The sequence below is a fragment of the Leguminivora glycinivorella genome, chromosome 8, assembly GCF_023078275.1.
Source record: "Leguminivora glycinivorella isolate SPB_JAAS2020 chromosome 8, LegGlyc_1.1, whole genome shotgun sequence".
In the NCBI taxonomy this organism is placed as follows: domain Eukaryota; kingdom Metazoa; phylum Arthropoda; class Insecta; order Lepidoptera; family Tortricidae; genus Leguminivora; species Leguminivora glycinivorella.
The window spans coordinates 14,296,411-14,357,358 of NC_062978.1; the positions used below are offsets into that span (position 1 = coordinate 14,296,411).

The 60,948-nt window shown below is 36.8% G+C and overlaps 4 long non-coding RNA genes across 4 annotated transcripts; 2 read left to right on the forward strand and 2 right to left on the reverse strand.

The window, feature by feature from the left end:
* The first annotated feature begins 44,982 nt into the window (after window positions 1-44,982).
* Window positions 44,983-46,556, forward strand: LOC125229066. Its single transcript, XR_007177365.1, has 3 exons — window positions 44,983-45,347; window positions 45,445-45,796; window positions 46,405-46,556. It is a non-coding gene; the product is annotated as an uncharacterized LOC125229066 (long non-coding RNA).
* Window positions 46,557-49,125: 2,569 nt separating this feature from the next.
* On the reverse strand, window positions 49,126-51,330 carry LOC125228958. The gene is made up of 3 exons (XR_007177348.1): window positions 51,082-51,330; window positions 50,354-50,507; window positions 49,126-49,257 (listed from the first exon to the last, which is right to left on the reverse strand). It is a non-coding gene; the product is annotated as an uncharacterized LOC125228958 (long non-coding RNA).
* A 2,374-nt stretch (window positions 51,331-53,704) lies between these two features.
* On the forward strand, window positions 53,705-55,557 carry LOC125229024. The gene is made up of 3 exons (XR_007177360.1): window positions 53,705-54,349; window positions 54,447-54,798; window positions 55,406-55,557. It is a non-coding gene; the product is annotated as an uncharacterized LOC125229024 (long non-coding RNA).
* A 2,563-nt stretch (window positions 55,558-58,120) lies between these two features.
* On the reverse strand, window positions 58,121-60,384 carry LOC125228954. Its single transcript, XR_007177346.1, has 3 exons — window positions 60,136-60,384; window positions 59,408-59,561; window positions 58,121-58,252 (listed from the first exon to the last, which is right to left on the reverse strand). It is a non-coding gene; the product is annotated as an uncharacterized LOC125228954 (long non-coding RNA).
* Window positions 60,385-60,948: the final 564 nt, after the last annotated feature.

Below are 60,948 nucleotides of genomic sequence, written 5' to 3' on the forward strand. Positions count from 1 at the left end.
GTATTTCTTTTCATGTGAAAATTATAATAGGAGTTCACAGTAAATCAGTAAATTCCACATTATTACACAATACAATGACTGTGTCAATGGTTGTTGAAGGTTCGCTTCGCTGAGGAAAAGTGCAGCATCTAGCTAGAACTATAACTGTGAAGTAAATAGTAAATTAGCAATTGGAAGATCCATGGGAGATGTAGTTAAACTTTCATGTGAAACGTGTAGTGTCGCGGAAAGTTCTATTTCGTTATTTGTATTGTAACGTAGTATACATATTTTTTGGTCGTAATTTTTTTGTTTTTTATAAATCTAAAATCGAAATTTCTTTAATTTTATTTTGTTTCAAATCCTCATTTGGTGCAAAAATACTTGCATCCACACATGTATGCACTTTTCTGCATAATCTGTGCACGGGTTGCCAGATAGCTAAAAATAACGCGTTGTATGAGATTTTTAATTGTTACAGTACATTTTCATAAATTAAATTAATATAATTATATAGAAATAATGCAGAAAATTATCTTAAATACATAACAAAATACTGTAATATTAATACTCTAAATAAGAGGCCTGTCTGGAGTGACAATTTTGCTATGTACATAATAGTAAATCTTTCATGACTCTGATGGAGTCTCAAATAAATATAATATATTAATTCGATATATTATGTCTTCCTGGGTTTGTCACCCTATGTCCTTGATTGCTCCATATGCAAATAGGTTAATGATCATGGGTTTTCCATTTCCTTTTTTGACCCTTTCGGGTACGCACGCACTTTCTCCATAAGACCAACCTCATGGTGGTCGAAAACGTGGAAGCAGAAGGCCTGCAATAATCCTCAAATCGAGTGAGTATTTGAATTGTTCAGATCAACTCCATAATGGCGTGAAATGTTATGGGTTTGTTCCTAACCACGTGCTTGGTTATTCACAGGGATGATCTGTCTTCTGCTGTGGGATTGGGAGCGCTCCGCTAGGAAATATCTTTGACCTTCAGCGGTAAGCTAATTAATCAGATTGTCTTCTATTTTGTCAGGCTGGTCTTAAGAGCATTAGACTAATGTGTTTTTATGTCGCTTTCAGGAGCCGGGATTTAAATTAAGATATTTGATCATTAATTATGATTATTATAATTTGATTTGAAATATTGAATCTTCAACTCTTATACTACTATGGAAGTCCTTCTTTGAAATCCTTGTGACCGGCGCACGTTTTGGGTCTTGTTCGCTGGAGGATGGCCTGCCGCTGCCGCATTTGCCTCGGTGTCCACGTGGCACGCGTTCCGGGTTGACAAGTCACCGCAGAGCTGCCAACATGCCCGGGAGGTCCTGTGACACGTTCCACAGCTTTCCCGAAGGTTCACCATTTTAGAGGTCGGTCCGATTTATCTTTCTAATGGTCAGGGCATCTGCACCGGCTGCAATTTAGATTAAATTCATAGAGTCAGTAATTTAGAGCAAGCAGATATTTTTGAGAACTGGTACCTTAGGTATTTATTAGTATAATTTCTAGTTATAAATTAAGATAACTTGTGTGAAGATTTACTTTGAACCCTTTTAAGCGACCTAGCTTTCCACTGAGCTCTGTACATTTCATTGGTGTCGAACAAAAGATTCACAAGTCAGTTTTCACACAGTTAGCGCAGAACTTAAATAAAGAACCAAGTTAACAACGCACTTTGGAAACAGAATTTTCTATATAAATAAATGTTATAAAATATAAACAATCTTAAATTATTTATCTCCACATATACTTCCCCTAGCAAGCTTATTTCGACACCGTTTTAATTATTTTCAGTTTCTGTATTTTTTTCTATTATTATCACTTGTGTCCTTAATTTTGTACAGCCGGAGCTTTAAGTTTTATTCACCAGTAAGGCACAGTGTGATAGTATTAGTGAAATATTGTCAATTTCAGTTCCATTAATGTCCATAGGAATTTGATTGAGACCGCCATTTTATAGTAATAAACGTGTGAAGGTTGTGTAAGTGTGTGTGTGACTGGAAGGAGGCATTTTTTGCATGGAGTTGGCGTTCTTCTCCTAGTGAGTATTATATTCTTTGCCACAGACTAAGCTATAAGTGCTGACTTTTCAGTGTTGGATAGTCTTTGATACTTAGTAAACTATAATATTTCACTACATAGTTAACTGTAATAATTCCAAAGATAGAACTTCATACAAGTTCTATACTAATTTGCGATACCTGGCAAATTTTTCTGCATCTGAAACACATTTTTTTTTTTGTCTATCGCGTTATCGACTAATCAGAAACAGTTATTACAAACAATTCGTTGCCAGGAAATTCGATGTTGATACAACGGTGAACGACGCTATTAACGTTAATTTTAACTTGAATAATGACATTGTTCGTCCATTGATGATGATGATGACTCGTAGAAAAAGTATTGTATACAATGTGATACAATTAAGCTTTTCACTCTCGTACCGTACTATTCGGCCACTTAGCAAGCTTCGTGGCCTTAACATGGCAGTCGACTGAAAAGCTCTATATTATATCACGTGTATAAAATACTATTTCTCCTGCGTCGATCGATTCCATTCCTTCTTATGCAGTATCAATAGTATCCTAGGGGTCAACTTACGACAATGCACTACGAGGGTTAGAAAGTATAATAATATTGCGAGGAAAAACATTTCTGCTGTAAATAAAATCAGCTATGGGTAAAGAAAAGTGAATACCTAGTGGCAATATGATGGGACATTTTATTTTGCTCTTTGGAAGTTTAGACATATCGAAATGAAAGTAGTAAATACATGAGGTGTTGTCATAATAAAAGCATTGAAAAACTTGAATTATTGAGCGTAGAGGGTGACCATAAATACGAAGGGTTTTAATACTGAGTACTTATCTAAAATGTATTAAGGAAGGTACGTAGGAGTATGTACTTCTGCCAAAGAAGCCTGGTAAGTAATATCAATCATTTATTTTTGCGTTCAAAACGGATACTTGCTGTTAGAGATGGGTAGGGGTGAGTAAATATTTGGGTGAGTAGAAACTGTTACCTAAAAATAATTAAAAAAATGAGATTTAAGTACTTAATCGTGTTTATTTTAACTGTGTGGACATTTTTATATGAGATTTATATTATTAGAAACTTATGGGAGTCTTAGTTTGTCGAAAAAGAGGTAATCATTGTGAGAAAAAAATAGTGATAATGTTTAGTTAGCAGTTTTGTTTTAAAAAAGCAGGTATTTACAGTAAAAGTATGAGACTTAAATTAAATTGATGTTCTAGATAACGGCATGACGTTCGGAAGTGATTGTTAATGTGGCACTTACGACCTTTTATTAAGGGTTTTCTAAAGAAAACTCAAAAATGGCTCAGCTGGTGACGTTTAAAGTACTAGTTTTGTGTTTTGTATTATATGGGCAATAATTTGACGGTTTCTGGATATTTTTTCAACAACGAATTCGAAAGTTATAAAGGTATAAACATTATTTCGGCCTTAATTATCGTTTTATTCCAAAACTGTTCATATTATTAAAAAACTTTTTTAGAAACATTCAATTAATTTTTAAAGACCTATCGGATGATGTATAACACACTGGTAATTTCTGAATTTTCTTTTTGTGAAAAATAGTTACATGTATGGAGAGCACGTCTTTAAAATAAAATTCATATAAATTTGATTACTTAACTTAGTAGCCGATAACAAAATACACCAATATTTCTAATTTGTATTTCCATTTCAGCACGCGAAATAGTTTATACCCACCAATTTGAGTAAAAACGAGTAAATACGGGTATTTTGAGTAAATACTGAGTATTTACTCGATATTTACTCTTGAGTATTTACTCACTACCCATCTCTACTTGCTGTTATGGTTCCTGGGTGTATTCTATGTTTAACATACCAATATAATGCAAGAGATAGTCTATGTATAGTCTTAATACGGTTGATCTAAGATTTAAGCATATTTAGTACTAGCTTTTGCAAGCAGCTTCGCTCGCGTTAGAAAGAGATAAAAAGTAGCCTATGTCACTCTCCATCCGTTCAACTATCTCCACTTAAAAAAAAACCGGCCAAGAGCGTGTCGGGCCACGCTCAGTGTAGGGTTCCGTAGTTTTCCTTATTTTTCTCAAAAATTACTGAACCTATCAAGTTCAAAACAATTTTCCTAGAAAGTCTTTATAAAGTTCTACTTTTGTGATTTTTTTCATAATTTTTAAATATATGGTTCAAAAGTTAGAGGGGGGGGGACGCACTTTTTTTTCCTTTAGGAGCGATTATTTTCAAAACTATCAATATTATCAAAAAACGATTTTAGTAAACCCTTATTCATTTTTAAATACCTATCCAACAATATATCACACGTTGGGGTTTGAATGAAAAAAAATATCAGCCCCCACTTTACATGTAGGGGGGGGTACCCTAATAAAACATTTTTTTCCATTTTTTATTTTTGCACTTTGTTGGCGTGATTGATATACATATCGGTACCAAATTTCAGCTTTCTAGTGCCAACGGTTACTGAGATTATCCGCGGACGGACGGACGGACGGACGGACGGACGGACGGACGGACGGACGGACGGACGGACGGACGGACGGACGGACAGACAGACATGGCGAAACTATAAGGGTTCCTAGTTGACTACGGAACCCTAAAAACACGATAATTCGTCGCTCCGTTTTACCATGAAAGGCGGATAAACAAACAGACACACTTTCCCATTTATAATATTAAGTAAGGATATAAGAACAAAATATCATATTACTTCGTAATACTGCTTTGCAAAGATTTATCAAAGTAAAAAGCCAATCACTTCTTACCCCACTCCTATTTGGATTTTAAAATGCATTTAATTTATTTCGTACGGTTGAAGACACCTGATGGGCACCCTTGCACCGCTCCAGTTATTGAAATTGCAAACACTGAAAGAGTGCTTTGATAGCTGGGAACGACTCGCCGCCGCACAAATTGCAATTTGTATTACGTTCATTTTGCAGGCGCCTGATATCGGGCCGATATTATACAGCGCTCCTGCTTCGGCGCCCGTCCGCGAATAAAGCCTTACCACAGACCAATACAACAAGACGGCCCTTACAGGGCGACTCGCGGTCACCAAGCATACGACAAATCAGGTTTATAAAAGTTTGAACGCGTGCGACACCGATCAGTAGCGCCCAAGTATACGACCCGCTAACAGTGTTCGTGTCCGCTCGGGAAAAAATCTTAAATAATCAAATTTGGTTGCAAACAATGGTCTCTTGCAGCATAAAGTGGTGTGGCAAGTCTTCTAACACTTCTACATATAAAAAAGATGGAATAAAATTCCACAGTTAAGTCAAATTAATTATTTTGTTGAATATTGTTTATTATCCGCGGAGTTCATTTATACTGGTCAATATGGTTGTACTGAGCGGCGCCGAGGCGCGTCCATCCCTTTTTGCCTAGTTAACAATGCGATATGCTATCCCTTTCACGTAAACGACTAGGGATGGGGCCATGTTAGTTTATGTCTGTTGCGGGAACTTCGTACTGCCGTTCGTACCATGTGCTACCATTTTATGAAATATAAAAGAAAGCAGATTTGTAATTGTGAATAATTATCTAGAATCTGTAGAGTCTGTAGTATTATTTAGTTGATTGATTAGTTTAGAATATTTAGTTGGTAATTTAAGAGGGCATTCAACGAAAACGTCGTAATAATGTAAAATTGATAGTTTTAGTCGGCAAAATGCTACACTTTCCGTCATCTAAAAGACTTATTAAGTTCAGGATTCGATTAGGACATCTTCTTAACTTACATGTTGTGAGACTGGATTTTTAAAAACTAACACACTTAATAAATTATGATTTTTTTCTGGTGCATGTTTAGGAAAACCCGCGAAAAGTGCTGACTTAGTCCGTCTAATTTGTAAAATTTGGATAGTTTTGAATGCTTCAAGTGGTAAATTTGTATTATGTATATCCTGTACTACAATCATCTGAGACTACTTCTTTGTTATAAGGCTTTAGAATAGAGTAAATGAGGATATGATGAATCCAATTTGTTTCAGAAATCACCTCAGAATAAGTGTCAATTTCTTCGAAAACTTATGTGTTTTTGAAGTAGTTTTAATATAAAAATAATCTGCAACGCTTACTCAAACAGATTTTATGCAAAAGTTTTCTATTAATTGCAATTTAATATTTTTGACGATTTTTTAAAAATGCCTCCTTATTACCGGTTACGCGCGCTTGCGATGTCAGTACCGCGGCAGAGCTTGTAGAGGCAGGACGTATGTTAGTCCGCTCCGCACGCGGCTCGACGATCGCGAAGTTATTTTGTCATTGTGTGCGGCACCCGCCGTGTCCAAAACCGCACTTGTGTGCGTGTTTGGCTGTACTGTTGCATGTATACTGCGACCGAAAACTTTGATCCTTGGGTTGACGACTTTGGTAACTAACTAATTAACTTGACTAATATTTTTAGTAAGTATTATTTATTATTGAATATCATTTGAGGTTACTGACTCGTCTCAACAAAATCTTTGACAATAGATGGTACTCAGGATCTGATGATGAAGTCAGATGGTAGTCATGAGTTCTCATCAACCAGGTCTTGAAACCATTTCGTGTTTGGGCTCGTTTGATTCGCCTCAACAAGATCTTTGACAAGAGGTGATGGTACCCAGGATCTGATGATGAAGCCGGAAGGTAGTCATGAGTTCTCATCAACCAGGTCTTGAAACCATTTCGTGTTTGGGCTCGTTTGATTTGCCTCAACAAGATCTTTGACAAGAGGTGATGGTACCCAGGATCTGATGATGAAGCCGGAAGGTAGTCATGAGTTCTCATCAACCAGGTCTTGAAACCATTTCGTGTTTGGGCTCGTTTGGTTCGTCTCAACAAGATCTTTGACAAGAGATGGTACCCAGGATCTGATGATGAAGCTGGAAGGTAGTCAAGAGAATTCATCAACCAGGTCTTGAACCACTCCGTGTTTGGGCTCGTTTGGTTCGTCTCAACAAGATCTTTGACAAGAGATGGTACCGAGGATCTGATGGTGAAGCCGGAAGGTAGTCAAGAGTATTCAACAACCAGGTCTTGAAACTCTTCTGTGTTTGGGCTCGTTTGATTCGTCTCAACAAGATCTTTGACAAGAGATGGTACCCAGGATCTGATGATGAAGCTGGAAGGTAGTCAAGAGTATTCCACGACCAGGTCTTGAAACCACTTCGTGTTTGGGTTCGTTTGATTCGTCTCAACAAGATCTTTGACAAGAGATGGTAATCACTCTTTTATACTCTGGCGCATCCACTGTCTCAGTGTGTCAACAGTCAACTAAAGCAGGTAGGCGTAGCGTAGAGTTGTATTTCCTTACAAAAAACCAATACATAGATGTGGACCTTCCTGTGCTCCATGCAATTAAAACAACATAATATTTAAAAACCGGCCGAGAGCGTGTCGGGTCACGCTCAGTGCCTACACTGAGCGTGGCCCGACACGCTCTCGGCCGGTTTTTAAAGCCGCGTTGGTAAATAGCCGCTCGGCTCTTCCGTAGTTTTCCATATTTTTCAAAAACTATAGAACCTATCAAGTTCAAAACAGTTTTCCTAGAAAGTTTATAAAGTTCTACTTTTGTGATTTTTAAATATTTTTTTAATATATGGTTAAAAAGTTAGAGGGGGGGGACACTTTTTTTTTCTTTAGGAGCGATTATTCGCGAAAATATTAATATTATCAAAAAACGATTTCAGTAATTCATTTTTAAATACCTATCCAACAATAAATCATACGTTAGGGTTGAAATGAAAAAAAAAATCACTCCCTACTTTACGTGTAGGGGGGTACCCTAATAAAACATTTTTTCCGCTTTTTATTTTTGCACTTTCTCGGCGTGACTGATATACATATTGGTACCAAATTTCAGCTCTCTAGTTCTAACGGTCACTGAGATTATCCGCGGACGAACGGACGGACGGAGGGACAGACAGACAGACATGGCGAAACTATAAGGGTTCCTAGTTGACTACGAAACCCTAAAAACACATTTTAAATATTAAACTTATATTGACCGGGATATAGACCGTGAATATAAGTCTAATGAAAATAACCGTGAATCATTCAAAACTCTTACATTTTAAATATATAAAAAAACTACTTAAAATTAAAGAAAACCGATCTTAGTTCCATTATATACAGAGTGGGGCCTGTAACAAAGGCGAAGAATTGAACTGTAGGCTATTCTCCTTATAGTGATCAACATTTATTCAGTGACTTTTAAAAATTATGAAGTCTTTAAATTTTTAATTTTTCATACAAAATAAATATTAGCTTCATTATTGTTGTCATTATTGTTGTCATTGACGTTGTCTGTCACACTTTAGACTTAACAGAATTCGCAATACATTACCTCTTAGAAAATACTTTCAAGGGTGATAAAAATCAAAATAAAAGTTATTTTTAAAAGTCGCTGAACAAATGTTGATCAGTATAAGTGCGTTTTCACATTATCCGATCCGATATCGGATGTCGGACCGATATCCCATACATTACAGGCGCCATCTTGGATTTTTTCTATTGAAATGCTTCCGACATCCGATATCGGATCGGATAGTGTGAAAACGGCTTAAGGAGAATAGCCTAGAGTTCAATTCTTCGCCTTTGTTACAGGCCCCACTCTGTATATGTACCTAGAAAACATCATCATCTTCCTTGCGTTATCCCGGCATTTGCCACGGCTCATGGGAGCCTGCGGTCCACTTTGACAACTAATCCCAAGATTTGGCGTAGGCACTAGTTTTTACGAAAGCGACTGCCATCTGACCTTTCAACCCAAAGGGTAAACTAGACCTTATTGGAATAAGTCCGGTTTCCTCACGATGTTTTCCTTCACCGAAAAGAACCTAGAAAACATATCATATACAAAATAAAATAAAACTAAGAAAACGGATTATATTCATTATACGCGATATAATCTGATTCCATAAATTTATTTCATGAGTAACTATCGCGGTGACAGAAGACAATATTATATACACAATTTATTATATTATAAAAGTTTTTTAATTTATTTCTTCCAAGGCTACACACGTTTTAATAAAAAAAACTGTGATAAGTTTAATAATTAAACTAAAAGGTCAAGTATTTATGCACGAAATCATGTATGCAAATATGTAATATATATGGTGGTGTTTTTACGCAAGTATCAATAATGGTTAGTCCGCAACGCCACTGACGGCGTGGCGGTACCGACCATGAATGCTATCCCTTTCGCTCTAGCCGCACGTAAGGTTGGTTCGAAGAGGATCGCACGCTATGTCTGTACCGCAGGCTACAATCGTTATGCTTCTGGTTATAGTGTGCGTCTGCACACAGGCGCACGCCAGCGCCGCCGGCGTCGAAATGCGAGCAAGCAGATTTTTTGAAAGCGCTCTTAACTTAGTAAACGTAAGTAAAAATGCACAGTTTAGTTATTAGTTACTAGAATGATTTTTATTGAGGTGCTATCACAATCATCATCCTCCTTGCGTTATCCCGGCATCGGCATTCGCCACGGCTCATGGGAGCCTGGGGTCCGCTTTGGAAACTAATCCCAAGATTTGGCGTAGGCACTAGTTTTATGAAAGTGACTGCCATCTGACCTTCCAACCCGAAGGGTAACTAGGCCTTATTATAATTTAATTATATAATTATAATTTGTTGCAAAACAAATTCACCACAGTACTGGTACCGGTACCATTGTCTATAATAGACATGTTCCATTCCCATCCCTACTGCTAATCGTAAAGGCGCGCCATTATTTGAAACGACCAATGGCAGCACCGTGCGCGCCCGCCTCACCCCGCAAGGATTGGTGATTTGCGTCTCGAACAATATCGCTTGCAATAGGCTTCTAGTGGGGTGTTCTGTGAGCCTTACTCAGCTAAAACAGTTTTTAAAGAGATTTACTTTGGTTTTTTAAGGTTCCGCGGGGAGAAACCGTGGCGCGGTGACACGATGATATATGGTGCCGGGAATACGATAGATGCGAGAAATCGCGTTTGTTCTGGTTTCAAATGCTGTGATTGTGTTTGATATTTCAAGCGCGCACACTTCAAAATTAAAATGGACACAAATTGATTCGATCACACCGATCAGCGACACAGCGAATCAATACGGCAAAATAAGCTCGCCGTGAGCTGTTTGCACACACGGCACGTAACAAACCGAAGAGACCTTTTCAAAAATTATGATCTCCTGTTAGGGTGCGTGTGGCTGAATTTTATTTCAACATTCGCGCGTGCCTCGACCGACACAATTTGTCGGAGTTTTAAATATTCACATGTCCCCGTAGCGTATGCTTAATATATTCCTCATCTGCATAATGTAATATTTCGCGCGAAGTACCGTCTAAATGTACAACACCGTGTTACTGTTTTCTTTGCCCAAAATTGTATAATGCTTCTTTTATGTGCGGATTCGAGGTGTTTAATTTGGACCGCGAAATATTTATTAGGTACTTTATCAAGTACCATTTTCTTTTTCTTACTTGTATATCGGGAGTTTTTCTGTCTTTAATATTTAACTTGCGTGAAGAGTTTATTCGATACCCCTGGGACTATTTTAAATTATGAGTCACAAATTTTGGAAAAAATGTTGTAGAATGTTATAATTTTACTTTTAAAAGCATGTTTTTGAGAAACACTTATACATGTGTTTCCCTCGTCGTTTTACGTAAGCTACGTTTTATGATAATCTCAATCATTAAAAACCCGTCTAATCCTTACGCATAATCCAAACAACATAAGCATCTGAATAGCATCGGAGGAAAATGGCTTATCAAGATCCCCTGCTAGGCACGGGCGCTGTCGATGCCATTAAAATGTCACTCCACGCCTCCACGGAATCGAGAGTTTTCAAAAAAACCATCGTTCGCTATTGGCCTACTGAGTCAAACATACGGCTCAAGGGAATTCCACTCTTAGCCGCCTATTCTTTAGTGGATTAAGCTAATATTATGTATAAGGAAAATCAAACCGTATTCCATATGAAACAAGATCTTAATTTCGAACTAAAAGCTAACCCGATGTACTATTATTAGAAAGTTTTGGACCTCACTTCAGTGCCTATGGGAGTTTGTAGTCCTTCATTCAGGGAATCGGAAAACGTAGAGTATTTTATTGGTTTTGGTACCCAAAAAGTATTTTTGTACGTTTCAGGTTAAACTATTGAAAAAAAGAAAAAACCGGCCAAGAGCGTGTCGGGCCACGCTCAGTGTAGGGTTCCGTAGTTTTTCGTATTTTTCTCAAAAACTACTGAACCTATCAAGTTCAAAACAATTTTCCTAGAAAGTCTTTATAAAGTTCTACTTTTGAGATTTTTTTCATATTTTTTAAACATATGGTTCAAAAGTTAGAGGGGGGGGGCACGCACTTTTTTTACCTTTAGGAGCGATTATTTCCGAAAATATTAATATTATCAAAAAACGATCTGAGTAAACCCTTATCCATTTTTAAATACCTATCCAACGATATATCACACGTTGGGGTTGGAATGAAAAAAAATATCAGCCCTCACTTTATATGTAGGGGGGGTACCCTAATAAAACATTTTTTTCCATTTTTTATTTTTGTACTTTGTTGGCGTGATTGATATACATATTGGTACCAAATTTCAGCTTTCTAGTGCTTACGGTTACTGAGATTATCCGCGGACGGACGGACGGACGGACGGACGGACGGACGGACGGACGGACGGACAGACATGGCGAAACTATAAGGGTTCCTAGTTGACTACGGAACCCTAAAAAGTAAGTAAAAAAGAAGCAAAAGTTAAAACCAAACTGTCGTGAACTCGCAAGTCGCAAAAATATACACGGTGAAATTTAATCGGTAATCAGGAGTTAAAAAATATTAATTATAAACATAAATAGAATTCAAGGCGTGAGGTCTCATGGAATTTACTTAGCCATCTAATTAAATAACAGTTAATTATATCATTAAAATTACTAGCCACTGGATACATGGACAATTGGACACCCTACATTTATTAAAGGGAATCAGCCATCGCGATGGCGGGGAATTTGACAGACCAGATTACGTAGCCAAATATTAATACTAATTATAGAAAATGGCCAAAATGAAAGGGGCCCCCCTGCAAACAGTAATTGTCAAGTGACTAGGTCAAGTGGGGTATTGTTAAAAAGAGCTCAAACTGTAAATATCAAATCAATTTTTTTTTAATTTTTTTTTGTTCTAGAAAAAAAATACCCTTTTACTTTTTACCAACTAAAATTCTTGAATTTTTTATCAAACATGGCTATTATAGTATATTTTACAGGAAAAATAAAATCGTACACGTATCTTGAAAACTTTTTATTTTTATTTTTAAAAACCTTTCAGACTTACATTTTCAATAACCACCCTTGCGGGTGTTTATTTTACCTGTAATTTCTACAGTGACCATAGACAATGAAAATGGAAAATGGTTAAAATCGGTTTACGAAATAAATAATTATCCCATAAAAATCATTTTCCATAGGTACTTTAAGCTCACGCACATTAGTTTACTTAAATTGCCGATAGATGTCGCTGTATACGATAAACGCTAGGGTAAACGCAGCTATTAACGCCCCCCTTAAGGCAATTTTACAATCGGGTCTAATTATTAAGTGTACACGTTGTTCAAACATTTTATTTTCCTATTATATGTGATACTATGATAATTAAAAAAGGTAAATATTGTGTTACTTGTACTCAAATTAAACATTATGATATTAAAAATCTATTTTTAAATTACTGAGTCGATTGCTACCATTAGCGACCCATAAAAATGCATATGAAGCTATCAACGATTTTTAAGCAGCTATTACCGATTGTGTTATAAGTATGAGTAATTACCTGAACGCCCAGCGAGTACACAGTACAGCAACACCTAGTATAGTGGCATAGTCCACAGGTAACGGGTAATTTATTAAAAACATGTTCAGCATTGTCATCGAAGATTCATTTCTATTGTACCTATTCCTACCTACTTTTGTACCTATTCATATAACATTTTTCACGTCTATCATGCCCACTAAGAAATAAAACAAAATGAAATCACAAATCAAAACAATTATATATTGTGTTACTTTAAAAATTTTAAAAGTTTGTTTAACCTTCGTATCTTGAAACCCTCGCAACCCTCAGATGCTACATTCTGAACCACTCGCTACGCTCATGGATCAATATTGAAGTCTTTAGCTTGCTCGAGTATCATTATTAGATAGTAGGTATCAATATTTGTACGTGCGGTTAAACAACAAATTTGCCCCCTTGTAAAACAAATTTAACTTTTGTCGTGATATTTTTTCCTACAGTGCTGCAATGCAAGAGAGGCACAACCCAAGAGGCTGTATTAGGCAACTCTTCTTGGTACCAAAGCCACATTTTTGTTAAAACTTGTATGTTTGTAATAATTGTATGGCTTTAATAATATCCTTAATATTATAACCTACTTATTTAGGAACGATCGGTCATACCTTCTCATGGTTTGTAATAGCGATTTCTATGAGTCGTTGAAAGAATATGTAAGCACTAACGTAAAATGTATGACCGACCCATATTAAACAACATTATTATTGTTATTTTTAGGGTTCCGTAGTCAACTAGGAACCCTTATAGTTTCGCCATGTCTGTCTGTCCGTCCGTCCGTCGGTCCGTCCGTCCGTCCGTCCGTCCGTCCGTCCATCCGTCCGTCCGTCCGTCCGTCCGTCCGCGGATAATCTCAGTAACCGTTAGCAGTAGAAAGCTGAAATTTGGTACCAATATGTATATCAATCACGCCGACAAAGTGCTAAAATAAAAAATGGGAAAAAATGTTTTATTAGGGTACCCCCCATACATGTAAAGTGGGGGCTGATTTTTTTTTTCATTCCAACCCCAACGTGTGATATATTGTTAGATAGGTATTTAAAAATGAATAAGGGTTTAGTAAGATCGTTTTTTGATAATATTAATATTTTCTGAAATAATCGCTCCTAAAGGAAAAAAAAGTGCCCCCCCCCCTCTAACTTTTGAACCATATCTTCAAAAAATATGAAAAAAATCACAAAAGTAGAACTTTATAAAGACTTTCTAGGAAAATTGTTTTGAACTTGATAGGTTCAGTAGTTTTTGAGAAAAATACGGAAAACTACGGAACCCTACACTGAGCGTGGCCCGACACGCTCTTGGCCGGTTTTTATTATTGTTGTGGCTACTAAACACTTTGTTATTACGTGATATTCAAAATTTTTGACATAAAATCAGTTTTTATGGGTAAAACTCCTTCACAAACAATGTCTTACACAATACCCGTTTTCCAAAAATATTGTTATTTTAGTAAACTTTACAACGTCAAAAGAAGAAAACTAAGTACAAATGTGTATGTCGTTAATAGCTTTTTAAAAAAAACTATTATTTGGGTCTCAAATAATCTATAAACATACTTATGTTTCTAAAGAATAATATTGTAAAAGAAAGAAAAAACTTAACATGACGTTATAGTCATTACCGACCTATGGGTCGTTGATAACTGCTACTACTAAAACTGATGAAGCTATCACCGTCCAAATTAAATTTCATGTTTTATGTATGTTAATGGATGTTTTTTAACAAATCGTGATAACCAATCTATAATTTATAAATGACTGAATATAATTAACAACAAAAGTAAATGTAAAATAGTCAATTGTTAACATAAACGTCTTAGCCAGATAAGTCAAATCCTTACTTGAAAGTGCAAGCGCCAGTATGGAATGTCCTTCTTCTTCGGTACCCACGACTTGATTGACGTATTATTATGATTTCTCAAACTACCACTCAAACTAATGTAACCCTATACTCAAGAAATAAACGCTTTTAGAAAATAACCTACCTACCCTCACGTTACTAGTGGCAACGGATAAATGCCGAATTACTTATTAGATCGGTAATACCTTCCGATTTTCGATGGAGCGTTAATAGCTGCGTTTACCCTATATTACTACATCGCGTTTTTAAGATTTTAAAGGTCGGGTCAGGAGCGTCGTTTATGATATGTCATAAATTATTGAAATCGAATTGTCTTGATTTTCTTTGGGCGTTTTCTAAATAAGTGGAAAGGGAAATTGCACAGATGTCATATATACCATAGATCAAGCAAACGTATCTACTTAGCGTGTCAAATGAACTCAGTGAAATCCACTGAGTTGTCCGTCTTTAATCGCAGCTTGCAGCTTTCGGGCGTCAATTTTTGTAAGTTGAAGTCAATCAAAACATAAACAATGCCTCGTTACGTGATATTCAATTGCAACAACAAAAATTATGAACAATCAAGAGCCTGAGACATATTTAAAATTACAGGCAAGAAACAACTTCAGTACAAAATTTGACACGCTCGGCCCCTATACAAATAGATGAACTTGTTTCTTCTATATAAATAAAGTTCTGTGGGAAATTGAGTCTTGAGGGATCTAAGTCAAGTCTGTAGAGTTATATTGATAATTCAGCTATTGAAATTTTGTACGGAACCTTCGGTGGGCGAATCCGACTCGCACTTTGCCGGTTTTTTTTTAAATTAGGAATGATTAAAAAAACTTAATTCCGTGTAAGTGCCACATAAATGTGATCGCCATCCATTACTAAATAAAAAAAATTGGTTCCTGCTTAACGTTAATCATTAGGGATGTACCGACTAGTCGCCGACTAGTCGGGAAAGCCGACTATCCGGCCACATTTGTAGTTGGCGATTAGTCGGCGACTAGTCTGCAAAAAAGGCCGATTAGTCAGCACTTCATTAGTGATAGAAAAACTGAAAGCTACAGCTTAAAATTATGGTTGTATCATGTACCTATTCGTAATTCCTTTCTTTGTCAAAACAATAAATATTTGTTATCATCACAGAAATAAATTTAGGTAGGAACCTAGCATTATCGATTTCATAAGCAAGATCACTACCCACTAAGCCAAGCCAGTTGTCAAAAATGGAAAATGTATACAAATATTGTCATGAACCTCTGAACTTGTAAAAAATCATGAAACGCGCGAACGAAGGACCAAATATAACATTCAAAATGTGAATTTAGTCGACATTTATGTTTCGGCCGACTAATCGGCCACCCAAGCGCCGACTAGTCGGTAATCGGCCAGGTCGGCCAAATCAATAGTCGGTACATCTCTAAAATATCTAGCCGTGTATATTTTTTAATATAACTAGAGCTAGTTTTTTTCTGTAGTACGAGTACTTGTAATATTTAATCTAATATGAACATCACCGTAAATAATGTAGATATTGTAGATAGTCATTGATATAGGTAAGACTAAATGGTGCTATGAAAATACACCATTTGGTTTGTTGTGTGACTTGTGCGAGCACTTATATGTATGTAGGTACATACTTATGTTCGTTACGTACCTAAAACCTTTTAGCCAGCTTATTGTGATTGTGAAGTAATTTTAGGCAGGGTTCAACATAAACAGAATTAGCTATCCTTACTTATCCTACTAAAAGCTATCGATTGAGTATTGTCTATAAATAAGCACTTAATCTCCTATAGAACATTTAACTGACCTGGAGACCGGTGTCTCGACTCGAAGTAGATATTTATGACCCCTATTCTTGAATAATTTGCTGGGACAAATGTCAATTTATTAATTATTAAAATATAGAATTGTGTTTTAAAAAAAATATATAGGTACGTCAATTTACCTTCACTTGACAGTTCAGAAGACCGCGATCGATTACGTGCAATATAACCTCCACCTTGGGCGTTAACACTTGGATCCCTCACTACGCTCAGGTTTTATTTCCTTTGCTTCATTCAAATAAATTATAGGTACACCATTTTAGTGGCGCCGTGCTTCGCGCGTTAATCGTAGTCCTCGGAATTAACTCCTTCATTTTGAATCGCCGATTGTCTTATTCATTGAGAAATTACTGTTCCGATTGCCCCAACTTATCTTGCGATTAGATCGACCTTCTAGCTTTTGTATGTACTTATTTCAATTGACTGCTTAGACTTGTTTCAATAATTACTCGAAATAAACTATCTTTAGATGTACGTACGTACGTACGTAAGAATGTGGATAGATAGTTTTAGGTACAATAACAAAGCTCGGCATTTCTTAAGTGTATCGGGTATTTAAGTAAATTTTATACCTTAGATAATGTTTATACTACAATTTAATCTTTGCAGCACACTGTAGTTAGTAGTTACCTATCTTGTAATGGCTTCAAATTCTGTGTTCAAAAATGTTATATTCAAACAAATATCATAACACCACGTGTATTCCTATTTTATTATAAGTTTCCACGTGTCCATACAGGCCTGATAAATTACACGCGCGCTAGATCTCGCAAATTACTAAGGAAAATTAAAAGGCTATGAATGAATGAATGAATGAATGAATGAATGAATGAATGAATGAATGAATGAATGAATATTTTTATTTCGTGCAACCATGGACACATATGTTATTAGTAGGACTTACAAACTAAGGGGTTAGTGCATACAATATTAAATTTAAAACAACACAACACTCATTGGGGAATGCAATCCCTCGCAGTGCGCTAAATAGGGACAGTCAACCCTGCCCGCTATCATTTGTAGGATGCTGTTGGGGCTGACGCGTACCCTGCGCACCAGGGATGCTGCACGCGCACGCATGGTTGTATAGAAACAGTCTACGCGCGCCGCTGCGAAGGCGAACATCCCCGATGCGCTACAGAAACGAGGCAGCCCCATCAACACCCGAAACGCATTATTGTACTGGACCTTAAGAGCCTTGTATGCCCGTTGCGTATACGACGCCCACAAATTGCAGGTATAGAGGGAAGTGCAAAACGCTCTAAACAATGAGACCCTCACCTCTTTAGAGCACCTAGCAAATCTGCGGGCGATCATATTCGCCCGGACAGACAGGGCCCTTCGTTCTCGCTCCATGTCCATGTCGTCTTTGAGGTTGGATGCAATCACATGGCCTAAGTACTTAAAATGGTCCACTCTCTCTATAGGGGTACCATTGAGGCAGATAGTAGGAACATCCACTGTCTTCTTGCTACCGCACTCAAACACCATGAACTGGCTTTTGGCAACATTATATTTAAGGCCGTGATTTGTTACATACGTTTCGCAGATATTTAACAGCTTGCGCAGCCCACATGCCGACGCGCTCAGCAGCACCATATCGTCTGCATATCTCAGGTTATTGAGACAAACTCCATCCACATGACAGCCGACATGAGTTCTACTGAGCGCCTCGATTAATTCGTTGATATACAGGTTAAATAGCGTAGGTGAGGTCAATCCTCCCTGTCTCACTCCGCACTCCAACCTGTACTCATCAGACAGCGCATTTGCCCATCTTACGCTGTTGACCTGGTTTCCATACCAATATTTAAACATTTGAATGGTTTCCTGCGGTAAACTAGTATTCTCCAGCTTCTTCCACAACAGGTCATAGGAAACCAGGTCAAATGCTTTAGACAGATCAAGGAAACAGGCTACCACCGGGGTTTTACATTTTGCATAGTACTTGACACATACCTACCTCAGTAAATGGGTTAATTAATGGAAATAATTAGAAGTCAAATGTTTATTTCTCGTTAATTGGCATTGTAATTTTTGTTGGAGTTGAAAAAAGGAAACCCTTAACTTATAAGATCACTTTGCTGCCTGTCTGTATATCAAGAATCTTTATCTCGGGAACCATGTCCTCTGAACCATGGCCAAAGCCTATAGGTAGTCACTTCGGCCTGTAAAAAATTAAGTCATTGTCAGTAAAAAAATTTGTGAAAGCACGGAACCCTAAATTCAGATCTACGATCAATGTTGTGAATTGTATCATATAAAGATAGGCTTACATTAATTAAGTTAACAACAATACATTAATTAGATTTTCAACGTATTCAGTAATATTTTGAAATATCAATGAAATTCATGGTTTCGTACGTGTGTGAAGAGATGAACTTGATATTTCAGATAATTAGCCGCGATACGAGCACGGTTATCAGGTATGATAATATGTAAAATCGAAAGGAGGGTAAGATCTGATGACGGAAATTACCAAAATACTAGTTATTTACATAACTACATGCTATTAAAAATGTAAATAGATATCATACACGAAAGAAAAAACGACAGGGCCCACTGGTGGCCGAGCCCTGTCGGTTTTTCTTTCGTGTATGATATCTATTTATAATTTATATATAGTAGTGTGACTACTTGAAAAAAGAACAAATCGAAAAATATTCAATAAAATAATTTGATTTGTTCCCTAGCTGTAAACATGCTATTAATTTGAGTATTTGTTGGAAGCTCGTGTTGTTACTGTATTTTCTGAACAAGTAATGCTATTGTGATTTTTTTTTCGGTTGACGCTTCTGTCCAATCTGAACACTGGAATTGAAAAGACTAGTTCGTGCGTCGGTTTATTCTTCCTATCCTTAATTTTCTTGCGAGTCGAGCAACTTCAAATTTAGTTTTTCCGGCTCCCGTACCATGACTATGTGTACTTGTATAGGTTTTTGTAATCACAATCAAATTGGTCTGATTTTTGCGCATATTTCAAAAGTTTCAAAGTACACCATTGTTGCTTACCTGAAGGACGAAATATATTCGTATCTTTCTTTATACTACTTATTACATCGTCCTTATCCTGTAAGCGATAAGTACCATTTGCTTGAGAAGGCACATTTAACCTAATAATGCCTACTGAAATCCCATTTCAACAATTTTAATACGAAGCGTGTTAATTTCAACCGTTAGTAGGCAATAAGGTGATATAGTAACTAAACACCCTTAGTAATTATAACAACCTAGCCATCTCACGAAGAGCTCCCTGAAACACCGATTTGGATCTTAATGAGGGTAGTTCCGCGATTTCCAAAGCTCAGTTTAAATCAGTACGTAATATTGTGAGTAGTACTCGGGGCGTAATGAAGCGGACGATCGCTTTAATAGGTTCAGGTGTTAACAACTCTTGAAAATTGCCGGGAACGAAACGTATTTTGTTTTAGCTGCGGTGTTTTGTTTTTAGTTACTTCAGGTGAAAACTAATTTCATGATTATCGCCGTTTCTCTTGTTAGGCGAGCTAAAGTAATAGGACGTGATAAATCGATTTTAATTATAAGTACAGCTTTATGAACGACATGCAGGGTGATGCGATTGCTATAGTTATTGGCTAGTTCTTAGTAGAAGTATTTTTGATAAGAGAGGAAAAATAACTCAATCGTTTACGATTTTTTGTCTGTGTTTTAAATGTTTACTTTACATTGTTAAATAGAATATTCACTGGCCACATTTAGCACGCGTTTTCCGGGACATTAGGTACTCAAGTGAATTGTGAAAGTGGAAAATATTTTGATTAGGTAGTTGAAGCCTACCCCCTGTCGGTTACCTCACAGTTACCGCCTGTCAAAAACGTGAACAGTCGACCTGTCATATCTCACTCATACGAGCATGGTACGCATTCACCTACACGAGCTTAGACTGTGTGCTGGAAACGCGCCTCTTTCATATATTTGATCGCCAGTGTCCGAGGTGTGACGCTACGGAGCGTAAGCGATTTTGACGTTGGCTACATGGGTACCATGGATCAGAATTACCCGAACGAAACCCACGAGCGTGTATGAGGAAATCGAGCAAAGTTATGAAAGTGAGTGAAGCGATCGTAGCAAATGGAAATCCGTGATCTCTACTACCCCTGAACCTGGAATACAATGTATTATTTTCGGAAATACATACATTATTTACTTGGTTTGAAAGAACCCCAAAATGCGTTTAAAGGATACGGAGAACAATAAAGAACAAACTACAGGATGTACAAAATGTACAAGTGTACATAATGTTGAATTGATATATATATACCTATATGTGCCTGTATCACTGTATGCCTCACAAACTATATGTAAATAAACACGATAACAACATACAATAACGATGGCAACAGAAAATTTGAATCGAGTCCGTCTATTACTAATGAATGGTATTTTTAACCGCCGCACCCAAATCTCAAGGAAGGTGGTTCTCAATTCGTCTGTATTTTTTTTATGTTTTTTCCACGATATCTCCGTATTTACTGGACAGATTTTGAATTTTTTTTTATCTAATGTATAATATGCATACAGATTGGTCCCATTTTTATCAGAACCCAGTTCTGATGATGATCCTGGAGAAATCGAGGGAACTCCTCAAATCTGAAAGGCATACATATGGTGATTTTTGTGTTTTTATTTTTTATTACAACAGCATGCATTTACGTACGGAACAGTGACATTTGGTGCGGTGGAACTGCTGATGATGGTCAGAACGGAACTCCTCAAATCTGAACGGCACACTTATAGTGACTTTGGTATTTTTATAAGAATATCATGCATTTACGTCCAGAACAGTGACATTTGGTGCAGTGGAACTGCTGATGAAGATCAGAACGGAACTCCTCAAATCTGAACGGCACGCTTATAATGACTTTAGTATTTTTATAAGAACAGCTTGCGTTTTCTTTCAGAACAATGACATTTGGTGCAGTGGAACTTCTGATGATGATCAGAACGGAACTCCTCAAATCAGAATGGCACACTTATAGTGACTTTCGTATTTTTATAATAACAGCATGCAGTTAAGTTCAGAATAGTGAAAAGCAATCTTAGAAATTACCTACACATTTCTACATAATCCAACATTCGCAAGTACCTTTCACCAGAACGCCAAAAGCGGCGGTTTTTTTTTTCTTAAAAAATATTCCAGTATAAAGTACTTGCGTTAAAGCTTATCCTATTTTCATATTTCTCTGCAAACCAACACACTCATGACGTAGAGCACTATTAAGCCTTCATAGCCCCATCATGCCTGAATAAGAGCTTGAATAGATGGGCTCTTAATACCTACTGCAGTACTGCGTTTGAGTGCATTGTGAAAACAAGTGATATTTTAAAACAGTATTAAAATTTGAATCAGGCAATTTTCGAGGCATAAAACCAAGACGCGAGATGCAAGGAACATGCTCTTGATTAAAACATGTTATTCAAAAACATCGTCATTTTGTGTAGGTAATCTCTCACTTCAACTACAAGCACAGATTGCAGACTTAGGTACTTAAATATGTTTAGATCCTTTGGTCACTTTTATTTGCTTTCCTTGATTTCTCGTAAATAATATTGACAAACCCGTAAAACAAACTAAAGGTCTCGATGCAACGAGATATTGTGTTGACAGACGAAACCCATTTGTCTAACTTAAAGCCATATTTATAAAATAGAATTAAATATATTTTTATTGCTGAACACAGGCAATACAAGTTACACAACAAAAACAATGAAGTGAATGAAAAGAATGAAGTGCCACGAAATATCGTAAGATGATTTATGTAAATTTTTAACCACTCATTATCCCCTTGTAAGAAAAATAGGAATAATTTATAGTAAAAAACAAATATTTATTTTTACTTCTCAGATACTAAGGATAAGGTAACTTGTGAACTATTCATATCCCCTCCTGCCCCTACTACTCCTTTGTAACATAAAATAAAACATCTTCAAAACGCTTTCCCTGCCTACTGACGCTGAACGCTTTAGTTCAATGTGTACTATTTCATTTACAACCTACACATCGAGTTTGATGTGGTGTGGCAACGTTTAGATTCGTACCTGTTTTTGATAGATAGCTGGTAGGTGTGTCTAGCAATTTACCGAAACTTAAACGAACCACCATGCGAACGGCTGCCGTTGATTTCTAGCCTGATTGACAAAAAACGAACAAAAATTGAACAGTGTGTAGTTTTCAATTGCTTCTATATACCACACTATACTAGATAGTAGACTTTTATTTGTTCACACAGATCAATACAAAGACTTTTAAAGTCGGAACTGTACATATTTTTGAACATGAGCATTTTGAATATTTTCGCATTAAATCGGTACTTTATGCTATAATAGTAAATTTCCATTTCTCACATGTATCGTACTAAGTTTTTCAGTACAGATGCAAGATGGTCCTCCGAAGTTTCGACCTGACAAAAATGAACCACTTCTCGCACTAGTGCGTAAAAAAACACCATCTGTACTGAACATCAGGAACATTCAAAGGAACATCTATTTAGTGCAACAATTGAAGAAAGTCGATATTTTCGTAGTGACAAATATGAGCCGGGGAATCCACGAAATGTAAATAACGTATCGCACATATAATTTTTCACCTTAGCAGTGAAAACATACATTTTAAAATACACCTCGAATTTTGTAATACTTCCTCATCACATGTTGTAGAATCGGTCCGAATTGCAGATACAAAATTGATCATCAATTATAGACATCGTTAAGACGATACGGTAGGGGTCAATTCTCCATACAAACACTCTCGAATGATTTTTTCAACACAGATTGTTATTATTTTTATCTGTGTCGGACCGTTTTGATTTTCTAGAGCCAATCAAAAATTTCCAAAAACGGCCTTTTTCATTGTGGCGCAAAAAAGGTGTCCGACATAGATTATTTCATTGTTATTCAGATTCTCAAATTTCGTTCCGATTGATTAAGTTTTGAAGGAGGAAAGAGTCGAGAGCGGAACCTCGATTTTAAAGATTTTTTTGAAATATCTTTTGACCGAGTTGTTCTTAATGGACAATTTTTTTCGATAAATCTAGTTAATAACATTTGTATATTTAACTAAAATTCCCAAGTTGAAAGGGGAGCTCCCACAGATGTCATTAAGTTCTGTGGGAGCTCCTTTCCATTTTAGCATTTGCGCTACCGTAAAAAGTAAAACCGGCCAAGTGCGAGTCGGGCTCGCGCACAAAGGGTTCCGTAGCAGCAAATAAAAATTACAGTTAAATCAACCTATCTCAAAAACTATAAGAGATACTTTGATCAAACCAAAAATCGTTGAAAGAGTTAATTAGCATGCATCACCTCTATTTTTTTTAGAATTTTATACCCCGTAGTTATAAAAATAGAGGGGGGGGGACATACTTTTTACGACTTTGAGAGCTGATATCTCAAAAACCGTTCACTTTAAGAAAAATGTTTTTTAGAAAACTTTATATCATTTTAAAAGACCTTTCCATTGATACCCCACACGGGTATGTACATCGAAAAAAAATTTTCATCCCTCAGTTACATGTATGGGGGGCCCCACCCCCAATTCTTTTTTTACTATTTAGTGTCATAATTTTGTAGCGGTTCATACAACACATATTCCCATCAAATTTCATCACTGTAGTACTTATAGTTTCCGAGTAAATCGGCTGTGACAGACGGACAGACGGACAGACGGACAGACGGACAGACGGACATGACGAAACTATAAGGGTTCCGTTTTTGCCATTTTGGCTACGGAACCCTAAAAATAATTATTGCGTGATTAATTATTATTTCTGTATTATCGTAGTTTATTATTTTATTTTACAATAAAATACTTTAGTGTACTTACAGACATACGTATAGTAGGTACACTAGGTAGGTATCAACAACACAGCTGCCAATACAGACAAAGTGCCAAAAATATGTACACAGAACTTTATTGACTGTACATAAAGGTGGAACTTTATTGACTGTACATACATAATTTTGGCACTGTGTCTGTATTCACAGCTGTGTTGTTGACTGGTACTATTTAAGGTTAATTCGTTTCAACTTCCGTGACAACGCACGGTGCCCGGGTGCCAATAAAACGCTCTATCTATAAAGATCAGTGCAGCCGTACTGGTCGTACTCTACACATACAATTTCAAAGGGCTCAAAATTTTGTGCCTCTAGAAATTATCTTATTTCTTCATCTCTTTGAAAAGGTAACTTCTCAGATTTAGTTTCTCGTATCAAATTAATTCAAAAGATCTGAACTGTGGTGTTTTATATCAAAGATAAACTTTTAGACACATACGCACCGAAAATCTTTCATTATCAGATATTTCAAGTCATTTAATATGCTTAGTAAAATTAAATGTTCAAAGCAAGATAACATTTCGCCCGCGCAAGACATGTTTCCAACTCGAATTTGATTGCGAACTTTGAGTCAAATGTAACTCTCTCGTCTGTCATTTTCTTGAATTTATAATATTATTATAAGTATGTGAAAATTAAATTTATCATCGGAAATTCCTTTCCGACACTGGTATCCGCGCTTAGATGAAATGAAGGCCTGTTGAATGATACCTAATCTACGAATGACTGTTTTAAAATGTTATAATTATTACAGGATCAACATAATAAAACAAATTATTATACTATTATTTTGGAGACAATCTCGTAACAAGTATATCACAGTCACACGATGTTTAATTATGCAAAAGTATTTAGGTACAGTGCTTTATCATTGAAACTTTTATCACAATTTTTTTTTCTCTAACATGCAACGAAATTACGTTTTCTTTAAACTCAAAGTAGGTACCTAAATATCAAGTGCGTATCACGTTTCAGACAGAGCAACTCAGAACTGTATTTTTCATACAAAAAAAAATGTACCTAAACTACCTACAGGCAGTAATCTTATACTTTTAAACGAGCAATTCTTGTATATTTATTTATATATTTATTTTTATATTATACTTTTAAACGAGCAATTCTTGTATATTTATTTATTTATTTATTTATATATATATTTATTTACACTGACGATCTCGGAAACCGCTCTAACGATTTCGCAGAAATTTGTTATGTGGGGGATTTTGGGGGTGAAAAATCGGTCTAACTTATCCTTAGGTCCCGGAAAACGCGAATTTTCGAGTTTTCATGCGTTTTTCTTCGCGCGCCATCTCGTGTGCAGTAGTTGTACTGTTAAGACAGAATTCTTTCGGTCGATGTAAGTACTATTTATTGCAAACACTAGATGGCGACACAGGTCAAGGCTAAAACGAATAGAAAATACACTATTTGAGTTTTTGTGGCGAAATGCGCGCCATCTCGTGTGGAGTAGTTGTGTTGTTAAGGCTGAGAATTCTTTCGCTCGATGTAGGTACTATTCATTTTTGAACTAGATGGCGACACATGTCAAGGATACGAAACAGAACCGAGCGAAGCTCAGTTGCCCAGATATTGCTAATAATATACCCACTTAGGTACTTAAATATGTATTTACTTATAATGAAACTAGGTACTTATTCAGTTCCGCAAATACATACTTAGGTATATTAATTAAATGTAGGTACGAGTATATAGCGATCGCCATTAAACGAACGTTTATCCGATTATAATACATTTCATATTATTTTAATTACTTTGCCTGGCGTTTGGTAGGCACCGTTGTAAAACTCGAATTAATACTCCAATCAGTTAATGGTCACAATTAAACATTCAAAACGCCGTTTTCTTTTTTAACACACCACTGCGTTAACAATATTTTAAACAGTCAGTTTTTCTGTAGGTACGAAGTGTACGAACGCTAAACAACGGACCGTTGTTTTCTAAAATTTACGAGCGAACTTTAAGAAAAAAAGGAAACCGAGCCCAGTTCCGCCTTATTAAGACGGGAGCGGGCATCATTATTTTGTACATAATTTAATTCAAGTCCTTACAAGTTACGACGCCTCGACACTCCATTTCATCCGAGCTATCTGTGCTGTTATGTGCTCTGAAGACGCCTCGACGGCGTATATATAATAACTCCGCCGTAGACACCCCCACACCGCCAGGGACTGAATCGCTTTATGAATTGTCTTGTGCGTAACATAATTTGTTAAGAAATTTCCTTAAGCGACGTATGAATTTGTGGGACAACGACCTACGCCCATAAACGCAGTGCTATTACTTAATTTAATCAAAGCGGCGCCGGCGCCAGTTGAAATTATTAAAAACAGAGCTGAATTAAATGGTTTAAGTATTAACGTGCTAATTGTTTAGCTGGTTGGGTAATTTATTAAGGGTGCTGGAGCTAATTGGCAACTTTGCAACGTTGCAACAGTAAAAGTAACGTTTAATGCGCAGTATGGAAAAATACACCTGACCGACCTACTGCACATACAAGTAAGAACTAAAAAAATATTTACCTTCTGAAATTACACTGATTATTATTCAATTAGATATGTAAGGAAAAAAAATATAATTCACAAAAAAATGAGCCCTTCTTAATTGGAAAGCCACATAATTAGGTTATGAACTATTCACCACGTAATAGTACATTACATCAGAGGCCGGGAAAATGAGGATTTCCGGCCAAGTGGGTATATACTCTAAAGGACAATATTTTATAAATAAAAGTTACTTTGCAGGCCTAGGCCTAAAAAATAATATGAAATCCCTTTACAGTCCTCTCGAGTTGTTGCGCCCAAAAAGCGATAGGTACTTCCCAGCCCATTTTAAGGAACGTAAAGACAATATTTCATTGCATGTTTGAGAAAATGTGTTTTAACAAATATACTCCAGTAACTTTGCCAAATACTGAACCACTAAAATAACTCAACTGCATTTTATTTGAGCACTCCGTCGCGGCGCTCAAACAATACTAATATGGATTTAATATTCTATAATAGTATATTATAGAATATTAAATCCATATTAGTATTGTTTAATTTATTATGAACGCCTACCCGCCGAAATACGAACTGAAATATCTGACGAAGCATTTGAACGTCAATTGAGGAACTTTTTATTGAATAATCCGTTATATTCAGTGAATGATTACATGAATTTATAATTAAAACTGTATTAACTGACAGTACTACCTATGTTATGTCAAATTTATATTATTCGACATTGTGATTTTCTTAATTAATGCTCTTAGTTTTAATATGACGATCATTATTATGAGATATCTATACCCACCTATTAGATTTGTTCATTTGAAATGTATTCCATTATGTATTAATTTTTTTAGTTTGAATTCGATTTTATGTTAACTCCTTTTGTTTTGATTATTATTATTGATATTATACAATTGAATGAATGCATGTGAAATAATTATATTGACGATCATAATGTAAATTCGTATAGGTTAACATAGCATAATTTATAATGTAATTTATCATTATGAAATAAATAAAACTAAACTAAACTAAACTAAACTTATATAACGGTAACGTTATGAAGGCTATAAAAGTTGAGTACCGCGGTTAGGCCACGAAGGCTTGCCGAGTGGCCTAAGTAAGGTACGAGACTTTTATAGCCTTCATAATGTTACGATTGTATACTATACTTTTTCTACGACAGCCACATAAATACCTATTCAAGAATAATAAAATGGGTTAGTTACTTACTTCATATAATGAATGGGAATATTTGTGTGGATCGTCGTAGCATTGAGTATTCTGTCCACAAAATGTTGATGGTGAGATATTGTTGCACAATTCTTCAAAATATGCCAACAATGCGATTTCAGAGAAAGTTGAAACATTTTTTTGCAATTTCCATGTCATAAAACAATCATAACATTTTTGCTACGCTGTATCCGACTTTTCAGGTAACAAATTGTCAGTCACTTTGAGCGCCATAGCCTTGATTTCTTGGGGAGTATATTGTTCACCAGAATCACTCATAATTACTTAAGTTTTTGCATAACGTCGACTTAAAATAAAGTATAAAACCATTGAGGTATATGTACTAACGTACTAGAGGCGACGTTGCCAAGCAAAAACTCTGCACATGCTGACAAATGCGCGGGGTGCGGGGAGCGGTTATTTACGCGTAGAGTAGGTCTACCACCAGATGTGACACATTATTATATTCTGCCTAACGGGAATTTTACATTATAGTTAAATACGGATATTCTAGTCAAACTTATTTATTTATTTACAACTTAAACAATACAAATTAATACAAAATAAATGTGCTGTATTTATCTTCTTCTTTAAAATACACAATGAACATATATATGTGTGGTCAGTTGGTAACCAAGTTTCCTCAGCACGATTTTTTTGGACAAAGCGTATAAATTGTTCCATTTTTTCATGACCAGGCCGAAGAAAACTGCAAAAAGTGAGCGTGCTAAAAATACAATTTTACTCAAAAACTATTAACTATATATATTAAAAAAATATTTTTTTTTAAATATTTTAGTAACATAATTAATGAAATAGTAAGTAGTTACTTATTAATTTTCCAAATAGAAATATTTATATTTCGCAACTCTATTAGAGATGAAACACATTACATATGTAGTAGGAACAGTGTAAATGGCACATCTGCGCGGTTAACTTTTTATAGTCTATGATTGCGTCACCAAAATGGCGGCAGTGTCGCGCCCGCTCGCGAGTTTGTAGAATATTCAATCTTAAAATATTATAGACGAGTTTTTTGTTTAATTTACCGATGAAATGTCACACCTTGGCTTTTATTTGATTTCCTCGAGTGATTAGTACAATTTTTAAACACACAAGAAGGCATTATTCACGTGGAAAGTAAATGCATCACGGCACGTCACTGCACCGCAAGGACCCGGTAAGGACTGACAACGTTGCGGTCCAGTGGACCGCAGTGCGTTGTGTAAAAATTCTCTTAGCAACGTCGCCTCTAGTACGTAGTACATATACCTCAATGTATAAAACACTAAAATAGTTCAAATATTTTTTTAAAAAGTTTACAAATGCGGGAACCAATAATGCACAGCCAGAGAATGCTCAACCCAAGAATTTACGACCCAGGAATTGGCGTCCATGATGTACGAGAGTTCTTGGGCCGTGAATTGATGGGTTGGGCATTCTCGGGCTGTACACGTTTGGTCCGGGCGATAATTCGAAGCCACTTTTTTTACAGGGCGGTATTGTACGACCCCGTAATTCGCGTCCAAAAAGTGGACGCCGATTTTGGGCTGTACATTTCTGGGTCGTACATTAACCGAACTCTCATGCCATAGACAAGAGAAATAGAAAATAAGCCGGTTTTCAATTACGAAAAATGTGGTTGCGTTCAAGAATATTTAAATGTCAAATGTAAAATTATTTGATAAACTTATGATTTTTACCTTTGTTTTGCAATATCTAATATGTAAAACGCATTTCAGTTTATTTTTTCATCTTGATTTAAATTATGAACCTAAATATTATATTATTTATTAAGAGTTATTTATTATTGCAAATGAAAACATACCTAATAAATGGAAGTTGTACTTTTAAAAATAAACTTACAGAACTCCTATATTCATATGAATACTGCTCAGCAGTTATCATATGAACCTATAGACATATAGACTTTTCTATCGTTACTCAAAAGAACTTAATTTGGATATCGCTGACAATAATCTAATTAACAGATTTAAGTGCTGGAGTAGAAAAACGAGTATATCGGCACACGAATTCTACGAGTATGCCTAGCCCATTCGCTAAACTAGTATATGTACCTTATACTAGTTTAGCGAATGGGCTAAATTATCGCCTATACTTGATAATAGAGAATTCTGTTGCTATTCCGCCGGATGCTGAAATGCGGTCGTGTTCACTTAGTCGTTATTGTAGTGATGGAATCAATTAGTGGTCGCTCCCCTTCTGTTCGAGATACATTGATTGCTTAACATTTAGTAACAATGATATAACAATAAATCAGTTTGGGAACTAGCGTCAGACCAAGGTAACATTATTATGTAGTAACACAGTACAAGTGTTATTTCAAGCGACAAATTTCTATGAAATTAAAGTGTGGTATGAGTCTGACTCTATCTACTGTACCGAACAGCAAACATATGTAATTAATAATTATACTATCATACAGAAAATAAACTTCATACAAAAACCGAATTTTGACTGCGATTCAGTTCCGGGTCAATCAAGTTTCCTTTTTCACTATATGTAGGTTTTCGAAAATCAAGTACCCTAGCCACTAGTGGATAAAGCAATTTGACCTTGAATATAGTCAAATTTTCTGCTTTATAATTGATAAACGTGGGTAAATCTAGTGGAACTACTGAAAGCCATCCCATCTCACCATATTCAATTACGTACTAGCTTTTATTAACATTGCAAGACAAAGGTATTAGGTAGATACATGTAGGGGCATAGATAATATATAATATCATATGGGTCTCAGGGCAAGACAACCCTTCATGAAACGAACTATAAAGGACAAAGGGCGAATCTAAATCCAACCGCGAACCGTGATTCGTGAATCTCCAGTGAATAGAGTATTAGTCGTTTTTCGTCGTTTTGATGACAAACAATGCATTCAAGGGTTATACATATAATATAAAGAACACAGAAATAATGTAGTCTACGGAATTATGATATGCGCAACTCATGAAAAATATTGTTGGGCTGTCTCATTTCAAACATATTCATACAGATAAAATCATACTGTTTGTCTTATAAGTTACTAAAAGGCCATGCCAGTATAAGCTAAGTGAATCTGCCCCCAGCGAGTTTTGGCTTGAATTTTTTTTATTGATTCGTCTTTGTATTATAGTATCGAGTATGCCCAATTACAGCTCTCAAAACTTTATAGCTTAGTAATTAAAAAAAAACGAAATTTAAACTTTCTTCAATATTTTTTTTTTCTGGGCAGCCGATTTTGACGTGCGTCACGTATATTGTGCATGTAGGTAGGACAATTATATGATATTAATTTTGTGTTATATTGCCATACAAAAACTTTAAAAAAAATATTGTTTAATTTTTCTTTAAGTATTATCATGCAAGCGACACCTCCAGATTTTTCATCAAAGTAAGCCTCTTTAATAAGCTACCAAATGAATATAAATACTTAATTTTATCTGTGGTAGAACAAGGTGTTTTCTTTTAACATCACAATACATTTTACTCCCATACACGCTCGTTAAAACGAATCGCTGACTAACTCCAGAGAAACGTGCACGTTCGTCATAAACACTGGCCACTAATAAAAAATAAAAAAAAATATATATGAATATGTTTTTTTTTTCTAAAGTCACAAATTGCGAAAAACTTTTCTTAAATATACAATTTGTATGAAAAATTTGTTTTTTACACATGGTGTTTTTCTGATGCCAATCGATTCCATTCCTATTCAGTATCGAAAGTTTCTTTGAGCTCAACTTGCGGTAATGTACTAAAGAGCCACAAATTGAAGAAAACTTTTTCCACATTTACCCCATAACAAAATGTATGGAAAATGTAGGTATCCATTGATTTGTGGGCTTTTAGTGCAAAGCAAGTAGGTATTGATACTGGATAAGAATGGAATCGATTGGCATCAAAAAAACTGTTTGTACAAAATAGTTTAAACTCTTTATTTACATGAACATATTTACATAATTATATAAGAAACTAAGACTAAACTTAAAAGCCATAAAGCTACGCCTTACGCCTACGAACTTTATTGTATTTTTAGTGATATATTTAGTTATTTTGTGTTTTAGTATATAGTGTTTTAGTGTTACGGTAAGTGGATGCATGCCGCAACTCAATCCGGCGATGGCACCACGCATGTGGATTTCTTTTGTGACCAATGCAACAACTCTTTTAAAACCCAGAGAGGCCTGAATATTCACATTACCAAAAAGCACCGTTTGTGTATCAGCCAAAATGACGCTGTTCTAAATTTCAACCCATCCGTGTTGTCCACTCCCCTTTCTGACGAACCAAATTCTACCCCCTTCCATTTATACCTTAGCGAACTCAAAAATAATGTGCCCGTTGTTAAAAGAGTTCCGCGCGGCGCCAGGATCACAGTCGCTAAGCACCTTTCAGGCCTAATTGTAAAATGCGTAGAAAATAATAAAATTGATGATTGGCACAATCTTTTCCTCTTTTCTTTCAATATCCTACATGCCAAAAAGAATAACAAAATTTCCTTAACACAAAAAATCAAAAATAATTGCGTTTCAAATTCTGCTCCACAAATTTCCTCTAATAGTTGCGCTTCATACACCTTCAATAGAACGAAATTGATTGAAAATAAAATTAGCGACGGTGATCTTAAAGGTGCCGCTCGGCTCCTATTCACAAGCGACGTGCTATCGCCAGATACTCCTGACACCCTTTCGGCATTAATTTCCAAACATCCCCCGGCTCCTTCAGTGCCACACGTGTTGGCTCCACCTACAGCCGACCAGGCCTGCCTCCAAATCGAAGGCAAAGACGTTGTCGACGCCATATTTTCTTTTAAAGACGGTTCGGCGGCCGGCCTGGATGGGATCTCGCCCCAACATTTGAAAGACCTAATCTCTCTCTCCGTAGGAGACGCTGCTGAGCAGCTTATCTGTTCCCACACAAAATTAATAAATTTTATGTTTTCAGGCAAAATCAATTCCGAAATTCTACCCATTCTATACGGTGCCAACCTGATTGCCCTAACCAAAAAGGACGGGGGGGTGAGACCCATTGCGGTGGGGTCCACACTGAGGCGTCTCGCATCAAAAATTGCGGTTAGACACGTTACATCCAAATTGCAATCTCTTTTTGAGCCTATTCAGCTTGGTTTTGGCACGAAAGGTGGGTGCGAGGCAGCCGTCCATGCCCTTCGGACCTACCTTTCACTAGACGACTGTGAAATTTTAGTCAAAATTGATGTTAAAAATGCATTCAATTCAGTTAGTAGAGACACTTTGCTGACAGAAGTCAAAGATAAAATTCCAGAACTATATAATCTATATAATATAAAGCTACAACCCGACTGACATTTTTCAAAAAATAGGCAGAAGGGGGATTTGAAGGTGGCAGTGTTTGGTGTGGTCGTATAGAGTTTGGTCCTGCGACCCCGGATAGATCAGACCGTCGGTCTACCGGTTCCGGGTAAAAAAATGTTGGACGGCCTGGCCAAACGGCTGGAGTTAGCCGGGGAGTGTTCGACCAAATGTCATAGAGGACCCTGGGCAGTTTTTGACGCCGCCATTTTTTTTTCAAAATGGCCGACTTTTTTTTTTTTGACGATTTTTCAAGTTTGTCGTAGAGAGCTCAAATTTTGGTCATAGAATCTCCAAGCGGCCTCGATTCGAATGAAATAAAAAAAAATTGAAAAGTGCTACAAATGTGGGAAAACTGGCCACTTTTATTTTGTATGGCAACTTTTAAACCGTAAGAGATAGCCGGGGGGTGCTCGACCAAATGTCATACAAGTATCCGAGTAGAAAAAAGTTGCATTAAAAAAAAATTCAAAATGGCCGACTTTTTTTTTTGAAAAATTTCAAAATGGTCCTAGCGCGCTGAGATTTGGCACACGGGTGGAAGGTGGCCCCAAGATTTATATTCAAAAAGAAAATTTTGAAAAATTCAAAATGGCGGCCTTTGAGGGCCAATTGAAATTTGCATGGAGATTTTTTTTTAATCGCCATGGCTCCGTAACGGTACAAGGAAGTGAAAAGTGCTCAAACAAATGTTATAGAGTCACCCGAGTTCCATCGAATGGCGTTAAAAAAATTCAAAATGGCCGACTTTTTTTTTTGAAAAATTTCAAAATGGTCCGAGCGCGCTGAAATTTTGCACACGGGTGGACAGCCACCCTAAGATTAGTATACAAAAAGAAAATTTTGAAAAATTCAAAATGGCGCCCTTTGAAGGCCAATTGAAATTTGTATGGAGGTCTTTTTTTAAAATCCCCCTAGCTCCGTAACGGTAGGGAAAAGGTTAAAAGTGCTTGAACTAATGTTGTACAGTTATCTGAGGTCCATCGAATGGCATTTACAAAATTTCAAAATGGCCGACTTTGAAATTTTTTTTTTTATTTTCGGTCCGAGCGCGTTCAAATTTGGCACGTGGTAAGAACGGGGGGCCAAAAATAGAAATGAGAAAAAAAAATTTGGAAAAGTCAAAAACGGTGGCGAGAGGGGACAAAGTCAAATTTCCCTACCAGTTTGTATGGAGGTTTTTTTTTAAATCCCCATAGCTCCGTAACGGTAGGAGAAAAGTTAATAGTGCTTAAACTAATGTTGTACAGTTATTTGTAGTCCATCGAATGGCATTTACAAAATTTCAAAATGGCCGACTTTGAAATTTTTTTTTTATTTTCGGTCCGAGCGCGTTCCAATTTGGGACTTGGTAAGAACGGGGGCCAAAAATAGAAATGAGAAAAAAATTTTTTGGAAAAGTCAAAAACGGCGGCGAGAGGGGACAAAGTCAAATTTCCCTATCAGCCTGAGGGAGCGTTCCACAGCCCAACGGTCATTGCTCCGGTCCAAGTTCCGAGCTGCGTACAGACAGTGCTCCCAAACAAGAAAATATAAGTAAAAGTGTCTATAAAGCGACGCGGCGGGCCGGAGGCCGCAGGCCGGAGGTCCAACTTCCCTACAAATCCTACAATCCCCACAGTAACTACGCGGAGGACCGAAGGCCCGGAGCGTGTCTGACAGGCTCCCAAGTACGCGAAGGCCGCAGGCCGAGCTGCGGGCAGAGTGCTCCTAACTAAGCACGCGAAGGCCGCAGGCCGAGCTGCGTGCAGACTGTGCTCCCAAGAAAACAATAACAAAAAGTATCTAAATAAGCGAAGCGGCGGGCCAAAGGCCCGACGCGGAGCTTCGAAACCCAGCGAAGGCCGAAGGCCGAGCTCCGCGTAGGGCCGAAGGCCCGGAGCGTCCCTGATCGGCTCGCCGGCGGACCGGGAAGTTGGAGCTTAAACACGACCCAATAGTAAAAGTGTCTTAGAGAAGCGAAACGACGGGCCGGAGGCTGCAGGCCGTAGGCCCGTCGTGAGCTTCTCAAGACACTTTTAATATTGGGTCGTGTTTAAGCTCCAACTTACCTACAACTCTCACAGTAACTACGCGGAGGGCCGAAGGCCGGAGCGTGCCTGAAGGCTTCCAAGCACGCGAAGGCCGCAGGCCGAGCTGCGGGCATAGTGCTCCCAAGCACGCGAAGGCCGCAGGCCGAGCTGCGTACAGACTGTGCTCCCAAGCAGAACGATAATCAAAGTGTCTAAAAAGCGACGCGGCGGGCTGGAGTCCCGACGCGGAGCTTCGAAATCAAGCGACGGCCGAAGGCCGAGCTCCGCGTAGGGCCGAAGGCCCGGAGCGTCCCCGATCGGCTCGCCGGCGGTCCGGGAAGTTGGAGCTTAAACACGACCCTATAGTAAAAGTGTCTTAGAGAAGCGAAACGACGGGCCAGAGGCCGCAGGCCGCAGGCCCGTCGTGAGCTTCTCAAGACACTTTTACTATTGTGTCGTGTTTAAGCTCCAATTTCCCTACAACCCCCACAGAAACTACGCGGAGGGCCGAAGGCCCGGGCGTGTCTCAGAGGCTCTCAAGCACGCGAAGGCCGCAGGCCGAGCTGTGGGCAGAGAATGCTCCCAAGCAGAACAATAAGTGAAGTGTCTAAAAAGCGACGCGGCGGGCCGGAGGCCCGACGCGGAGCTACGAAACCAAGCGAAGGCCGAAGGCCGAGCTCCGCGTAGGGCCGAAGGCCCGGAGCGTCCCTGATCGGCTCGCCGGCGGTCCGGGAAGTTGGAGCTTAAACACGACCCAATAGTAAAAGTGTCTTAGAGAAGCGAAACGACGGGCCAGAGGCCGCAGGCCGCAGGCCCGTCGTGAGCTTCTCAAGACACTTTTACTATTGTGTCGTGTTTAAGCTCCAATTTCCCTACAACCCCCACAGAAACTACGCGGAGGGCCGAAGGCCCGGAGCGTGTCTCAGAGGCTCTCAAGCACGCGAAGGCCGCAGGCCGAGCTGTGGGCAGAGAATGCTCCCAAGCAGAACAATAAGTGAAGTGTCTAAAAAGCGACGCGGCGGGCCGGAGGCCCGACGCGGAGCTACAAAACCAAGCGAAGGCCGAAGGCCGAGCTCCGCGTAGGGCCGAAGGCCCGGAGCGTCCCTGATCGGCTCGCCGGCGGTCCGGGAAGTTGGAGCTTAAACACGACCCAATAGTAAAAGTGTCTTAGAGAAGCGAAACGACACTTTAACTATTGGATCGTGTTTAAGCTCCAACTTCCCTACAACCCCCACAGTAACTACGCGGAGGACCGAAGGCCCGGAGCGTGTCTGACAGGCTCCCAAGCACGCGAAGGCCGCAGGCCGAGCTGCGGGCAGAGAGTGCTTCCAAGCACACAAAGGCTAAAGCAAAAAAGCAAACAAGTAAAGCAAAAAAACAAACAAGCTAAGCAAAGAAACAAAAAAGCAAAAAAGCAAAGCAAAAAAACAAACAAGCAAAGCAAAAAAAAACAAAAAAGCAACAAGAAAGACCGCGGGGCCCTCGGGCCCCGCGCACCTTTAAAAAACTAGTTACCTTTTCTATTGCTATTCAGAGTCATCCAAATTAATGTATAAGACACACGAAATTTCATCTGAAGTTGGCTGTCAGCAAGGTGACCCTCTCGGCCCAGCTATTTTCAGTTTGGCGATAAATCCAATAATTAAAAACTTAAAATCAAAATTCAATGTTTGGTATTTAGATAACGGTACCCTAGGAGGCGACGTGAATATTGTACTTTCTGATTTGTCTTACATAAAAAGCAGTTTCGAACTTATTGGTCTAGAGCTGAATTTCAGCAAATGTGAACTTTTTATTCAAAAGCCTTCTTATACGTTCACTGATTTTAAACCAAAATTTGACGTTCTGGCCCCCAATATCAAAATAGTAGACAAGTATTCCCTTAGCCTCCTGGGTTCTCCCGTATTTGAAGAATCTTTTCCCGGTTACGTTTCTAATTCCATATCTAAATTCAAAAGTCACACTGATCGGTTACTCGAAATTAGCCCTCATTATGCTCTCGTAATTCTTAAATTCTGTCTTTTTGTCCCTAAATTTACATATGTGCTCCGTTGCTGTCCTTTCTGGAAACATCAAAATTTACTGTCACCCATAGATGATTTAATCAAAATTAGTTTAGAGACAATCCTAAATATTCATTTGAGTGAGGCCTCCTGGTCTCAAGCATCCCTTCCTATTCGGTTTGGTGGTTTAGGTATTCGCAAAATTACCAGTGTCGCTTCCCCAGCCTTTTTGGCATCTACTCATGGCGCGTCAAATCTCATAGGAAATATCTTAAGGGCTTTGCCCACAAACTATGAGATTGCGGGCTTTGAGGATGCCACAAATGCTTTCAAAATTGCCTTCCCAGGCAAAAACTTTCCAGACAATCCAAAATCACAAAGGAGTTGGGATAATATTTATTGTGATTTAGCTTACAATACTCTTCTAAACAACTTCACAGGTCCAGAACACGCGAGGCTTTTGGCGGTCGGAGCCCGGGAAGCCGGTTACTGGCTACATGCCCACCCCTCACCAAACACTGGTACTTTCTTGGATCCGACCTCCCTTAGACTGGCGATTGGCCTGCGACTTGGGGTTTCGGTGTGTACGCCACACATATGCTCTTGTGGCACGGACGTGGACCGACTGGGACACCATGGATTATCTTGTCAAAAAAGTGCAGGCCGTTTTTCGAGACATGCGTCGCTTAATGACATTATCCGTCGGTCCCTTGCAACCATCAATGTGCCTGCTCTCCTTGAGCCGACTGGCATAATCAGAGATGATGGCAAGAGGCCTGATGGAGTGTCCTTGGTCCCTTGGAGTATGGGACGAATGTTAGTGTGGGATGCTACCTGCGTAGACACATTGGCACCGTCTCACCTCCAACGGACCAAGATAAAAGCGGGCGCAGCGGCAGAAAGTGCCGAAATTTTGAAACGTAATAAATACAAAAGTCTTGGCAAAGAATACCTTTTTGTACCCTTTGGTGTAGAAACTCTAGGTCCATGGGGCCCCAGCGCGAACAAGTTGTTCACAGAAATCGCGAAGCGTCTGGTTGAGGTAACTGGTGACCGAAGAGCTGGCGACTTCCTCGCTCAACGTATCAGCATTGCGATACAGCGAGGAAATGTCGCCAGTATCCTTGGTACAATGCCTCAAGGGCCTATTTTAGACATTAGCTAGCTTTTAAGTTTAGTCAAAATAGTTTAATTTTTGTAGATATCTACATATGGGGAAAATGTGGAAAAAGTTTTCTACAATTTGCGGCTTTTTAGTACATTACCGGAAGTTGAGCCCTAAGAAACTATTGATACTGAATAGGAATGGAATCGATTGGCATCAGAAAAACACCATGTAAAAAATTTTTTTTTTAATACAAATTGTACAAGAAAATTTTTTCGCAATTTGTGACTTTTTTTATAAAAAAACATATTCATATATGTATTTTTTTAATTTTTATTAGTGGCCAGTGTTTATGACGAACATGCACGTTTCTCTGGAGTTTGTCAGCGATGCATGTATGGAAGTAAAATGTATTGTGATGTATTCAATTAAAAAAAACACCTTGTTCATCTGGAGGTGTCGCTTGCATGATAATACTTTTAAACATTTTTTTTTTTAGTTTTTGTATGGCAATATAACACAAAATTAATATCATATAATTGTCCTACCTACATGCACAATATACGTGACGCGCGTCAAAATCGGCTGCCCAGAAAAAAAAATCGAAGAATGTTCAAATTTCGTTTTTTTTTTTAATTACTAAACTATAAAGTTTTGGGAGCTGAAATTTGGCATACTCGATACTAATACAAAGACGAATCAATAAAAAAGAATTCAAGCCAAAACTCGCTGGGGGCAGATTCACTTAGCTTATCCTGGCATGGCCTTTGAACGTTAGATACCACCAACCAAAATATGCTCCCCTACTTACTACATACTAAACTAAACATCTGCCGTGCCGCATCTACAAGTAGGTAGAAGTTTGGGATCATTAATATACATTAATAGCACAACTTTGGGATATTATCCAAATCAACTTGTTAGACGCGCCCAAAGTTAATAATTTGTAAATAGTTTCTGATTAGTTTATGGCGGGGGCGTCATATTTTCATATTAAAGGAGCTCGTGGTTCAACATACCTACATATGTGGTAGAGGAGAGAGCCCACCGCGAAGAAGGTGAATAGCTCCCTATGTTAGGCTGCTGGCGGGGTGAATAACTAATGATTTAAATATTTTAATATATATAATGTGGCTTTCCATAGAGAAGGGCAACAGGACCCTTTAGGCATAGGGTAAATAAAACATATCTATCGAAAATAAGATTTTGTCACAAGAAAGCAAATCACGTAATTACGGCGAGGGCGTCAAGTGTTAGTTGGTCGTAAATGTAGAAAAAAAAATGTAGTAGGTACTTAATTTTTCATCAGATCACACTCGCACACTAAATGTGCTATTGCACGCAGGCGGAGCGGGACTTAGAAAAATAGTTCTGCCTGTTATGAAATTTCTAAATAGTAGCGTATTTTACTCGGGGCGTAAAAATATTGCATAGGTACAGGTAAGGTACTCGACTCGAGAAACTCGAGTCTTTAAATCGCATCGACAAGCCGTCGCCACTTAACTTTCGTTAAATAAAACTATTATGTACATACATACATACATACATACAATCACGCCTGTATCCCATGAAGGGGTAGGCAGAGCACATGAAACTACTCAAGTTTCAGTGCCACTCTTGGCAAATAAGCGGTTGAAAGAAAACGAAACTGTGACATTATGTAAACGGATTATATCGCGTATAATGAATTTGCAATTCATACCGACCCGGAAATAATCCGTTTCCATAGTTTTATTTCATGAGTAATTATCGCGTTAACCGAAGACAATAGGTATTACTCTCGTTAGCAATATTCAACTTTCGCCCCTCGTTGCACAATGTATTAGGAACTTAGCTATGCTGTCTAATACCAAAATACTTATGTAACACACGTGTGGGTGTAAATGGGGTGAATAGGGGTGTAATAGGGATGATTTCGAATTTTAAAGGCCAGTTGCGTCAACCACATTTGACAGACGCATCATCGTCACGCAGTAGACGTCTATGGAACTTCCCATACAATAAAATTTAACGAACGCTTTAACGGTAACAGACGATTTGATGCAACCGGCCCTAAGTGAGTGTTTGAGTGAGACTTTATAATAAATTTCATAATCTTAAAAAATCATAATCTTATGAAATCAGATCGAGTGCCTTGCCACACACATTCTTTAAATTCAAATTATTCGCAATCTGTCAGATCAATCTGAAAAAAAAATCATAATCTTAAAAAATAACACTACGTGTGGACAGTTGCGAAATTGTATGGAAATCCGTGCACTCGAACTGATTTCATAAGGCTATGATTTTTTCAGATTATGAATTTTTAAGACTGTCTGCCGCCTTAAAGCCTGACTAGAAATATATGACCATTGTCAGGAGGGCGCTGCTTTCCTGATGTATGAGTTGAGTTGAGTATAGTATATACAAGGTGCTCGCGAGGAACCCGCATAACTTGAACCACGCGTTTCTGAGGCCAAAAGAAAGAAAAAATGTTATATGAATTTTAAAAATTTTCGCAAAAAAAAAAAATTTTTTTTTGTTTTTTTTTTCAACTTTTTTGGACGTATTTTCACATAAAAAGCAATTTTTATGCATAAAGTTGGCAATTCAAATGAGTTCCTTAATATTTTTTTCTAAAAACCAAATTTTTTTGGAAGTTTTTCTTGTCACATTTTGACATCTATCAATGACTACTGTGAGACTATGCTCCACAATTGCGCATCAGCGCCGTTAAGAAGACCTTTTCTACTGAGTAACAATACCGAAATGTTTTTTTTTAATTGGCAATAACTCTGAAACTAGACGAAATCTAGAAAAGTTTATATGACATTTTAGTCTTAAAATGTGACCAAGAATATGCCGTTAAAGTTATATGGGTTCCTCGCGAGCACCTTGTATAGTAAAAACATAGTAAAAATAGTTTGAATGAAATTCTGCAACAAGGCGCGTAGCATATTCATATTTCTGGTCAGGCTTTACAGCATGAAAACATAGGGACGAAGGTTTATCGTCCATAGAAAAATTAAATTTCGCGCCTCTTTTTTAGTGACAAGATTTTCTTGACCACACGAAGTTGATGCGCCACAAACGTTACTTTAAGTTTTAAAAATGTGCGTCCTCTATTTGCTAAACGATTTGTATACCGGCCAATATTTCTCAATAATGAGGAGGCCACACTGACAATTTATCCCGCCAGGCGGCGCCTGTGCAAGTGTCTAGGCATGTCACAGTCATTCATATGTGTGAGAGAGAAAAAAACATATCATCTTCTCGCTCTCATGTATGAAATTCTTTATCTGTGCAATGCAAGTGCAATGGACCAAGCCTCCCTAATAACAAAGCTTGTGAAATGCATATACTCATCCTTGACTTCTTTATGAATTAGATAATGTATTGAAAAGGGATGGATATATGCTAGTTATTTCTCTTTTTGGTAGGTGGTCAGTAGGTTCTTGTTTTGCTAGGGATGCTACTTTGTCGATTCGATTATCGATAAAATACACACTTACTTACATTCTCACCTTAAAAATAATATAAACTTGATACATATAAAAGTAACGAAAACATACAATATCTATTATAAATATTTCATTAGGATTATTATGGCTTTTTGACCATGAAAGTCACATATTCATACTGTATTCTTGTCTAACCATACCTACGAATTGCAAATAAATGGTTTGTTCATGTACTTAATACATACATAACCGCTCATTATTCTTCTCTTACTAAGACCCATATCACATTATCATATATATTTCATCATAGATGTGTATGTCTCCCTTCTTCTTTGACGCGAAGAAAAAGGACGGCATGTTGTCTGTGATCATGTGATTTTTATGATAGTGCAATATCGGCCTAAATAGTATGTGTAAAAAATACGAGTATATGAGAAATCAATACATTCTTCTCTTCTCTTTACGCAAAGACCTAAGTAAAATACTTTTATTTAGCATCTATCTTATGTGAAGTCCACCACTCAGAATCTACATACCTCAATAATATCTTCTCTATCAAATGGGAAATAAAACAAACGGCAGTGTAGGTGACGTAATTTATTATTTCAATAGTTTCAACTATTTTTAGTTTCTTTTAATCATCTATGAGAATATCTGGAAAAACTAAAAAATATTAATGGTCGAGTTCGCTAGACCTATTACATTACCAGGTCCGTGATGCCTACCAATAAACATTCATGTCCTTTTTATTGAATGAATGTCGATAGGGTTATTATCCCTGACGTCGATAAAAAGTGTGTGTGTGGATTGAGTGAGCACCTTCCGAAAATAAAATAAAAATATGCTGATCATTTAGTAAAAGTTCTAAAACAATTGTAAAACGAATCTCTGAATTTGTAAAAAGATAAATCAAAAGATACAGCCATTAACATGTGCTCACTCAGTTCTCACAAACTACCAACGAAAACAGTGAATATATTCATTTAACATATAATATTTATATACTAACATTTAGTAAAAAATAGGCCAACCTACCTCTATAAATATTAGATCACCTAGTGACGTATTTAATTTTTTACAAATAGTTTCTTATGCTCACTCAATCCTCACATTATCAAAATTGAACGAAACTCCCCAATCTCAATATGACAATGGGAAGGTGGGGAAAATCAGGAGCCGACATAGTGTGGTCACCCTACTTGATACATTTGTATGAGAAAAGTTATGTCTGAATATCTTTAAAACCAGACAACGAATATAAAATATTAGATGGTGGATATTTAGTAAAAATTTTTACTAAATGTTGAAGTACTTTCGAGTGTCTTAGGTGCTACAAATCGTAAGATATTTACATTTTTAACTTTCTCAAAACGTGTGGACTGAGTGAGCACTTACAAAAATTTATTATAAAAAAACCTGACACGTTAGTGGTTCGTTTTGTATTTTACAAATTCCCATTTCACTTTTACTAAACTATACACATATAATAGCGGTCTAAATCTTATGTTTTTCATCAAAATTCGGCTTTTCAAAAGTGTGAGGATTGAGTGAGCATAAGAAACTATTTGTAAAAAATTAAATACGTCACTAGGTGATCTAATATTTATAGAGGTAGGTTGGCCTATTTTTTACTAAATGTTAGTATATAAATATTATATGTTAAATTAATATATTCACTGTTTTCGTTGGTAGTTTGTGAGAACTGAGTGAGCACATGTTAATGGCTGTATCTTTTGATTTATCTTTTTACAAATTCAGAGATTCGTTTTACAATTGTTTTAGAACTTTTACTAAATGATCAGCATATTTTTTTTTATTTTCGGAAGGTGCTCACTCAATCCACACACACGATAAAAATTACACAATTTGCACATCACTATGATATAAACATAACCTAAAAGTAGTTTGAAGAAATATCGAAAAAACATGAATAAAACTATGCAGAATTTAATACGGCATTAGTTATATATAAACTATCAATGTCGTTTTTTATGTTCCGTTTAGATCCTACAAATAATATTATCGTTAATTGAACGAAATTCACTAATGAAAGGTTACAATGTGTTCTTGGCAGTTTTCTTGTCACCATGTACGTGAATTACAGTCCTTAATCACACAGGCCACAGTCACATAAGGAACTTGAACACATCACAAATAGTAACATAGCAGGTTAATCAACTATCTATTAGGAATAAACACAATATAATTAAAAATCGGCCAGATGACCGCCGAGATATTTGACTTAATATAATACGACTATGTACAGTTGTCAAAGGTGGACACCGACTGTGAAAGATAAACACATATTTAATTTAGCCGTATTGTAACTACTAAAAGGCAACCACTTGGCAATCGTTTAGTGACCACCTTCGGGAAAACGAAAGAAGTTCCGGATTTTTGTCGCATTCGCTCATAAACAAAACGTAATAATGTGTTGTGAGTAAGATTCATGTCACCATGCTCTTATTTTAGCATGGCTTCCATGCTTTAGTTATACTTCCGTGCAATGGACTAATAGGGTGGCGCCATCTGTCATAACCACGTCATAACCTTTGAGTGTGCTTCCTCATTCGGTGTGTAACCGTGCATACTATCGGTCGTCGGTCGTGGACGTGGCCTTGAGCGCACGGACGTCCGATCGAAATCTGGCTCGCTGGACGTTTTGGTCAGCCGAAGCCACGTCCCGAAGACCGTGCACACTGATCGGTCGCGGTCGCGCGACCGCGGACGTCCGCGTAGTATGTTCCTAGCTAGGCTTTTTGTATCTTCTTAGTAGTCTGTGGACTTTTTCGAGCATTAAAGCTAGGAACATACTACGCGGACGTCCGTCGTAAAACGACCGCGACCGCGACCTATCAGTGTGCACGGAACAAAACATCCAGAGAGCCAGATTTCGATCGGACGTCCGTGCGCTCAAGGCCACGTCCGCGTCCGTCGACCGATAGTTTGCACGGTTATGTGTATTTCCATTGTCCAGCAGGGCAATTATGGTCTGTCATTAAATATATCTCTATCGTCTACCGAAAGTGGAATTATATTGTAGCTCAAAGCATACTAAAGTTATAAATCGGGGTTTAATAAAATGAACGCGTCGATAGATAAATGATAAGTGTGTGAGTGACCACTGTTGTCTTTTATAAAAATCCGTTCAATAGCTGCCTTTATTTCATTGCGGGATGTGTTTTGGAACAATAAAATGCACGGATTTTTCAAATTGACAGCTGTGACACCTGTCAAAGTTTGATTTGACATATTGACAAATGTCACATACACCCGAAAAACATAGAAGTCAAAGATGAAAGTAAGTTGTGTGTTGTAAAAACTAAAGGAATTCCACCAAAAATGGTAAGTTTAATGAAATAACAATACTTAGTATATTAATGGTAATATTTGGGTTCTTGTAGTTTGTTACATTATTAATTGCTTTTGTTATATTTTTCAGTTGATGCAAGACGGACAAGCGGGCAGGAGAATGATAGTGAAATATTTAAGAGGATACGTACCCGGGAGCACAAACGTTTACGATAATATCGTTATCTCTATCGCTCTTCAATATTGGCGCGACAGAGCCAGACTGTGTTTCAATCGGCGTCTAGCGACGGCGAATTTCCTGTGAGCAATTCAGTCAGGATATGCTGCAAACATACCAAGGAGCCAACAAGGAATGTTGCTAGGCTTGCCGCGAGAGATGTGAAATGCCATGACACAAACCAATTTTAAGTGGGCATGATATATACTCAACAACAGCGGGCACTACAAGGCTCTGGCATAGAGTACCTAGAGCATGGAATGAGGTACATAAATTAAATATTTATAAATATTATAGGATGTTCTTACACATATTGACTGAGTCCCATGTTACGCTCAAGACGGCTTGTGTTGTAGGTACTCAGACAATGATATATATAATATACAAATACTTATATACATATCAACAAATCCATGACTTGGGAACCAATATCCGTGCCCATCACACAAGTAAATGCCTTTACCGGGATTCAAACCCAGGACCGCGGCTTAGTGAGCTGGGTCACTACCCGCTAGGCCAGACCGGTCATCTCATGCGAATACTATAATTTTTAATGGTTATGTAGCTACTAGCTGACCAATATAGAAAAAAAAACTGAATGACATTTCAAACAGATAATTCTTAAAATTTATAATTGAAAGAATGATAGCACATAAAGGCAGTATAAACTTCCATAACTTAATTCTAATTAACACAAGTCAAATTATAATCTATTGCCTCAAGCACTAGAGGCCTTGGTCACTTTTTCTTTCATATGTATAATTTATTTCGGTTTTAATATCATAATTTAATTGATACATAATAACTATAATAAATGTCTCTTGTTAATCATATATATATTTTCCCAAATCCAGTTTCTAATAATTGTTGCAGGCTACCATTGCATAGTTAAATATGATGTGGCTCCTTCTTGTCATACTTTCTACAGCTGCAGAAAAAGAAAAACAATGTAACACTGAACCAGTGAGGTGTAATTGAACTAAATGCCATAAAACCAACTTGTTTGAAATAGGTCCAGAAAAGTTATAAGTGTGAGTGTTACTTTTGTAATAATTAAGCCCTTTAGCGTGCGTGCGTGGTGACGGGTTAAGAATTTCACCAACCCCTTTCTTCCCGTGGGTGTTGTAGAAGGCGACTATGGGATATGGGTTAAATTGTGGTGTAGGCAAGAGGCTGGCAACCTTTCACTGCAATGCCACAGTTTCGTTTTCTTTTAACCCCTTATTTGCCAAGAGTGGCCCTGAAGCTTTAGTGGTTTCATGTGCTCTGCCTACCCCTTTATGGAATACAGGCGTGATTGTATGTATGTATGTTAAGTCCTTTATTCAACATCGTGAGGAAACCGGACTAATCCCAATAAGGCCTAGTCACCCTTCGGGTTGGAAGGTCAGATGGCAATCGCTTTCGTAAAAACTAGTGCCTACGCCAAATCTTGGGATTAGTTGGCAAAGCGGACCCCAGGCTTCCTTGAGCCATGGCAAACGCCGGGATAACGCAAGGAGGATGATGATGATTCATAAACATTTAACAGCCCCTCTAGCACAACTTGCCCTGTCGCGCGCGAGTCCATACTTGAAGTCGCGTTTGATGTATGGACTCGCGCGCGCGACTAGGCAAGTAGGCAAGTTGTGCTAAAGGGTCTAATGACCAGTTTGGCTTAGCGCATAGTGACCCTACCTTCTAAGCAGATATTCTAGGGATTGTATGTGTATATTTGTCCCGGAACCATGGATGTTTATTTTGAATATTATATACTTACATCATATGACTTATTTAAGATGGTTATTCATCATTAAAGTTACCATAAAAGGTGACCTCTCTAATTTAATTTATTTTGTTTTTGTTTCAGTCATGTTATATTAGAAAACACTCAAGATGTCGAGGAAACACAAGAAGTTGATGTCGATCTAATCAGAGATATTAATTATTAGAAATGAATGTATTTGAAATACAAATATAAAATACCTATTTTCAATTTTAAATACTTTTATCAAAAACTATTTTGTATTTTATTTCAAATACTATAAAGTGGATGTGTTTTGCATTTTTCTAAACTTTAAAATACAAAATTCTTTTTTCACCACACCAACTGGTAGAAGCTCTCTTAATTCTCCAAAAACCGGCCAAGAGCGTGTCGGGCCACGCTCAGTGTAGGGTTCCGTAGTTTTTCGTATTTTTCTCAAAAACTACTGAACCTATCAAGTTCAAAATAATTTTCCTAGAAAGTCTTTATAAAGTTGTACTTTTGTGATTTTTTTCATATTTTTTAAACATATGGTTCAAAAGTTAAGGGGGGGGGAAGGACTTTTTTTTCCTTTAGGAGCGATTATTTCCGAAAATATTAATATTATCAAAAAACGATCTTAGTAAACCCTAATTTATTTTTAAATACCTATCCAACAATATATCACACGTTGGGGTTGGAATAAAAAAAATATCAGCCCCCACTTTACATGTAGGGGGGGTACCCTAATAAAACATTTTTTTTCCATTTTTATTTTTGCACTTTGTTGGCGTGATTGATATACATATTGGTACCAAATTTCAGCTTTCTAGTGCTAACGGTTACTGAGATTATCCGCGGACGGACGGACGGACGGACGGACGGACGGACGGACGGACGGACAGACAGACATGGCGAAACTATAAGGGTTCCTAGTTGACTACGGAACCCTAAAAACGGATGAGAAAGTTGAATTTTATCCGCAAGATTGCAAAGTTCTTTCATACAGATTTTAACTTGTCCTAAGCTGGCTGGTAGATTTTGCCTTTTAAGTAGGTATGGTGTTTTTGAATCATATCATACCTACTCGCATGTTTAATAAATTGATGATTTCGATTTAGGTACAGTTAGTATTTTCCTCGTATTGCTGTGGTGAAAAAATTGGTGTTTCCCTCGGGGCAAAATTTGTATAACCATTGTGCCTTGAAACCCTCGCAACGCTCAAAACTAATAGAGCTGCACCTAAGAAAGGTTACTTGTTAGATTAGTTTGTTTGTTTTTGCACTTCTTCGTTACTTTATATAAACTGTATTAAGTTGCGACAATAAAGATTATTAATTCAATATTTTTATACGACATCCATAAAAAATATGGAAATATATGGAGAATGGCTCTAATTTCCAGTTATCTGAACTTGTGAAAGTTTTAACAGTGCAGAACTTAATTTCAATGACCGAAGAGCTGGCGACTTCCTCACACAACTTATCAGCATTGCGGTACAGCGAGGGATACAATGCCTTAAGGGCCTATTTTAGACATTCGATTTAGACAAAGATTATGTACATTTCTATGATGAAAAATAGTGTACAAATGTCAGTAATAAATGGTACCTATTTTCTTTAATTTATATTTTTCTGGGTTTTGTAACACAACAGTACAGTACATTTTAACTCAGAACCCATATACAAATGTCTTAAGTACATTTTACACCTACTGTACCTGAAATTTACATACTAATGTTTTTTGTCAAATAAAAAAAATATTTTATTTTGGAAATTGTATTATTTACCTATTTCAATATTCTCGCCGGCACAGAGGTGACTATCAGATTTTATTAAGGCTGTATGCAGTGTGATAGTAAAACAAAATAATGTCCTAAATAATTGTTTATTGTGTACGCTCGCACGCCAGCTCTTGACAACAGCCAGCAGTTGCAGCATTGCATCATGCTTAGATAGGCCGAGAGGCACCTCTTCCATAGTTCCTCTTGAACCACGAATTTTCTGGAAGAATAAAAAAGAAACAGGTACAGGCAACCAATCTGAATCCTAGGCCACGGTAGGATCCTTTTACAGTAAAATTCAAACTGACTTATATAGCAAATAAAGCACAGTATCAATAAGAAGGGGTTCTAGAGTGGTCTAGGATGCTAATTAGTTAACTGTAAATGTAAGCAGCAGTTTAGAAATTATTGTCACACAAGAAGTCTATTTTAGGTTGTACCAACTTGGTTCAAAAAATGTGGCAAATTATCAATATAAAAAGAAACAGGGACAACGTGTCTGGTGGGAGGAGAGAGTAAACTTGAAAGTGAGTTGATACCTTACATAAAGGGAACATGATGATTGAATTGCCTTAACTGACCTAGATAATAACTTTATTTTCATAAAATAAATGATGGTATATTCTGTGAAAGTGTTAAAACTACAGCATACTCCTATACAATTGGAATCCACTGGAACAGAATAAACACACTGTAACAGTGTAAAATTAATCATAAATAGTTGTTCTCCATTGTGTGAGCTTGTCTAAATTTATACCTAATTTTAATTTAATATAAACAGTTTAAGTTCGAACCCCGGATCGTACCAATGAGTTTTTCGAAACTTATGTGCGAAATGTCATTTGATATTTTCCAGTCACTTTTCGGTGAAGTGAGGAAACCGGACTAATTCCAATAAGGTCTAGTTTACCCTTCGGGTTGGAAGGTCAGATGGCAGTCACTTTCGTAAAAACTAGTGCCTATGCCAAATCTTGGGATTAGTTGTCAAAGCGGACCCCAGGCTCCCATGAGCCGTGGCAAAACCGGGATAACGCAAGGAGGATGATGATGATAAACAGTTTAATAAAAAGGATAATTGCAATCAAGTTTACAAATTATAAACCTGCTTAAACTTAGCTACTTAAATCATTTACGGGGCAATACATATCCTTTGTAAACAAGGTACTAAAGACTTTCATTCTCAGAGGTAACTGATTAACATATCAACCAAACAATAGCTACCTACCTATCTCACTGCACAATCAATAGGTACTTATAGTGATAGTGCTAATTATTTTTTTATGTCTAATGGTTTAGTAGGTACTCAAATGACTTACTTGCCTTCTGTTGACAGCAGATATGTACAATGTCAATTGATTGAGATGCTGGGTCATATCACAGTAGTCTACCAAATGGATGAGCCATAATCTTGTCTAGTCTTGTGTTGGTAGTTGGCACTAGCTCTGCTAGGGTGGATAGGTAATTAAGAACCTAAAACAAATTAGTAAAATATGTAAAATAAAATAAAAAAGCCTTGTACAAATACCAGTGGCAGCTAGTGAAAATTTCTGCAAGGCAACACTTAGCAAAAAGAAACCTGTCTTAACATTAGGTACTTTACTATAGGTAAGCCGGTGGGAATCGGCTTGTATGAACCAGCCGCTGCTGACAAATACCTACTATTCTGGTAATTTGCATCCAATTTAGTCCCATAGATCTATCATTAAAACAAATAAGTAGGTAATCAGAACAGCTGCAATTTTTTCAAGTTGATATTTCTCCTTGGGATATGAATAAATAATTATTTTGCCAAAGTAATAGCTGATTTTGTGTGTTTGATCAACAGATATATTAGAGTAGGTATGGCAAAGATACTTTTGAAGTGCTTTTGATAACAATGATGATGCTATGCTATGTTGGAGTTTTGTGAAATGATGATGTTTGCTTGAAGCAGCTCTGTCTGTCTCTAACATACAAACTTTTACATTAACATTAGTTAGGCATCAAGAATGTATTTACTTAACTAGATACACTGCAATCATGTCAATTTCATAAGTAGCTTTACCTTAGGGCACTAGGTAATCCATCATGGTTGTTAGATTTGTGATTCTCGGCGTTAAGTTGGGGAATGTGAAATGCACTGTCGCCTCTGTAAATGCACTCTGTAAATACTTATTTATGCCATTTCTTCATCGTACTTATCAGACGGGTTGCGAGCGTCTCTTGAAGCGTCCGTGTATTGGAATTTTCGACCAAATTTTCTTCTACAGCGGCGTCGAGTAGGTATAGCATAATTTGACTTTCCTGCAAAGAAATTATGAGAAAAGTATATAATATAATAGTCATACTTGTTATGGAGAATTTTTGGCCAAAAGCTGCACTTTTGGATGGAAGCAAGCCGCTTTGCATGGTGATAGTAGACATCATAGTAAACGATTTTTTCCGAGGATATCGAAATTTCATCCCTTAGGAAGCCGAGCGTAGCGAGGTGTTTTTATGAAAATGAAAAAAATTCTATCTTTTTATTGTATCGTCCGATTTTGACAAAACGTATCTCAAATGAAAGGTATTAATTTGTGTAATTAAAAAAAAATACAAAGAAAAAATATTTGAAAGACAAGTAAGAAAAAAATAAAAAGAGTAAATTTACGTCTCGCACTGAATAACTTCAAAGAATGACAGACAAAATGTACAATGTCGATATACGAGTTTTTTTTAATCGAAGACAGATAAATTTTTAGTTGAAAACTGAAGACCGCATCGAAATCAGATTAGCATTTTTTAAGATACAAGTTGCCAAAGTTGGGGAAGATCGCTTTATATGGCCACTTTGAAATTCCTTTGCCAGAAAGTCAGAAATAATATGTTTTTCTGACACAGAAAAATACATAGTAACAGTACACATCAAAATAAAATTAAAAATTCCGAGGATATTATAATTTCATCCCTTAGAACGACGAGCGTAGCGAAGTCAGTTACGAAAACCGAAAAAAAAAATCTCATTTTTTTGTACGTCGTCCGATTTTGACAAAACATGTTTCATTTGAAAGGTATTGCTTTATGTAACTTAAAAAAAAATATTGAAAAAAATTGGAAAAAGAAATGTAAGATTTTTTAAAAAAAAATTTAATTTTCGTATCACACTGAATAACCGCAAAAAACGGTAGACACGGTGTATAATTTCGATATATGATTTTTTAAAATTAAAGACAAATAAATGCATGATTATAAACTAAAAACCGAATCGAAATCGAATCAGTAGTTTTAAGATGCAAGTTGTCAAAGTTGGCTTAGTTTGTTTATATGGTCGCTTATAAATTCCTTAGGCAGAAAGTCAGAAACATTATATTTTTCTTACAGTTAAAAGTATGCATAGGTAATAGACATCATAATAAACAACTACGAGGATATAAAAAAATTATCCCTTGGAAAGCCGAGCGTAGCGATGTCTGTTACGAAAAACAAAAAAAGGCAGTTTTTTTTTATTGGATCGTCTTTCTAAGGGTTTCTAAGGAATGAAATTTTTATATCCTTGTAAAAAAATGTTTATAATGATGTCTATTACCTGTGCATACTTTTAACTGTAAGAAAAATATAATGTTTCTGACTTTCTGGCTAAGGAATTTATAAGCGACCATATAAACAAACTAAGCCAACTTTGACAACTTGCATCTTAAAAACTACTGATTCGATTTCGATTCGGTTTTTAGTTTATAATCATGCATTTATTTGTCTTTAATTTTAAAAAATCATATATCGAAATTATACACCGTGTCTACCGTTTTTTGCGGTTATTCAGTGTGATACGAAAATTAAGGTTTTTTTTTTAAAATCTTACATTTTTTTTCCAATTTTTTTCACTATTTTTTTTTAAGTTACATAAAGCAATACCTTTCAAATGAAATATGTTTTGTCAAAATCGGACGACGTACAAAAAATGAGATTTTTTTTTTCGGTTTTCGTAACCAACCGCTACGCTCGTCGTTCTAAGGGATGAAATTATAATATCCTCGGAATTTTTAATTTTATTTTGATGTGCACTGTTACTGTGTATTTTTCTGTGTCAGAAAAACATATTATTTCTGACTTTCTGGTAAAGGAATTTCAAAGTGGCCATATAAAGCGATCTTCCCCAACTTTGGCAACTTGTATCTTAAAAAATACTAATCTGATTTCGATGCGGTCTTCAGTTTTCAACTAAAAATGTATCTGTCTTCGATTAAAAAAAACTCGTATATCGACATTGTACATTTTGTCTGTCATTCTTTGAAGTTATTCAGTGCGAGACGTAAATTAACTTTTTTTATTTTTTTGTTACTTTTCTTTCAATTTTTTTTCTTTGTATTTTTTTTTAATTACACAAATCAATACCTTTCATTTGAGATACGTTTTGTCAAAATCGGACGATACAATAAAAAGATAGAATTTTTTTCATTTTTATAAAACACCTCGCTACGCTCGGCTTCCTAAGGGATGAAATTTCGATATCCTCGGAAAAAATCGTTTACTATGATGTCTACTATCACCATGCAAAGCGGCTTGCTTCCATCCAAAAGTGCAGCTTTTTTTTCATAACTAGTATGACTATAATACATAGCCGAACTTTCTAACTAATAAACTTCCAATATAATCATGGAAAACGGATGCTTACCGGATATTTATACTTTAAAATAGATCAATTCACTAGTTTTACTTCGACGATAAAGCTTATCGTGACCTCAGAACCACTTAGTTAAAATTAACTCCCCAAACTGTCAAAATGGGACGATCTGTCAAATGTATCCAACGAGCATGTTATGCGAATTGACGTTTATCAGCTCGGTCACTTACTGCTATAAATGTATAACTAACTTCATACTCTAACGAGCCAGCATGTTAAGAGCGATATATATCGAAAATTACTGTCATTTTATTGAACCCTAACTGTCAAATTATCTCTATCACATTTCCATGCTTCGCCCGCAGCAGGGCAATTATGGTCTGTCATTAAATATATCTCTATCGTCTACCGAAAGTGGAATTATATTGTAGCTCAAAGCATACTAAAGTTATAAATCGGGGTTTAATAAAATGAACGCGTCGATAGATAAATGATAAGTGTGTGAGTGACCACTGTTGTCTTTTATAAAAATCCGTTCAATAGCTGCCTTTATTTCATTGCGGGATGTGTTTTGGAACAATAAAATGCACGGATTTTTCAAATTGACAGCTGTGACACCTGTCAAAGTTTGATTTGACATATTGACAAATGTCACATACACCCGAAAAACATAGAAGTCAAAGATGAAAGTAAGTTGTGTGTTGTAAAAACTAAAGGAATTCCACCAAAAATGGTAAGTTTAATGAAATAACAATACTTAGTATATTAATGGTAATATTTGGGTTCTTGTAGTTTGTTACATTATTAATTGCTTTTGTTATATTTTTCAGTTGATGCAAGACGGACAAGCGGGCAGGAGAATGATAGTGAAATATTTAAGAGGATACGTACCCGGGAGCACAAACGTTTACGATAATATCGTTATCTCTATCGCTCTTCAATATTGGCGCGACAGAGCCAGACTGTGTTTCAATCGGCGTCTAGCGACGGCGAATTTCCTGTGAGCAATTCAGTCAGGATATGCTGCAAACATACCAAGGAGCCAACAAGGAATGTTGCTAGGCTTGCCGCGAGAGATGTGAAATGCCATGACACAAACCAATTTTAAGTGGGCATGATATATACTCAACAACAGCGGGCACTACAAGGCTCTGGCATAGAGTACCTAGAGCATGGAATGAGGTACATAAATTAAATATTTATAAATATTATAGGATGTTCTTACACATATTGACTGAGTCCCATGTTACGCTCAAGACGGCTTGTGTTGTAGGTACTCAGACAATGATATATATAATATACAAATACTTATATACATATCAACAAATCCATGACTTGGGAACCAATATCCGTGCCCATCACACAAGTAAATGCCTTTACCGGGATTCAAACCCAGGACCGCGGCTTAGTGAGCTGGGTCACTACCCGCTAGGCCAGACCGGTCATCTCATGCGAATACTATAATTTTTAATGGTTATGTAGCTACTAGCTGACCAATATAGAAAAAAAACTGAATGACATTTCAAACAGATAATTCTTAAAATTTATAATTGAAAGAATGATAGCACATAAAGGCAGTATAAACTTCCATAACTTAATTCTAATTAACACAAGTCAAATTATAATCTATTGCCTCAAGCACTAGAGGCCTTGGTCACTTTTTCTTTCATATGTATAATTTATTTCGGTTTTAATATCATAATTTAATTGATACATAATAACTATAATAAATGTCTCTTGTTAATCATATATATATTTTCCCAAATCCAGTTTCTAATAATTGTTGCAGGCTACCATTGCATAGTTAAATATGATGTGGCTCCTTCTTGTCATACTTTCTACAGCTGCAGAAAAAGAAAAACAATGTAACACTGAACCAGTGAGGTGTAATTGAACTAAATGCCATAAAACCAACTTGTTTGAAATAGGTCCAGAAAAGTTATAAGTGTGAGTGTTACTTTTGTAATAATTAAGCCCTTTAGCGTGCGTGCGTGGTGACGGGTTAAGAATTTCACCAACCCCTTTCTTCCCGTGGGTGTTGTAGAAGGCGACTATGGGATATGGGTTAAATTGTGGTGTAGGCAAGAGGCTGGCAACCTTTCACTGCAATGCCACAGTTTCGTTTTCTTTTAACCCCTTATTTGCCAAGAGTGGCCCTGAAGCTTTAGTGGTTTCATGTGCTCTGCCTACCCCTTTATGGAATACAGGCGTGATTGTATGTATGTATGTTAAGTCCTTTATTCAACATCGTGAGGAAACCGGACTAATCCCAATAAGGCCTAGTCACCCTTCGGGTTGGAAGGTCAGATGGCAATCGCTTTCGTAAAAACTAGTGCCTACGCCAAATCTTGGGATTAGTTGGCAAAGCGGACCCCAGGCTTCCTTGAGCCATGGCAAACGCCGGGATAACGCAAGGAGGATGATGATGATTCATAAACATTTAACAGCCCCTCTAGCACAACTTGCCCTGTCGCGCGCGAGTCCATACTTGAAGTCGCGTTTGATGTATGGACTCGCGCGCGCGACTAGGCAAGTAGGCAAGTTGTGCTAAAGGGTCTAATGACCAGTTTGGCTTAGCGCATAGTGACCCTACCTTCTAAGCAGATATTCTAGGGATTGTATGTGTATATTTGTCCCGGAACCATGGATGTTTATTTTGAATATTATATACTTACATCATATGACTTATTTAAGATGGTTATTCATCATTAAAGTTACCATAAAAGGTGACCTCTCTAATTTAATTTATTTTGTTTTTGTTTCAGTCATGTTATATTAGAAAACACTCAAGATGTCGAGGAAACACAAGAAGTTGATGTCGATCTAATCAGAGATATTAATTATTAGAAATGAATGTATTTGAAATACAAATATAAAATACCTATTTTCAATTTTAAATACTTTTATCAAAAACTATTTTGTATTTTATTTCAAATACTATAAAGTGGATGTGTTTTGCATTTTTCTAAACTTTAAAATACAAAATTCTTTTTTCACCACACCAACTGGTAGAAGCTCTCTTAATTCTCCAAAAACCGGCCAAGAGCGTGTCGGGCCACGCTCAGTGTAGGGTTCCGTAGTTTTTCGTATTTTTCTCAAAAACTACTGAACCTATCAAGTTCAAAATAATTTTCCTAGAAAGTCTTTATAAAGTTGTACTTTTGTGATTTTTTTCATATTTTTTAAACATATGGTTCAAAAGTTAAGGGGGGAAGGACTTTTTTTCCTTTAGGAGCGATTATTTCCGAAAATATTAATATTATCAAAAAACGATCTTAGTAAACCCTAATTTATTTTTAAATACCTATCCAACAATATATCACACGTTGGGGTTGGAATAAAAAAAATATCAGCCCCCACTTTACATGTAGGGGGGTACCCTAATAAAACATTTTTTTCCATTTTTATTTTTGCACTTTGTTGGCGTGATTGATATACATATTGGTACCAAATTTCAGCTTTCTAGTGCTAACGGTTACTGAGATTATCCGCGGACGGACGGACGGACGGACGGACGGACGGACGGACGGACGGACAGACAGACATGGCGAAACTATAAGGGTTCCTAGTTGACTACGGAACCCTAAAAACGGATGAGAAAGTTGAATTTTATCCGCAAGATTGCAAAGTTCTTTCATACAGATTTTAACTTGTCCTAAGCTGGCTGGTAGATTTTGCCTTTTAAGTAGGTATGGTGTTTTTGAATCATATCATACCTACTCGCATGTTTAATAAATTGATGATTTTGATTTAGGTACAGTTAGTATTTTCCTCGTATTGCTGTGGTGAAAAAATTGGTGTTTCCCTCGGGGCAAAATTTGTATAACCATTGTGCCTTGAAACCCTCGCAACGCTCAAAACTAATAGAGCTGCACCTAAGAAAGGTTACTTGTTAGATTAGTTTGTTTGTTTTTGCACTTCTTCGTTACTTTATATAAACTGTATTAAGTTGCGACAATAAAGATTATTAATTCAATATTTTTATACGACATCCATAAAAAATATGGAAATATATGGAGAATGGCTCTAATTTCCAGTTATCTGAACTTGTGAAAGTTTTAACAGTGCAGAACTTAATTTCAATGACCGAAGAGCTGGCGACTTCCTCACACAACTTATCAGCATTGCGGTACAGCGAGGGATACAATGCCTTAAGGGCCTATTTTAGACATTCGATTTAGACAAAGATTATGTACATTTCTATGATGAAAAATAGTGTACAAATGTCAGTAATAAATGGTACCTATTTTCTTTAATTTATATTTCTCTGGGTTTTGTAACACAACAGTACAGTACATTTTAACTCAGAACCCATATACAAATGTCTTAAGTACATTTTACACCTACTGTACCTGAAATTTACATACTAATGTTTTTTGTCAAATAAAAAAAATATTTTATTTTGGAAATTGTATTATTTACCTATTTCAATATTCTCGCCGGCACAGAGGTGACTATCAGATTTTATTAAGGCTGTATGCAGTGTGATAGTAAAACAAAATAATGTCCTAAATAATTGTTTATTGTGTACGCTCGCACGCCAGCTCTTGACAACAGCCAGCAGTTGCAGCATTGCATCATGCTTAGATAGGCCGAGAGGCACCTCTTCCATAGTTCCTCTTGAACCACGAATTTTCTGGAAGAATAAAAAAGAAACAGGTACAGGCAACCAATCTGAATCCTAGGCCACGGTAGGATCCTTTTACAGTAAAATTCAAACTGACTTATATAGCAAATAAAGCACAGTATCAATAAGAAGGGGTTCTAGAGTGGTCTAGGATGCTAATTAGTTAACTGTAAATGTAAGCAGCAGTTTAGAAATTATTGTCACACAAGAAGTCTATTTTAGGTTGTACCAACTTGGTTCAAAAAATGTGGCAAATTATCAATATAAAAAGAAACAGGGACAACGTGTCTGGTGGGAGGAGAGAGTAAACTTGAAAGTGAGTTGATACCTTACATAAAGGGAACATGATGATTGAATTGCCTTAACTGACCTAGATAATAACTTTATTTTCATAAAATAAATGATGGTATATTCTGTGAAAGTGTTAAAACTACAGCATACTCCTATACAATTGGAATCCACTGGAACAGAATAAACACACTGTAACAGTGTAAAATTAATCATAAATAGTTGTTCTCCATTGTGTGAGCTTGTCTAAATTTATACCTAATTTTAATTTAATATAAACAGTTTAATAATAACGCGCTGGTGGACTGGCGGTAAGAGCCTGCGACTTTCGATCCGGAGGTCGCGGGTTCGAACCCCGGATCGTACCAATGAGTTTTTCGAAACTTATGTGCGAAATGTCATTTGATATTTTCCAGTCACTTTTCGGTGAAGTGAGGAAACCGGACTAATTCCAATAAGGTCTAGTTTACCCTTCGGGTTGGAAGGTCAGATGGCAGTCACTTTCGTAAAAACTAGTGCCTATGCCAAATCTTGGGATTAGTTGTCAAAGCGGACCCCAGGCTCCCATGAGCCGTGGCAAAACCGGGATAACGCAAGGAGGATGATGATGATAAACAGTTTAATAAAAAGGATAATTGCAATCAAGTTTACAAATTATAAACCTGCTTAAACTTAGCTACTTAAATCATTTACGGGGCAATACATATCCTTTGTAAACAAGGTACTAAAGACTTTCATTCTCAGAGGTAACTGATTAACATATCAACCAAACAATAGCTACCTACCTATCTCACTGCACAATCAATAGGTACTTATAGTGATAGTGCTAATTATTTTTTTATGTCTAATGGTTTAGTAGGTACTCAAATGACTTACTTGCCTTCTGTTGACAGCAGATATGTACAATGTCAATTGATTGAGATGCTGGGTCATATCACAGTAGTCTACCAAATGGATGAGCCATAATCTTGTCTAGTCTTGTGTTGGTAGTTGGCACTAGCTCTGCTAGGGTGGATAGGTAATTAAGAACCTAAAACAAATTAGTAAAATATGTAAAATAAAATAAAAAAGCCTTGTACAAATACCAGTGGCAGCTAGTGAAAATTTCTGCAAGGCAACACTTAGCAAAAAGAAACCTGTCTTAACATTAGGTACTTTACTATAGGCAAGCCGGTGGGAATCGGCTTGTATGAACCAGCCGCTGCTGACAAATACCTACTATTCTGGTAATTTGCATCCAATTTAGTCCCATAGATCTATCATTAAAACAAATAAGTAGGTAATCAGAACAGCTGCAATTTTTTCAAGTTGATATTTCTCCTTGGGATATGAATAAATAATTATTTTGCCAAAGTAATAGCTGATTTTGTGTGTTTGATCAACAGATATATTAGAGTAGGTATGGCAAAGATACTTTTGAAGTGCTTTTGATAACAATGATGATGCTATGCTATGTTGGAGTTTTGTGAAATGATGATGTTTGCTTGAAGCAGCTCTGTCTGTCTCTAACATACAAACTTTTACATTAACATTAGTTAGGCATCAAGAATGTATTTACTTAACTAGATACACTGCAATCATGTCAATTTCATAAGTAGCTTTACCTTAGGGCACTAGGTAATCCATCATGGTTGTTAGATTTGTGATTCTCGGCGTTAAGTTGGGGAATGTGAAATGCACTGTCGCCTCTGTAAATGCACTCTGTAAATACTTATTTATGCCATTTCTTCATCGTACTTATCAGACGGGTTGCGAGCGTCTCTTGAAGCGTCCGTGTATTGGAATTTTCGACCAAATTTTCTTCTACAGCGGCGTCGAGTAGGTATAGCATAATTTGACTTTCCTGCAAAGAAATTATGAGAAAAGTATATAATATAATAGTCATACTTGTTATGGAGAATTTTTGGCCAAAAGCTGCACTTTTGGATGGAAGCAAGCCGCTTTGCATGGTGATAGTAGACATCATAGTAAACGATTTTTTCCGAGGATATCGAAATTTCATCCCTTAGGAAGCCGAGCGTAGCGAGGTGTTTTATGAAAATGAAAAAAATTCTATCTTTTTATTGTATCGTCCGATTTTGACAAAACGTATCTCAAATGAAAGGTATTAATTTGTGTAATTAAAAAAAAATACAAAGAAAAAATATTTGAAAGACAAGTAAGAAAAAAATAAAAAGAGTAAATTTACGTCTCGCACTGAATAACTTCAAAGAATGACAGACAAAATGTACAATGTCGATATACGAGTTTTTTTTTAATCGAAGACAGATAAATTTTTAGTTGAAAACTGAAGACCGCATCGAAATCAGATTAGCATTTTTTAAGATACAAGTTGCCAAAGTTGGGGAAGATCGCTTTATATGGCCACTTTGAAATTCCTTTGCCAGAAAGTCAGAAATAATATGTTTTTCTGACAC